This window comes from Gasterosteus aculeatus, chromosome 5 (assembly GCF_964276395.1).
Source record: "Gasterosteus aculeatus chromosome 5, fGasAcu3.hap1.1, whole genome shotgun sequence".
NCBI lineage: Eukaryota > Metazoa > Chordata > Actinopteri > Perciformes > Gasterosteidae > Gasterosteus > Gasterosteus aculeatus.
This window is the reverse complement of record NC_135692.1, coordinates 5,467,238-5,539,326: the sequence shown is the minus strand read 5'-3', so window position 1 is coordinate 5,539,326 and position 72,089 is coordinate 5,467,238. Positions and strand designations below refer to the sequence as shown.

The 72,089-nt window shown below is 43.1% G+C and overlaps 2 protein-coding genes and 1 long non-coding RNA gene across 4 annotated transcripts; 2 read left to right on the top strand and 1 right to left on the bottom strand.

The window, feature by feature from the left end:
* Positions 1-15,103: 15,103 nt before the first annotated feature.
* On the bottom strand, positions 15,104-69,442 carry rab26 (RAB26, member RAS oncogene family). 2 transcript variants are annotated; one of them, XM_040176429.2, is made up of 10 exons: positions 68,967-69,383; positions 67,454-67,564; positions 44,115-44,156; positions 42,561-42,627; positions 33,742-33,794; positions 33,209-33,349; positions 20,011-20,076; positions 19,191-19,247; positions 18,179-18,255; positions 15,104-16,687 (listed from the first exon to the last, which is right to left on the bottom strand). In XM_040176429.2, the coding sequence occupies exons 1-10, from the start codon at positions 69,141-69,143 to the stop codon at positions 16,585-16,587; spliced, it is 894 nt and encodes a 297-aa protein (XP_040032363.1). In that variant the 5' UTR covers positions 69,144-69,383; the 3' UTR covers positions 15,104-16,584. The 2 variants fall into 2 exon arrangements, with proteins under 2 accessions (XP_040032363.1, XP_040032365.1); XM_040176431.2 differs by lacking the exon at positions 33,209-33,349 and having other exon boundaries at positions 68,967-69,442.
* On the top strand, positions 23,332-28,513 carry LOC120819229 (uncharacterized). Its single transcript, XM_040176428.2, has 3 exons — positions 23,332-23,485; positions 24,097-25,123; positions 25,744-28,513. The coding sequence occupies exons 2-3, from the start codon at positions 24,139-24,141 to the stop codon at positions 25,800-25,802; spliced, it is 1,044 nt and encodes a 347-aa protein (XP_040032362.2). The 5' UTR covers positions 23,332-23,485; positions 24,097-24,138; the 3' UTR covers positions 25,803-28,513.
* LOC120819231 (uncharacterized) lies at positions 30,222-36,958 on the top strand. Its single transcript, XR_005712225.2, has 5 exons — positions 30,222-30,510; positions 32,823-32,964; positions 33,229-33,454; positions 34,419-34,500; positions 35,513-36,958. It is a non-coding gene; the product is annotated as an uncharacterized LOC120819231 (long non-coding RNA).
* Positions 69,443-72,089: the final 2,647 nt, after the last annotated feature.

The following is a 72,089-nucleotide window of genomic DNA, read 5'->3' as shown; positions in this document are numbered from 1 at the left end:
ACATTACTTAATATTCTCAGTGAGTTACAGTGTGCAGGGAAGAGACAAAGTGGTCAAACTAAATCAACAAGCCCACATTTAGTTTTCATTTTTAATGATGTCGCACCATGCTGCTTTTGACATACGCACATCGTTGCCATGGAAGCGGGGACAATGGCGACGACAGTGGAGCTTGGTTAGAAGTCATATTCTGTCAGAGACCGCAGAGAGTAATGAGCTTGTTGTTTGTTCAGAAGCTATTCTAACCAGTGATTGCGTGGCAGTGACAGAATTTCGTTTTTGAAATAAAAATACAAACTCAAGTGAGTTCCAATTTTGTCATCTCCTGACAGACAAACAAAGAAAAGGGAAAGTCATTTGGTGTGCAGAAGATTCAATATGCAGTGCAAAAGCCTTGATTAACATTATAATACAACTTTTTAACGTCACTTTTGATGGGCTTTTGGCTCTTACCAGACTTCAAGCATGAACTCACCTGGTATTATTGAAAAGCTTACATTTTTATCGGAGCAATCTTTACGGAAATTATTTTTCTTCTTAAATAATCTCCATAACGTTGACTTATCTTATCCTAGTTTTGTCTCATAACTTTTGTACTGTACTAACGCCAGTTACTTAACACATTTTAAGTATCTAGCATTTTAACTTATTTTAATTTATTTTGTAAACCTAAAAACATGGTTTATTTTGACAAGTTATGCCTGTAACAGGCGGCAATATGAAAGTTTGAGGTGTAGGGCCACAAAGTGTCAGTTTTCAAAGGTTGAGTGAGAATTTGTTGATCTGTGGATTTAATGTATTTTCATTTTAAACCAGCGTCTGTTAACAACGGTTTTAATGCTAAAAAATGAATAACAAAGCTATTTAATTTCATCAATTTCAGTCCCTTAAAAATATATACAATACTTTTTATACATACACAAAACATTTTACAGAGATTAATTTTTGTATTTACTTGTATTGCTTGGTGGTTTGAGGAAGATCACTTTGAAAAATGTAAATCCAGTCTTTTATCAGGAACAACATTCTTTTATATTCAAAAGAGAGCAGATGCAAGTGACAGCAGCCAGAAACAGATGGAGGGAAGCTTTCTTCTTCGAGTGTTCCGTACCCGATGATCCCTCGGATTGACCCTTTGCTGTGATGCAATGGCTGACTGCTGGAAACGCCAGAGGAAATATGAGCTGTATATTCAGCGGAGTGATGGATACATGCACCACTGCACCGCTGTGTTCTTGGTTAACAGGTTTACTGTGTTCTCACAGGGTAATCCCACTCTGACTTGGGTTACTATGGAACACTTTGACGTCCACCACTGTGTGTGAATGTGTGTGTGTGGGTTTACTACAAATTCATACAAACAGTTGTGTTAATCTCCAGTTTTGTTAATTCTCTAAAGACGTCCAAAAGAACACATTATGAGTATGTGCTTTTATCATAAGTACAGGGATATTTTGGGCAGATTTGTGAGCCCACGTCAAACTCATCAGTGCCTTCTTGAGACTCTGTACGCCGTGCTTTATCCTTTGTGAGATGCATGTAATGGTAAAATATGTTGTAACATTGTCTTGTGTCTCAAGTGTCTGTATTTGACCCTGAACAAAACTTTTAATTGGCAGCTGTGTCCTGAGAAGGGAGGGCGGTCAACTCGATCTCATAGATGCTCCATCAAAGGGAATTCTGTTCATGGCCTTGCTTCATATTTTATTTGGTATGAAAGTTTTCATATCCGTGTTTCTACTTTTTGTCTATTAATTATAATTTGCACCTGCCACTGAGGATGACCTTGTTGTGTAATCTTTTTCTCTTCTAAATAAATGTTTAGAAGAGAAATCTTTTTGACTTTAATTGATCAACGTGTTGCGATCCTTCTCATCAACCAAGTCGGAGGGATCGGAAATCCCGACACCTTCAATCGGTTGATGAGACATCGGTATCAATGCCTTTCGACAATTATACATCTGGCATGTTCAAAATTGAAACCGTCTTCCAGTTCAAACAGTTCTGTAATTTTTTACACAACTGCAATCTTAAAATTTGCCTCCTCCCTGTCATCTACCGTCCAAAAGCAGTGCACAAAGGGACACTTTCTGATCCAATTAGTCCACAAAGTCATGAGCAAAGTCCAGCCCCCCCACATTCCTCTAATGCAAGAGTGTCAAACATAGGGCCCGTGGGCCGGATTGGGCCTCTCATGGGAAACATTCTGAGGTTGGTACATACCAGCTGCCATTTTTTGATGACGGCGTTAGTCCAAGCAGCAGCGCTTGCTTGAAAATGGTGTTAGCTTGACCATCCGCCCTCACCACCCCCCGTCTGCCCGGCGATCGTCTATGATTGTTTTGGTCTGGTCCACTTGAGATCAAAGTGGGCAGAGTCATGAGCTTCAACCTTGCTGCTGATAAACTCACGTCTAAGTTGTTCTGAACCTCATTTGTAATAATGGACGTAGAACCTCAAATTGTATTTCACAATGTTACTTTTTTTTAGAATATGTGTAAAGGAGGGAGTTCACTTCAATGTGAAAACAACACAATTTGTTACATTACAGTACACAGGCAAACAGCAACGTGTGCATGTTTGGCACACACTCTGTGGTGATCCAAGAGAAGGGTAACGCGGGGTGAACATCAAGCTGTTGGAACATGAGCTCCAGCTGTTCTAGTCTGGAAGGCCCAGGTGAACTTAATCACGCTGACGACCCCCTGGCCGACTGTCCGAGACAGTGGGAGGGTCGTTACAACAGACGCACACATACATATACACACGGAAACATCCATCCATACAGACAAACACAGATAAATTAGAGAAAGAACGTTTATGCCCCCCAAAAAATTGTACATGTAGAATTTTTATTGAATTAACATTTTGTGAGAGGCCAAATCCTGAGGGACACACACACTCTCCATACTCAACCACCTGTTCACATTCTCATATGACAAATGAGTATTACTCATTACAAATGAGTACCTGCAAATGAATCCTGACTGGAGATTTAAAGAAGACAGCTCGCAAAGTGTCCTTACGAGACATCTGCAGCCATATCGTCTGTGGAGATTTGACGGGATTCACCGAGTAAAAGAGCAAAGCTACCGAGCTGTACGAGGGCACGTGGTTTCAACAATTTAACAGATTTCTTGTTTGTATGTTAGTCTACAGCTATGTGTGCAGCTAAAGTTCAGCTAAATGCTACATAGCAAACTGCTAAATCCTGACAATGCTAACGGGCAGATCTTAGGGATTACCTGGTGTTTAGTGGTTTAGCATGCTAACATTAGCACACAAAGTGCAGCTGAAGCAAAGGGGATTGTCGTCAGTCAGTTGGATTCATTTTATGTGGAGTACAAATGTTCGTATGAAATTTCAAGAGGGACGATCCATTTTTAGAAGCAAACAAAGGAAAATGAAAGTGTGTCGTAATAGTAATTTTTATAGTTTTGCACCAAAAGTTCCAAACATGTGTATACGTATAGTGCCCGAGCTTTCCTAACATTTGGGAGAATTCTGGGAATGCAAAAAAGGAACACTATTCTATCTGTTGGGGACCAGGGGCCTCATTTATAAACGTTGCGTACGCACAAAAGAAGGCATACGCCGCGTTCTCTTCGCAATAATTGGTATTTATAAAAAGCAAACTTGACGGAAAAATGCGCGGTCCTTCACGCAAGCCCGGACCCATGCGTACGCACAAAAACGGGTGAAATGAGAACCGTCGGCAAGAAACACGCAAACGTCTGAGAAAGTGTGTAAAACTAGATTGTTGTGTAAAAGAAATGCCAATACTTCCTCTCATAAATAACACGAACACCCGTTTGATTGACCTGCAGCGTAAAACAGACTGAATACAAATGAACACATTTTCAAAAAGAAAAGTGAAATATGTTCTGCAATAATATTGGTGTCACAAACAGACGTTCCCCGTCTCCGGAGTACTAAGGTCCGAAGCTCGGGATCTCAGTCACCCCTCTGTGGCACGTGACAATGGTTTGTGCCACTCAGGATCAGCCCACTGAGCGGGCACGGCCACTCCCACCAACACACCTGTGGCTCGTCTCTCATCAGGAGAGGTTGGGCATTTAAGCTGCCGAAGTCTCAGAAGCCGGTACGAAGTCTTGTGCATGTTGCCATCACATTCTGAGCGTTCTCTTGATATCCTGTTTCTGCCTACCTGTTATTGACCTCTCCTTTGTCCCAGACCTCGTTCACGCCTGCCTGACCCTCGACGGTACCTCTGCCTACCTCCGCGCTCCCGGCTTTCGACCCCTGCCTGTTCACCGGACCCTACCACGCCTGATCCTTGTCTGTACCCCGCTAATAAAACTGCGCTCTAGTTCACTCTGGTCTCTTGTGGTGCGTTACAATTGCCATGTTATGCAATTCATCCTCAAAACACAGCTGTTGCTTGTCAGATGCAATCAAATGGAATAAAATGCCATGATGCTATCACAATGTGTAATGACGCGAGATGGCTGATCTTGCGATGTATCAAATGGAAGGATTCGCGCTGTAGTGCAGCGCACCATCGGCCTGTTTAAGGGCAGATGGCGCTGCCTCGACTGCACTGGAGGGAGGTTATTGTCTACTCCTGAAAAGGTGTGCAAAATCGTGCTGGTATGCTACGTTATGTGGCCCAGCTTCCAAACGTGCCTCAACCCCCCCCTGACGCCGATGTTGGCCCAGACCCTGTCCCCGATCCCCAATCATTGCCGCCAGTCTCTCATCATATAGTGTCCATAAACCCTCCCCCTTCATCTCTGCACTTACAGAATGCGCTTCCCCTTTTTGGAATTACTGTGGAATGGCAAATTTAGTGCATTTCAATGTTCAGTTCAGTGCAAATCTTAGAGGCAAATGCAATGTTCACCTACACAGACTTACGATGACAGTAGAAATGTTGGGAAAGAGGAGGGTTTTTTTTTCCATCCACGCCCTGCACCCCCATCAACCCTTGTGAATCCACAAAACAAATGACTAAACACACTCCGAATGAATACTTATTGAAACAACAGAAGGATCGCTTTGAGCATTCACTCTATTCCCTTCCTCCTCCTCCTCTGCTTGTTGTCTCATCTTCTTCGTTGAATGTGGATGAACACAGTTGAGAGAATGCACATGGGCCATCCCCACTACTCTGCAGGAAACAACAAACCAGGCAGAGCCTGTGTGTGTAGTGTGTGTGTGTCACAGCGCAAGGTTCTCGGCACTGTTTGTTGACGTACTTTGGCCGCGTGGAAAGGAGCCTTATCTTATTGCTGGAAGCCCCACCTGCAAAAAACACAACAAACACATTGCTGTTGGCCCAATCAAACAGGAAAGATTAAAGAAGGGTTCATTTCCAGTATTGGTAATCAATCCATCTAAATGAGGTCATTAGGTCTTGTGCACAAATATTGGAACACGTTTCTTACATCACCAACATTACAGCGAACCAGAGGACTTATTATCCATAAAGTATCCTGATCAAATAGCAACTAATTTATTTTTATATTTGTTGAGGAACCTCTTTTGTCTCTTTGCTCTTTTCACTCTGCATTGACGGTCTGTTTGCTCCGTGAATGCAGTCCCCGTCCACAATCTATTCCAATCAGTCCCAGACGGATCCAATCATTTACAGACATATATGGTCCAATCCAGCCCAGCCTAATCCCTTCTACCTCTCTTTAGTCCTCCAATCCAGTGGTTCCAGAACTGGGACAGGGGGGGTCGCCTAACAGATTAAGTTTGGGAACCACTGCTCTAACCCAACCCAACTCAATTGGAGTCCATTAAAATGTACCAAATATCCAGTAACCAGTACCAGTCTGGTAAAGTCCAGCCAAATCACGTTCAGTTCATTCCAGTACAATTCAATCCGGTCCGATATACTCTGGTCCAATTTAGTATTTTTTAGTACAATTCATTAAAGTCTAATTGAACATTACGTCCTGTTCATACCGTCCATTTTGGTCCTTTCCAATCCATCCAATTTGGGTCAAGTCCTATAGCAGGCCACAGGGGCGTAGCCAGGACATTATTTCTGGGGGGGCCAGCTCTGGCAAGTCTTTTATTTGGAGTGGCACTTGATTGTCACTGGATTCCAATGGTTAGCTGCTAGTCTCCATTGAAGCACTGTCAGAATGCAGGCACGTTGGTTTGTGTCTTGCTTTTTTGTATTTACATTTGCCCAATGGTGGCCGTGGCCCCCCCTGGCCACCACGTGGCCACGCCCCTGGCAGGCCAATCCAGTCTATTCCAACCCATTTGAAAAAAGAGTCGAAAATCAGTCTGCTCCAATCCAATCTTTTACACCAGGGAATTGAATGAAACAGTCTATTTAGTAGTCCAAGCCAGTCTGTTTCATCCCAAACCAGTTCAGTCTATTCAAATGCAGTCTACTCCATCCATCCATTGTCAAACTGCTTATCCTGCACGCAGGGTCGCGGGGGGGCTGGAGACTATCCCAGCCAACTTTGGGCGATAGACAGGGTACATCCTGGACTGGTCGCTAGCCAATCGCAGGGCTACACAGAGACATACAACCATTCACACATCCACGGGCAATTTAGAGTCACCAATCAACCTGATCCCCACAGCATGTCTTTGGACTGTGGGAGGAAGCCGGAGAACCCGGAGAGAACCCACGCAGACACAGGGAGAACATGCAGACTCCACACAGAAAGGCCACTGGGCGGAGTCGAACCCAGGACCTTCTTGCTGTGAGGGGACAGTGCTAACCACCACGCCACCGTGCCGCCCAGTCTAGTCCTCTTCAGATCATTCTTCACTTATCCAATCAAATCGATTGCAGTTAAATCCAGAGTGATTCAATTAAATCCAGTCTAGTTTAATGCCTTGCAGTCCAATCGGATTCATAACGTGATGGGACAAGACCTACTTAGATTACAAACATGGTCAGTACAGCAAATGACACTGTTAAGACATTTAGAGTAACAGTCCAAAGTTTATTTCACCCTTTCACACGTTCTCATTCAATGGAATAGAAAAGGTAGTTCCTATACAGTGCCTTGCATAAGTATTCACCTCCTTGGACTTTTCTACATTTAGTCATGGTATAACCATAGATTCAAATATATATCGTTGGGATTTCCTGTAATGTACCAACACAAAATAATCCATCATCTCAGTCGTCGAAAAGATTTACAAATAAAGCAACCCAGTCTCACAGCAAAACGTGTAATAGCTACGTTGTGGAATGTGGTATTCTCACGCTTTTGGGGAGAAAGCATGACAATACAACGTTTTGTTTGCAACTAGGTCACGTGACTATCAACTTTCCCTCAGCTAAAAAAAGGAAAATGGCGGACTATTATCTGTGAAAAACACAATATTTTAAGAAAGCAACAGCATTTTCTATGCATTTCGATTTCTAGCAAGAAGTATGCTTTATATTTTCATAATATTCTATCAGAGAATGTAGAAGACCTTCCGTTTATTAGTTTCTAGTGACGTAGTTGCAAGGCAATGTAAATGAATGAGCCGAAATAAAACGTAGTATTGTCACGATTTTGGGGAGAAAGCGTGAGAATACCACGTTCCACAACGTAGCTATTACACGTTTTGCTTTGAGACTGGGTTGCCACCAATAAAAATCTGTTGAGTGCATATGTATGTGCCCATTACTGTAAAAGCCCCTAGAAATGATCTGGTGCAACCAATAGTCACATTTGAAAGTCCCCTAATTAGTAATCGGGCCCACTTGTGTGTGATTAATCTCACTATATATACATCTGTTCTGCGAAGTCCTCAGAGCTAAGTATGAATCTGGATTAGGTTATAAAAATTGCATGCTTTAAACATTTTCATAAGCATGATAAAATCCATCATCAAAAAACGGAAAGAACATGGCACGACCGCAAACCTACCAAGAGAAGGCCGTCCACCCAAACTCACAAGCTTGACAAGGAGAAAATCAATCAGAGAAGACACCAAGAGGCCCCTTGCCCTCTGGAGGGGCGCAGCAAACATTTGGAAGAAATTGCTCCGGTCAGATGAGATTGAACTTTTTGGCCTCAAGACAAAACGCTGTGTTGAGGAAAGCCAACACTGGCCATCACCCTGAGCACACCATCCCAACCGTGAAACATGGTGGTGGGGATGCGTCAGGGAAACTAGTCTGAATCGAGGGAAAGATGGATGGAGCCAAATACAGGACAATCCTTAAAGAAAATCTGACCAAAGACTTGAGACTGGGGCAGAGGTTCATCTTCCAGCAGGACAACATACAGCCATATAGAAAATAGAATGGTTTGTATCGAAGCATTTTAATGTTTTAGAATGGCGCAGTAAAAGCCCAGACCTCAAATCTATTCCAGAATCTATGGCAAGATATGAAAATGCTGTTCACAGTCTCCATCCAATCTGACTGAGCTTCATCTTTTTTTGTCAAGAAGAATGGACGAACATTTCTATAGATGGTCAAAGCTGGTGGAGACATACCTCAAAAGACTTTTATTAAGGCTTCTAAGTATTGACTCATGGGGGTGGATATTAATGCAGCCAACAGATTTGAACTTTTTTGTTCCCATCATTGTTTGTGTAACAACAAAAGTACTATGCATGTTGTGTTGATCAAATAGGGAAAAGGTCTATTTAAGCTTATTTGAATTCCAGTTTGTAACAGTACAAAATGGGAACCAATGTGGGTGAATATGGCACAGTATTTCTGGAATACACCGTGAAAATGTATCTGTAGTTCTCACAATTGAGCTCTATTCACTGCAGATGTCATCTGGTATATTTTGATATGACGGTAAATCACAGTTTAAAACATGATAGAGATATTAAGAACAACGAACCAAGGCTCTTGCTAGTTTAATCCTCAAGGGATGCGGTGCCTTTTGTCATTGTAACATCATACGGTGATCACGCAACCGGCTCCACAGTCTGTCATTGAACTCGGTTGTGACTCACAAGGAGACAGACAGACAGACACAGACAAGGACGGCACAAAAACCCACAAAAAGAACAGTATCACACATATATATAGGATAGATCACACGTTCATCCCAGTCTCATCCTACAAATAGGCTGGCTCTTTGTCTGGTGGTGTTACACGTAGTGTTGCTGCTCCAGGCTACTTCACACACAGTGAGCACGGCTCAGCCACAATAGCCCAGTCTGCTGCTAAGTGAGTGGACGCAGCAGGCGCTTACAGGAGCAGTATAAAAGATTCTGCGCATTAATAAAAAAGTAAAAAAACCTTTGTCAAGACATTAGGAACAATGCCCACCTGGGCAGAGGGTGGGTGTCCGTGTGTGCTTTTAGTGCACATGAGTGTGTGCCAGCGATGCACACGCTCACATGGCGATGCCGCCTTGACCGAGGGGTGTAAACACCGGTCAAATTAGTCTGCGCTGTTAGCGCCATTGACAACATTAACCGCGGCCCACCCCCGTCATGTTGGGAGGCGTTGAGAGGCAATCAAACGTCTCCCAATCTGGCAACTCTGAAAGATTTTCCAGGCGGCTGCAGAAAACAGCATTTCTACATGGACACGCACACACCTACACTCACACACCCACATGCACCACATGGCTTTGTTTGGGGTCCCTCGTCCCTTTAGTGCAGTAGAGTGGACTGCTTGGCAACTCCTGATGGATGCGACTCCAGGAGAACCATCAGGGTTATGCTGCCCTCAGGTAGGGTTAATGACACATGTAACAGATGGCCATCGCTAAGTCATACAAGGGCCTCTGTTAACAACTATGACCGGTCTATTGTTGACTTATTCACACCGTTGCACACGTTCACACATGTCCGGGCAGCAAGGTCACTCCTGGATTCACTCTGTATCTCCTGCTTGCCTCTTTATTTCTGTGGATGACAATAAAAAATGATGTTCTCACAATTAAGATCCATATACCAATAACTCATTGATTCAAATCAAGGTATTTATTGTCATGCAGTATACAAAGTTACTCTGTACAATGAAATTCTTATGCGCACACTAAAGAGACAAAAATATATACATATGCATTAGGCATTAGGCTAAAGTACACCTTGCGTTCTTGCAAATATTGCGAGTTGGTGACACAAAGTCACAGCAACAGTCAGTCAAAGTACAGTATGTGCATGTCTGTGTGCACATGTGTTATCAGCGGTTATTGTTCTGTCCGTGATAATGTTGTGGGCTCTCCTGGTGGAGTAAATGTGCTGTAGTGAGGGGAAGGCTGCTCCTGAGATGAACTGTGCCTTCCTGTCCCAGGCCAGTGTCCATACTACGTGGTCATTGATATAGTAAGGACACTCTCGACTAGTTGCTGAGTAGAAGTTGCTGAGAATTTTGGTTTCCTCAGCCTTCTTAGGAAGTACAGCCTCTGTCCTCTGTGAGGTCCTCGCTGGTGTGATTTACAGGTTTTCACCCATCCACCTCAGTGGAAGAGGTGTGTGCTGCACCGTCTTCATCCTCGGTCTTGTCTGTGTTCAGGGAGAGGTTATTATTTTGACACCAGGCCAAAAGTTCCTGCACCTCTCTTCTGGCACGTTAGCCTGAAAAGACCTGCTTTGAACCTTTGATCCATCTCCCCTGGTGATGTCCCCTCTGAAAATTGTGAATGTATACCGGACATGTTCCAAGTTTACAGAATGTACAGTGCACACAGAGGACTCCACATGGCAGCTTCATTGTTTGCCCTTAACTGAGAGACCAACCAATAGAACGGACCCTGCCAATAGCTGTATAATTTTATTAAATCTTTATTAAAATGCACCAATATGAACACAGGTAACAAAGCTCTCAAACTCTCAGCAGATGAGAGTGGGAGTGGACTCACCCACTCTCATCTGCTGCCTATGCACTTTTTCCCTCCTTTTCTGTTGTCTGTTGGCAACGCTGTTTAGCAGTCACGTTTTCACCTTATGAAAGTGAGCAGTTTAACATGACATGAGGATGTAAATTTGAACATGTTGTAGGGAGCATCAAATGTAGTTGATCTTGTAAAAGAGACAGTTGAATGTTGAAAGCAGCCCTTGTCCTTTTCAGGTGGTCTATTTTTCTCCTTATTTCTTACATGAGCAACAAGTGGTGCCTGTTGCTCAACAGCTGATCTGTGATACAAATGTGACCCCTCCTGAGCCTTCAAGGCATTGCAGCTTGACCCAGTTTGACTTCAGGGGGGGTCACTGTTCAAATTACTAATATCACACTGTATAACAATGGATGAAATACTAAGTGGAGATATTTAAACTATTTTATGTGAAAGGAATCAGTAAACACTAAACGTTCTGGCATTTGAGGGGCTGTAAAAGAGACATATAACCTTTATGCATGTGTATTGTTGAGTGGTTTATTTTCTAATAATACATTTTATTTGAGGAACTCTTTATATGTATTACGTGCAAAAATATTGAGATATTTATGATCATTAAAAAAGTCACTAAAATGAAAAGTAACTCATTAACTGCATCTGTCAGATTAATGCGGTGGAGAAGAACAATATTTGCTTCTGCAATGTAATATTATGTACCTTTTAATGTGTACTTCAACACAGTAGATGTATTTGGTTACCTACCACCACTGTCTGATCAACAAGCTGATCAATTCTGTTAATTGCGTGAGATTATGATTAATTTAGAAAACGCCGTTTTTGTTCAATGAGGAAAGTGCTTACCTCGGGATCACGCCTCCGTATACAAACGCGTGGGGTGTCTGTGATCTTTAAAACAGCTCGGGGAAATAAACGGGTCAACACTCGATTCGAGCTTTGTCGCCACAGAAAACCCGGCGAGCGTCCCTCCCTCTCTGATAGGAGCCATTGTTCCATGAAACAAAAACAGTGCTCCAGGTCAGGCCCACCTTCCAACGGGGGGGGGGGCTTGTGGGTGCTGGTCACTCTGTCCTGGACCGGGACATTTGGAATAACTATTAGTCAGAGCCTGTGTCACGGTGTTGATCACTCAGGCGATGAACTGCATCTTTCCACGAGCAGCCGGGGACGCACAATCAGAGAGGGAGATCAACACAAAGCAGACAGAACGTTGTGAGGACTCACGTCGAGAATCCAGACGTATCGCCGGCGTAGAAAAGGGACTCGCGAGAGTTGACAGGTGGAAGTTCTCGGGGCCACTTTTCCAAAATCAGAAACCAAATTGTTCGTGACAGGACATGCTGTGCATCATGCAACACGGGCGTACTGTGCAACAACACACAGAACACACAACCATGTTTACAAACTGCAAAGAGGACCACACTATCAAACAGGGACGGGAATATACGGGACGTCTTAAAGACACACAAAAGTACTTTTAATGAGTCATTCGTGTCTGATGTGGTTTATGCAAAGGAAAACGTTTCATTAACATTTCTTGGAATTACTTGTCATTTAAAAAACACAATCTATGCATCAGCACATATTCTTTACAGGACACAGGAGTCTGTTGTCAGTGTGTTTCCATGGTTTTGAAAAGATCAACACAAGCACAAACTGACATTTAAACACAGGGACATATGAAAACCGCCTATGGGCCAGGACTACAGGCGAGTTCATATATAAATATATATTTATACAGTATAAAAAAACACTTTCTGGGTGGAGAACAAACAATTATTCTGTCTTCAACAAAGCTGTGATGTGAATTACTTTCATTTAATGCAGTTAAGGTATGAAAGTGATGATTTCAATGATGAAGAAGAAGACCATCCTCACTTCCTGCAGCAGGTCATGGTGGTCTCTTGCTGACCTGTCTGCCGTGTTGACCTGTTGTTTTCACTGCTCTTTGTCTCCGACCCCCACACCCTTCACTTTCTTCTGCCCTTAAACGGAACATCATGGCGGATTAGTTCTTGACTGATAAAGAGAAGCTCTCAGGTTAAAATGTTCCTGCACCTGCAAATTGATAAAAACATATTTTTTTAGTTTCTTCCATCCCAATGTTCCACACCCACACGGTTACACATCATGCCCCGAGGTTAGTTCGACCTGGCCTCGCAGTCCCCACTGTCCCGCCCACCTCCTCCCACAACGGAGTTTCAGGTATCATAAACAGTTCAGCGAGAAGACATGATATTACTGAATGTTTCACAGGACAAAGTAACACTGAACACTTTATTAAATGGAACATTAAATGACACATTACTCCTCTGCAGCGGCATCTGAGATCTGTACTTGTTTTGTTTTAGGGGTGAAAACCATGAAATCAATGAAGAAGTTTACAATGGAGCTGCTACTTGAAGAACTGATAGTAGATTAAACGAGGTCTTCTGGAAGAAATGGAATATAACACACTGCTCAGATAAAAGGAACAAATCTTTATCAGGGTATGGCATGGTTCAATTGCACTTCTCTAATAATGATCTGATCAGGTAAGTAGCAGCTTCATTGGTGTTCCCAGCACAATCTCCAAAACATGGAGGAGATTCCAGGAGACAGGCTGTTACTCTACGAGAGCTGGACCGCAGAAGGCGAACAACCCATGGATGCACGTGAAAGGGTCTGGAGAAGCCAATGAGAACGCTATGCTGCCTGCAGCATGAGCGGTTAGGTGGTGGGTCAGTGATGGTCTGTATCCACTGAGGGACGCACAGACCTCACCAGGCTAGAGAACGACAGCCTGATGAAATCCTTGAACCCGTGGTCGGATCCTACGCTGGTGCAGTGGGTCCTGGGTTCTTCCTGATGCACGACAATGCCCGGCTCATGTGGTAAGAGGATGGGGGCATTACCTGGAGGATGAAGGAATTGATCCAATTGAATGTCCCTCACAATCACATGACCTAAACCCGATAGAACACCTCTGGGACCTTGTGTTTCGGTCCATCAGACACCGCCAGATTGCTCCTCAGACTTTACAGGAGCTCACTGTAAACAATTGTCTTGTGCTAAAAGCCAGGTCGCAGTGGTTGACCCCGAGATGGAGAGAGATAGAAAGATTTAGGGTTTGCAGTTGTGTTTGGGCAAGGGGGTCATCTTGCTCTCACAGACCTTCAGAGGAGCAATCAGAGGAGCATTGTGTGTTACCCTCAGCTTCACCTGAGTTCTTATCTCAACTTGATTTGTGGCTTCTCGTAACTGGCGCGAAGAACTGTCTTCAAGTGTATAAAAACTCAGCGTTTTTACTGCTCGGTGAAGCTGGTGTGTTGGACCTCTTGCAAGCAATAGTTATATCTGCGGAGAATTGTTCATGTAATCTTTTTCTCTTCTAAATAAATGTTAACTTTTTGACTTTTAATTGATCAACGTGTGGCGATCCTTCTCATCAACCAATGCGGGGGGATCGGAGATCCCGACAGAGCCCACGGCGACATTGTCAATCAAGCACGTGGGGGCCACACAAGATATTAACAGGGATTTTGAGTTGCAGAAATTGAATTTTGGCCAAATGACTATCCTGCTACATAATTTTCTCATTTGGATTTTCGGGGTGTCTATAGTTAAGCCCTCTGATGGCTGAAAGTTTAATTTCCATCAAAAGATGTGGCATCTTTTCGTTCCAAAGACATTAAACTGTCCATTTTAGTGTAGATATTCAACACAATTTCTTACACATTGAGATCCGATGTGTTTTCAAAGTGTTCCTTTTTTTTAGCAGTGTCCTGTATTCAGTGGTTTGCAATATGCAACCTGGCCACTAGATGTCACTAAATCTTACAAACTGTTTCTTTGAATACAATCTGGAGTGCACTTTGCATCCATTGCCATAATAAAAAGCAACAGAGCACTGGATCCAGGCACAAACGAAGTTACACATTGAATGATTAACAATGTGGAACTGTAAAAAAAGAACATTTAACTACTTCCTTTATCTTTAATACACTCACCTGTATTCAAGCCACAGGATTATTGTCCCAGTGCTGATGACAAGACTTGCTGACCAGCAGAAGCCACTCTTCAGGCTGATCCAGAGTCAGTGCAGTTGGTTTTCAGAGGGGACCTTCAGAGTTCCAGGTTTAGACAACTCCGGACCGGAGACTGTAAGGGGGAACCAGAACTTGGACCAAAAAGAAACGAAGGCATCATGTGGGTTTGCTGATATGTACATGAGGCCACATCAAATATCACTGCGTTGCACTGATGCAGCCAGCCACTGCCCATATTGTCATAACACTCTGCCACAGGGTGGCGGTGGAGATCCTCAGTGCTGCTCGTCCTCAGGCAAGAACAAGTCGTTCACGGTTAACTGATTCTTTATTTGGGAACACAGGAGATTGATACAAACCATTTCAGTGAAGATACAAGATACAGATAACAAGTTTACTCTAATCAATAACTACTGGTTGATAGTTGAAATCATCATTCAGTGTAACCCCTCCTTGAAAGCAAATTTGGTTGTATTTTGAATATTTCTTGATGCAATTTATATTATCAATGTAAGCATGGAATAAAACACGTCACACTAAAGAGGATGAAAAAGCCTGTAGAATGCCGTAAGACAGCAAAGAGCCGAGAAGGATCAGTGCATCTCTAAACAGGTAAGCTATCACATGTGCATTCAACCCTTCCTCTCGCTTTCAATGGCTCTAAACACTACTCACTTTTTGTCATTTTGTGATCTTGATTGAAATGGACAAGACTGGCACTTTGCATAGTCGCTGTTCTCGTTTGTTTTATCTTTATTTTGTCAGCATTCAAATGTGATGCAGAGCTACAAAAAAGATCATGCGGGAAGTGGCCTTTAAATATGGATTTGTTCCACCCAAGCTCTGTTTCCAAATTCATAAATGAACGATAAACAATGACTTTTTTGTCAAGCCCGGTTGGTTATAAAAGAAGATCCCAAAATAAATGATTTGTCTCCTGTACTTTTATCTCCCGTTTTCATGACGATGCTAGAAGTGATTTCTAGGAAACAAAAGAACCTGTTTTTATTTCTGGAAATGAAGCATGGATCCACTTTGAATATTATCAGCCCCTAAAGAAGCAGGAGGAGTAAGGGGTACTTTTCTCACGCGTGATACTTTAGTTGTCTCACCTTCTCATGGTTGACTCAAATCTAACAGCAGAAGTGAGTTTCTCATTGAGTCCGTCTGAAGCAGGACACTGTTGATGATGCTCAGCTGCTCGCGGTGATGTCATGGACTGATAACATTCAAAAAGGGTGAATCTGTACAACACGGTCCGTCTCTTTGCATTTTAATATTGTCTAAAATGACTGAAGGAGGATCTTAATGTCAAAATGTTTCACATGACAGTTCTAAATTTGATTGTAACAATCTGTGTATAAAAGGTGAAGAGCTCCAAATAAATTCCATTTGTGTATGACTTGTTCACAAGTATTAAAACCGCTTCCTGTACACAAACACTTGGTAGCTTACATTAGGTGCAATAGTTTATCTGTACAGATATGATCTATTCATTTCAGATTGATTTTATATTTAACATCTTTGTGTCATTCTTCAGGTTCCAACAAGACAGCCGTTTACAAACTACAAAGCTGCAGGGCACAAAATGAAAATCACATTTAAAATATGTACATCACACCCATGGAAACAAAGGAATTGAACGAGCTGTAACGTTGGCGTAAAACATAACCACGTGTGTGTACATGCATGTGTATGTGCAAGCAAGTGTCCAAGTTATATTACATTCACAGTTGCAGAGGACAGGTGGGTCAGGAGAGAGCATGGGGGTCTCTCCTTCTCTCTCTGTTCTACGAGCGACAGCAGCCAGCAGTCCTCATTTCTTTGTCGACGTACTGCTGCAGCTGAAACTTTGGCTCATCGGGCTCCTTCATGGTCCTGTGCTTCAGTTCTCTGAGGAAAAGAGAGTAAACAAGAGGCTGTGGACAAGAACGTCACTGCCTCCGCCATCACAAAATGTCATCAATAACCACTAATTGCACGCCTGTTGTTATTTTGCTTCACATTAATTCCACCATCTTCATTTTCAGGTTGGTGTTTTCTGACATGTGGTACTAGAATTACCTCAAAGCGGTTGCATGCCACCATCAATCGGACCAGAGGTCACAGCGACCTTTAACATCTAATGAGTTTACTCTCCAAATGGACGTTGTGCCAAAATGAAAGAAATTACCTCAAGCGGTTCCTGAGATATATCATCAACATACTTAAAGAAACGTACATCGAAATAAAAGTATATATAATACCCTCCCACAATTAGTTTGACATTTTAGTAAGATGAGAGGACTTGTATGACTCTCATCTCAGTAGATTAGATAAAAAGCAGCAGCTAGAAGTGTTCCTTTTAATCTCCTTAAGGGAAAACCCAATTTTGTGGTCTTAATGAGTTGATTGGAGCGAACAGAACAGTGACTGCAGTGCTTACATCACCTGGTCACTGACTGAATAGTGACAGCAGAGGATTGTTGTCATGTAATTATAGTAAATAATTAATTAGAACAGCTTCCAACTCATGTTGTACCCATACCCATACCCACTTGTAGAGGCTTCTAGTTGAAGCACTTTTTTGTTTCATGCAAATAAAGCACTTACAAAGTGAAACGGACTAAAAGCACGGCGGGACGTAAGAGTGACAGATGAGAAGGGGGGTTGTTAGAGAGAGCAGTGTGTGTGTGCCTGGCGTTGCGTGGTAGACCGTCACCATGCCAGCGTGTTGCCATAACGAGGCTATAAATGCACAGCTACTCCCACACAGACTGTCCGACACGGCGGATTTAAGTGAGACGGCGAGTTGGAATAGCATCCTCCTTATTAAGAAATATAAGACGAAAAAAAAAAAAGAGTGAAGTATTGGACGTCTCGCTGTCAATGTAAACTTTTGGTCAGGGAGGTAATCTCACTGGAACAGCTGGACTGGTTACTACATCATTTAAAATAAGGCGTTGTTGCCTTTCACACAGGACTCAATAGCTTCTCTATTCTTCTTCTGCTGGTACCATCTATGTTAAGCGAGCAACCGTGAGATAGTGGCACCAGGAGCAGCAAAGGCAGGAAGCAGAAATGTGGTGAGCAACGGGAGATAACGTTGTGTTTACCTTTTGTGATAAAAACCATTGCAATGTTTATCTGTGACGTGCTAAGAGTAGAAGTTTTACACACTGACGGCGGTATATCGACCTCTAAGTATTAGAGATATTAGCCAGGTATACTATCCGCCTCCACAAGCTGCGGGTCGGACTGGATCCCGTAAGGATAAAGTCCCCGAGTGTGTCCTTAACATTAGGTCGGGTCGTCATCTTTACTGTTAACTCCACACCAGAGCTACTGTACGACAGGGACGGGCCTCCTTCATGCTGTGGTGTGGTGTGTTTGTGTGTGACTCACTTGGCCACTGCAGTGAAGGCCAGATCCACATTCAGTCCAGACTTAGAACTCGTCTCCATGAAGGGCACTCCGAACTCCTGCACGGAGAATTCAATTCATTTTATTTTATATAGCCCCTAGATTGCAAATTAGAAATTTGCCTCAGAGGGCTTTACAGTCTGTACACATACAACATCCTCTGTCCCGAAACCCCCCATCGGCACAGGAAAAACTCCCCAAAAAATGAAAAAACCCTTCCAAGAGGGAAAAAGGGAAGAAACCTTAGGGAGAACGTCAGAGGAGGGATCCCACTCCCGGGATGGACAGACTACAATGGATGCCATGTGTACAGAATAAACAATGTATAATACATGCAATTCCTATGACAGAAATGATTCAAGTAATTGTGAGTAGTAAGCCAGAAGAAGCTTCTGTTATTAGGGATCTCTGGGAGTGTGTGTGTGTGTTCCATGATGGGGGCGTGGCACTTTTGTCTTTCTGATGCTAAAAGCATAATTAAGCTTGGGATTCATTTCGGTTTAAACTAACACAAGCAAGATGAGAGGGTTGCAGATCAATACTAATAAGAGGGCTGATATTTCTGGCTTTGAAAAACACATTTTGTTCCCGCTTTTGTAATTTATCAGTAAATGAACACAGTGCATACTCGGTGAAAGATGCTCTCAGGTAGAGCAATCTCATTTTGTCTGAGTGTGTGTGTGTGTGTGTGTACACAATATACCCAGTGTGTGCGTGCCCTTGACAGCTGCACAGCTTTTCCCACTTCTCCTCATATTTACTCTAACACGCCTCTCAGAGCATATCTCAGAGAAATGATGTAGAAAATTAAGTTAGCAAGCCCATGTCATTTGTTCCTACCAAAAACAACATTGTGTGCCTCCATGCATACGTAACTGCACACACTGATCAACACACAGCAGCTACATGGGGAGAATTTCAGAGTCCACTTGGCAGCATATTACAGTATGTCTGTTATCCTTGTGTGACGGTGTGTGTGTAACAGGAAGCTTACCTTGGCCAGTTTCTCTCCCTCCTCTCGCTTCACCATCCTGTCATGTGTGGAGTCAACCTGGAAAACATTGTTAGAAACAAGTTAGAAACAATCATTTGTTTGTTATGTGTTGTCCATGTTTGACTTTCAGGTGTTGTAAATCTCAACCATTTGGAGATGAAGACGTTGACTACATCAATCACTTATTTTGGTTTACTTTGGATCTCTAACAAGCCATAACGTACTACATGATATTTCAGCCACTGACAAACCGGTTATCACGAGCGTGGAAACAGTTGATTTATTTACAATTGTAACAGATACAGAGTAACATCAGCGCTCACTTTAAACTGTGCTCTTGGCTACCTTAAAATGTAGGTTGCTTTACTTGTTTTTTGGTTCCGTTTTGGTCTCCAAGGAGAAATGCCCAACTCGTTAGCTTTAGCTAGCTTTTTAGCTAAGCACTCCACGGTGTGGAGTCAAACAGCGCGGTGGGGGAAAGCTACGCGATGCGATGCTCCAGGAACCTGAGGGGAACTAAAGAGCTGGGGGATACGTCCCTTTGCTTGGGCTCTGTTTACATTCCACACAGCCATCTGATGTATTGTTAGCTTAACTCGTCAATGTACAAGGTTTTATGCAAAGACCCTTTCGATTTTACGGTCACTTCTCACAGCCCGGCCTTTCTGTCCCAATGACCGGCAACAGCTTCGGAGTCGTTTTGTGCGAAATACATCTCTTTCCCTCCTTCCAGAGACATCCATGAACCCCCTCCTGCCCCTCCTCTAATAAGCCAATCTGTCCAATCCATATAGTACCAGTGTTGGCCACGAGGTCTCACCTTGTTGCCCAGCAGCATGACGACCACGTCCTGCTGGGCGTACTCGTGGATCTCTGTCAGCCAGGCCTGGAGACGGAAAGAAGGCAGAGTGGTGAAAAGAGTGGGTTGATACAAGGGAGGGATGGGAGATGGATTCAGGTGAGGGATGAGAGGGAGACAGATAAAAGATACATTGATTGATCATTTTGTCCACCACTCCTCCCTCAGGGTCTCGTCTTCATTGTCCTCCCGCATCCCCACCCATCCGTCGTCTCATCACGGCCCAGTAGCGTCTCGGCTCTCTCCCTGGCTCGGATAAAAAGCTCTTTATGTCTCCGTGGGCCTGTGATGCTCAGAGTACGCAGTAGTGGAGTCACTACTGCGCACTCGCATGAATACAAAAGTTGAGACTGAGAGCTTTTCCATTCCACTTTGACACAACGGTTTTGTATGCTTTGGAAGCAAGAGCGGCTAAGAAACAGACGACTTGTACAAGATAATGGATGAGTAGCTAAAAAAGAAGAGTGAAGAATGGTTGCAGACCTTCCGGATCTGATTAGTATCGGACAGGTCAGTCTTAACTGTCAGCTTACGTTTCATCTGATTTTATCAAATACTCCAGTACACTGATTAAAGTCTATACAGCCGTGAGGAGCTCTGTGTGTATCAGCAGAAGTAGATGTGACATTTCTTGGAGGCCGTGACAGACGTGCCTTATACATCATTTTGATTTTAAAAAGAAAAAGGTATTTACTACTGACCGTGTCCTTTCTCCAACATTTCGAAGCACAAATCACTTCTAAAATTGATTCAGTGAGGTAATTGAAGTACATTTCCTCTGCACAGTATTTTATAGTTATTTTGACTTTAATATCTGCTACCAAATACTTAAATTACAAATGTATTCTAGTAATATATCCTGTTCCCTCCAAATAATACATCTCCTCACAGAAGAAAGATATGTGGGACATAATATGACGAACATGAGCAGAAACAATCTCGCAGAAGCACATTTGAGCTTTTAAGGTCCAACGGTTCACAAATCAATCAACGTATCATTTAGTTTAATAAGGTGCCCTGTGAATATAATAGAAGAAATATAAGAAGAGTAAATCATGTCCCGTGTGATGAGAAATAAAATGAAAATGACAACTTAAACGAGAACACATATTTCAATACAATAAAGAAAACAGAGTTACTGCATTACATTTGTATAACAAGTAAAGAGATGAACAAAAGCAATTCCATCATACGTTGATGCAGAAAGATTCAGCAGGATACCGAAGGTTAAGTGTTTCGCACTTCAAAAGGTCCTGAGGTCAAACCCGCTTCATATCGTGCACGCGTACGGACGTAGATCACGATGACTCAACATGTTTTTTTGTGTGTGTTTTATTGCCATCGGGGACCTCTTTGTGCTTCTATATTATAATTAAAAGTGGAATTGTGATCTCAAACACAACTGTAACCTGCCTGAAAATATTTTTCTCCCAAATTGCATTGACGAAAAATGTTTTTCGTTGGAAAGAATTTTATAGACCATGAAAAGCAGATAAAACAACCTTCTGCCACTGTGCAACATCAAAGTAAAACTTTTAAAAGCCTCCGACTCTCGCCAGCAATCCCGACTCATTCAATCCATTCATATTAACAGAAACAGCGTTTATTCTATAAGTAGTTATTTTGCGCCACTCCACCACAGAATACAGAACATGCAGTTTGTCATTGTGCTTGTTGGGATAACCATGAGGATTGTTAACGCAGGCTGCAATAATTTGCATTGAGGCAGAGAAGCTTTCATACATTCAGGTCTTTAATAAACCCAGTTAATTATGGAAATCAATTCAGTTATATAATGTTCTCTGAGAAAGATACTGTATTGTGTGAGTGTGCTTTTGTGTGTGATTAAATTCAAGTTCAATCACACTTTCAAAAGTTTTCTTTTGGGGCAACAAAATGAATTTCATTTTCAGACAACGAAGATACTAAATAATGAGCCACAGTGGATCACAGGATTTGTATTAACTTTCCAGTCTGCCTGATATTTTTGGTTTGAGGGATGTTTCAAGCACTCCAGGGTTTGAGTGTGCTTCTAAGCCTGCTAAGAGGGGGAAGAAGATGGAGAGCTTATGCAACAGAGCACCTCTAATTTTGGAGGGAGGAGAACAGGAAGGTTAATGCAGATGACAGAGGGACATTTCACCAGTACTACAACTATATAGAGGTAGCCAGAAAAAAAGATCAATACAAATGTCATTCCGGTTCAAATGTAAAAAAACGTCACTTTTTGTGGTAAGGAAGTAAATCTTTGACAGCCGTGTGAGTGATGTGAACTTAGAGATCTCAGCGTGGGTTACAACTATGATGTCATCTACAGAAGAAATGAAACCCCAAACTGGCAACAGGCACCATGAGCACATATTGATCACCTCTTACCTGTGGAGGGGGGGCGGGGGGGGGGCGTAAAGGAAAATATACTTTACTGCTGTTGGGTGAAAGAGCAAGAGAAAGGTCCCACTCACACACGATCAGTTCACACATGCCTCCTTCCATCTCACTGACAGTGTACCATCGGGGCAAATAGCACTCGGATCAGCTGTAATCCCTCCTCTCTCGTCTGCAGGTTTACACCACTTCATTACACATGGATTAACGTACTGGAGCTCGCACCTAGAAGCCCGACTTTCAACACGCGCGCCTGCAAATTACTCACACAGGCCTTCAAAGACTCTCGAGGGGGGATTAAAGGTAAGAGGGGGAAAGCGGGAAATCAAATATCCAAGGGCTCCGCAGAGCATTAGAAGTCACACGGCAATGAAAATAACAGAGGCGCTGTCTGTGTTAGTTTCAATGGCGTGGGATGGTTGACATGTGACGGACGTTCATAATGTCACATCCTGATTTGCTCAATTGAAACAGCTCTCTGGAATTTTATGGATTCCTCTGATAAAGTTTCAATATGATGTATCCATCAGCAAATTACCACTTTGTTACTGTGGTTTCATATAAATGGACCATCATACATCACAATCAACAATGCACTCAGCCTGAAGAGTCACAATGCATTTTCCAGGGCCAGCCTGCTAGCTTATGCTAATTAGCACAAACCCAAATATACAGCAGAGGCTCATGGGACTAGAGTTAGTTGCACGAATATGGATCTAATAGTGCACACGCCTGCACCACAATTCACTCATAACCATTCTAGTGAACACTGTGTTCCTCATGAACCAGTATCTACTTTCCCATGCTGCTCTCACTTCCTGCAGTTGTGAAAACAGCTGTTAATCAATCAACTTTGACGAGCGTGTGAGTGTGTGTGTGTGTGTGTGTGCACACGTTGACTTTCTTCTGGGTGTTGGTTTGAGGAAGCTGTGGTCAGATGCGGTTTGGTCGCTGGGTGGGGAAATGCAGCGAGAGAGTCATATTAAGAAAGAGATGCGAGAGAAATATTAGTGCCAATTGGATGAGCAGAACGGTCCCCAGCGCTCTACAGGTAAAGCAGGTTTTTTATCACTTCTTGAACACCAAGCTTTTCACATTGTGACCATGTCCGTCGGTGTGTGGATAGAACAAACGTGAACAATGTGAAGGTTTAAAAGCTCTACGTTTAAAGTTAACAATGCTCAGGTGTTTGGTTAGTTGTTTTTTTGCGTACAGCCGCAGTTTCGCCACACCAACGTCATTTGTAGTTTTAAGCAAGAAACCGCTGAATTTATAATCCACATTAAAATTGAATAACAAAACAACACTGCTCAAGCTTGACTTGAGCAGTGTTGTTGTCTTGCCCTCATCTTTTCTGTTGTTAAAGTTATCAAACTATTATGTGACTGTAAAAGGAACTGTTAAAATAGCATAGCATTCGAGCTAAACGCTTTACAATAGTGGAATAGGTGTACAGATCTCCTAAATCTATATTCAAATTCATAGTGTTTTTTTTTTTTTCAACAACAACTCCCTGTTAGAAACCCTCCCAGAGGCTACTACCTCTGTGTGGTGAAACTTCATTTGAGATTTCGAGATGGGCGTTTCCTGTTCCTCTTTTCACAGTTGAAACATCCCGACCCTCCCTCTGTCCTCTCATGCTCGGCATGTTTCTCTCCACAGGGTGATTAATGCCTGCCTGACCCGACGGTACTTTTACAGAAGATGAACAAACGTTCCGTTGCCATTAACGGCCCAGCTGATTGTCTTGTGAGCCTCAGAGCGCAGCCGGGAGACCGCGAGACCAGACGAGGGCCGGCTCATGTGGCAGCACGCGGCCAGGAGGCCAGAGAGAAGTCCTCAGCAGTCCCCGCCTCTAGCGCGCCGCCATGTTCTCCTCAGCGCCGGTGGTCGGCCGACTTCTGCAGGTGTGGCGCCTCGGCCATCATTACCGTGAAGAAGGATAAGAAGGAACCGCAGCCTCCTCACCGCGGCGTGTCCCTCCTCCGACCCCGCGCCGCGTCCCATCATGCGTCCAAACGCTACTCCTGCCCCCCCATCGGGGTGTTCGGATCACCTTCCTCCTCCTCCTCCTCCTCCTCTACCACTTCTTCGTGCTCCTCTCCTCCTCCCGTCCAGACATCCGTCATCACGGGCAGCGACCCTCTCGGTTGGAAGCTGCGTCCCAAGTCAGGCTCCACGCCCCTCAGGTCTCGCACCAACCGGCTGTCTCTGCAGATTCCCCTCCCAGTCGCCGTCCCTGCGATAAGCTGTAGGGCCGTGGACGCTGGTCACCCAGACCCCTCTGGTGAAAACAAACCCCCTCTCAGACCCAAACCACCACGCCGCCGCCACTCCGACTCCTCGGCCTTCCTCGGGTCCCTGGAGGGCCCTCTTCCCCTGGTGACCCTTGAGGAGCTCCGCGACGTCCGCCTCCGCCAGCTCGCCCTACTGGACGAGTCTGACGACGTCTTCGGCAGGGAGACTGAAGGGGCGGCGGGGCCGACCGCTCGGCCACGCAGCGTCCCACCGCCGGTTCCGAAGAAGACGGCCATGGCGCGGCAAATAGCACAACTGATGAGTCATTCACACCGACGCCGTGGACCTCTCCTGGCTAAAGAGGAAGACATTTACAGCAGCGTTGTGAAGCCAAAAGGTCAACATTCACACCAGACTGAGGACCACAGCGGCGTGAACGCCAAAATCACTGGTAAGCACCGGAGTCTTTAAAGAACTAACTCAGAGGAGAGATTATATAGCAGTGCAGAGGACGCTTAACTTGTTAGACACAAACACAGGGTCATGATGGTCAGATTTTGCTGTTGAATCACTCTTCTCGACATGGCCCTTCAGTGGCGACCAAAGTACGACTGCAGCGGAGGGAGCATGTGGCTTTGTTTTTTCAGAAGGCCGTCTTTCTAGCGTGGCCACCCTGAATGCTTTTAATTTGAAATCCAAGAACTTTTTTAGAAAGATGCCAGTGTTGTTGTTTTTTGTGCTCCCTATCGCTTTCGTTTCAGCACATGAAGGCAGAGCGGCGCCTGCAGACTGTCCAGGGGTGAATTCTAAAGTAAAACAGCTTTGAATAAGGCCACGGATCATGTTACAGTATACGGCTATAGCTGTAATGAGTACTACTCCTCGTGTTGGTGCGGGTACACATATTGTACTGCATTCAAGGGGTGACACACAACTTTTTCAAAGTTGGCAGATGCCCGACTGGCTTTGGCCCTGATTTACTTTTGATTGATTCCCTTGTATCGTGTGCTGAGAGCAGAGAGGTCGTTCCAGTGCCAGTCGATGGTAACTCCGTCCTCTGTGTCCCTGCAGGCCTCCGCGTGGATGCTAGCGGCGACAGGGAGAGGTCAACGCCACGCTTCCCCGGCTGAGGACACCTCCTCCACCAGGAGCAGTCGTATGCATTACAGCCTGTGTTCTGGCACAGTGAGATGGCAGCGGTTAAAGCGTCAGCCCTCAGAGAAAAAAGGACTGTTGTGATGTGCATGAGCCTTAAGTATCTGCCGTAATATCGGTCTGTTGTGGTAATGCTGAGTTTGTTGATTGCTTTAGTCCACCTTGTCTCCTAAGGTGACGTTTGCTTCCCATACAACTCAACTGCCTTCTCAATTAAATATTTCCTTAAACTCAAAAAGACAAAAAAAATAACGTTATCTTTGCGATAAAAGAATGTTTAGGTTAGGTAACAAGTTATGTGACGAACGTAAAACCTATAAAATAACATGTCGATGACTTTTGTTTTCACAGTTTCATTATTGTGGGCTAAAAACAGTTATCAATCAGTTTTTAACCAAACAATTTGAATCCATTACTCTGGTCTCTGATCGAGTAGGAATGCTACGTGGTGTTATTTGTGATATCATACAGATGATTTAACATGTGAGAAGATCCCTGACCTGAAATGATTGGAGCCATGTGAGTGTAGAAATTGGCTTACTGCTGCTCATAAAGCTTCTTTTGCTTGCTTTAATCAACCTTCCCCACGTCCGATGCCTCCGACAGTCGGCCTGAGTCCGACTAAAGCTCGGCAGACCTTTACCAACAGACCAATTTGACCCGACGGACAAACACACAAGTCCAGCCTGCGTGTGGCTGCCATGTGACTGGAATAGTGTGCGAAGTACACTCGGGTGCAAAGTGCTCAGAGTCTTGCTGCTTATCTGCACAGTCGCATAAACAGAGAAATGGGCTCACGACAAGTTTACACAGACCTGTATAATCACAAAGGAACAGCTGCTCCCCTATGGAAATCGCTGGGATAATTGCAACAACAAAATAACACAACGTGTTATCAATGTGAAAATACTAGTCACACTCGTAAACAATAACAGCCTTACAGATGGCAAGTGAGGCCCTTCAGTGTTTTTACAGCAACACCAGGGGCGCATTTGCACTTAAAACCATTGAAAGGATCCCAAAGACAACGTGAACGGGGAAACCTTGGGCCTGAACTAAGGAGGTAGCAGCTCAACGACACTTCCCCCTCGCTTCCTCTTCCCAGGTTCGAAGAGCATGCATTTGCCTTACAGACTCCTTGCATGTACCAATACTTTCAAACTAACTAAATGTTGCAAATAACTCTCCCGTCGCCGTTGTTACAGAAGCACCCACTCAAGCCCCGTTAGCTTTGAGCAGTGGCAAGGCCACGGAAATGTTCCCAATCCTGTTTTGACTTTGTACACATGCAAATAATAAAATCTGACTTTTTGTGGTAAAGCAAAAATTAAGGGAAACACTTTCCATTAAATAGTATATTTCAAGTTTAAAAGACAGGATTTTACTTCATATTCTCAATTCTCAAGCATTAAATTAATATTACGTCATGGTACTTTTTTAAGTTATTCTCTTTTTAGGCTAATAATTAACTCAAAGTCCATTTACTATTTCCTTTCACAGCTTCCTGAATCAAAACAAGACTTGATGTGACATAATTAGCCCTTGCATTCTATCTATATGAACCTAGTGTAAATATCATCTTCTATAGTGTCATAAGTAGTCATATTCAGTAGGATATGGTACAAAGTAGAAGAAGCCTCTAGAAGAATCTAGAAGTGTTCTAAATGGTAAAAAAGAAGTTTGGATGCAGTCAGCAGTGTGAATGTGGGTTCGGTCCGCTGAGATCATCCTCGCTGTGGGCTGGAAGCAGCGCCGCAGGCAGGTGAGCGGTGGGACTACGGCACAGATCGTCATCCACACATGCAGAGACCCCACACATACACACACAAATACACACTCTTTAGCACACACTGCACAAGCAAATCTGAAGCTTCTGCGTCTCAAAGGGGATCACTCCTCTAAATATCGACTGCTTCCAGTCCAAACTAGCTGGTTGTGTAACTGCAGTCTGAACAGCCGTGCTGAGAGCTCTTTGAGTCGAGACGGGACGACGGCTCTAAACTCATCGTTTTAAGACAAACACCATGAGGAGGAGTCGGGTGACAGGAGAGCCCTCACACGGTCACACACAATCCAGCCTTCACTTTGTTGCCTCTTCTCAAACACAGGACGTTGCTTTTCCTTTGCATCCGACCATCAACCCTTTTCATTTCTCCTTATGTGGTGACTGCTAGCACGAGCTAACCTGACCCGCCACATGGTGCATTACAAAGAACCAGTTTGGAAAAGGCAAAGTCTAACTAAAATCTTTGGTTGCCTAAATTCCAGAAAAGCTCCATTCCGCTTACCATCCAAACATTCCCTGGCTTAGTGCCAGCTGACCCAGAGGGTTCATTCAATTGATTTGGACTTTAGTTGTTGTGGGAATCTTTTGAACAAAAAAGCCTCCCTGGTGTGAGAAGGTCTCCAGTAATTAAATAATTTAAGCATTTTGCTCCGTAGCTTCTGCTCTCTTTGTGCCAGTCGATAACATGAACAACCTCATCTGTGTGTGTGTGTGTGTGTGTGTGTGTGGCGCCGCGTATATGCATGTCTGTGCTTGTCACGTAAGCGAGAGTTGTCGAAGGTCAACATATGAGGTTCTTATGTGTACAAGGGGTTAAGGGCTTCGAGCTCTTGACAAATTACGGTTAATTCATGTTTTTTACGTGCAAAAATAAATACAGGAGGAAGGATACATGGAAAACTATTTTGGCACCTTTTTTATCTTTCCCTGCTACAGGTTGGCCTTATGCGTAAGCTCATCAGTACTGCACAGCTATGACAGCTACGGTTGGCTCATTTCTTCTCCATATTTTGCAGCTCTTAGAAGCCTTTAATCACATTATGTCATTTCAAAGAACAATAACTCTCATAGAATTGAAGCAGTATAGCTTCTGCATCTGGGTCACAACCACTGTCGGGACAAAGTTTTAAATGAATACTTGCAGTAGTACTGTGCAGGTTACTGTATGATGCACATGATGGGTGCATGCCCATGCTCATCACGTGGTGGAGAAGCTGCTGGATGAGAGCTGTTTATACGGGGCGTTTAACTTTAAACTGTCCACCCTGGCACACCACTTGAATTACAATATGCTTAAGCTTATTATGACATTTTTGCCCAATGAAAATGGTCTCCTCAAGCCTCAATTGTAACCCGACCAAAACGGTCGTCATAATTTGGAAATCAGTGTAATCACAAATGTTGGAAGTGATAGTCGTGGCGTAGGTAAAAACTCAAAGAATAAGGACATTTGCAATTATTAACAAGTGGTCGTTACAACAAACAAAGTTTTGATCAGCAGGTCCGGGGGTTGTCATGCAGAGTTTTATGTTTTACTACAGTAATCATAGAGGTTAATGCGCTTTGTGTGTGGGATGACGACGTCCCCTTATGGCCTCTGTTCCTTGTATTGAGCACACCGAACTTATTTTACTCTCAGCAATGTCGCAAATGCATCTCAACGCAATTGGAGCACAAAGAGAATAGATTTTCAGGCAGAACGAGACGTGTATCCAATCTCCCTCTGTAGTGAAGCAGCCGTTATTCTCCCGGGATTCTCTTCCAACATAATGAAATTGTCTTAGGGACTCGAGGCGCATCCACACAGAGCACCTGCATGTTAAACTAGCAGCACTTGTTTGTAACAAGATACATGCCTGAACGAAGATTGATTGTTTCTGTTGCCTCCATACTTTTACAACAACGGTCTGCATCTATGAGAATCAGTACAAATCAATCAATCAAAAAAGAAATCTAATGTGAAGCGAAGAAAAAGACTGGACTCAGTGAAAGTAACATGGAGGATCAAAAATCAGCTGTGGTCATGGTCACAGATAGTATGGGCAGGGAACAGGAAGGAAGGACGAGTCCATCTCTTTATTATCCAGATGCTCTCCGACCCCCTCCTCCCCCCACGCTAATGGATTTACACTGCAGAAGACGTCCCAGTGAGCAGATGGCCTTGAACACCCATATGTGAAGTGAGAGCTTCTACACCCAACTGGGTTGAAGCTCAAATAGGTCACGTGGAACGCTTTTCATTTCATTACACTAGATGAATAATTCTGCCGTTTTGGTAGCTTTCACGTTTGTTTTCTGCAGAATTAAATGTGACGGTTGGTGGGAGAATTCATGAAAGTCAAAGTATTTGGATTTTTTACTTAGTAAACAATAATAGTGTTTAGTAAGCCGTGGAGGACATGATGAATACGACATATAACAAAGATAGATGATCAAAGGGACTTGGGGGGGAAATAATGTGTTGGATAAAGGAAGATTTATTAGCCAAGCCCAATTCTGATATTTAACACGTCAAGTAATACACAGGCAGTACAGAGAGTACAGCGAATGCTATTGCTTCATAATTTCAAATCAAGCAACAGAATAAAAAAATGAAAAAAAACAATAAGCGGACCTTGTGCAATACATCACCTCATTTAGTTCCATCCTCTGTTCCTGTTTGAACCCATTATTGGATTTGAAACTAAACACCTGTTCCTCCTGGGTTCCCTGATTGCTCAAACCTCGCAGTGCGATCAGAGATGCTCCTTTCAGGAATACGAACAAGCCGAGACGAGCTGATTGTGTTCTCTGTGACTTCTTTTACACTCATTCCATAGAGAAGCAGTCAGCTCAGAACACTGGAAAACCATCCAGCTCAGTGGATCCAGGACAAGGAGCCATTTAGGTCACAAAAGGTAGGAAACATGGCACTAACTGGATTCTGGCCGTATAATACAACATAAGAAAAGATAAGCTAGCTTGTGTGTAATCAACCGGTCAGTCTCGCTCCTTTCCAGGCAAACATTAAGTCAGCTTCACCAAAAAGAGGCCCCGATTGCGTGTCAGTTATAGTGTAACCTTGTTAGCTCCCTAAACGGACGGGATTCAGGTGAAGAAATGCAGCAACACTCAAGGTCAAAAAGCTGGCTCTATTAATTTCACCAAACTAAACCAGACTGGCACATTTATAGACTAAATCCAAGAGGTCTGGTGGTGAAGAAATGTAGGATTTTAGTTAAAGATTCACAGATCTTTCCAAATTTGCGCCGCGTTTTCAGCATAAATATGCAGCGTTTTAACACTCACCTACTACGTTCTTGGGTGGGAGGCAAAACAATTGTATTGATCCATTAATGGGACCAGATGGAAAGGAAAACATGAAAATATGAGTTCTGAAAGATTTGGTCTAAAAAAATCCAGACTTTGCTGCTTTGTATTGCTGAAATGTTTTCCTTTGAGGTTTGAAGATGAAAGACACGGTAGAGAATATCTTCAAAGATTGATGGGAACTTAATACATTTTGAATTGATGGTCATTTCTTCCCCACTTTTGCACGGGCTCGATTATGAAAGTTATTCCGAAAACAACTTGATGAGGGTAAAAGAGCTTAAAATGTTTGGTGTAACGGGGAAGACAGACTGCTATGGAGCTATTCCTCTCCTTTATGCCTGCGACACACACTCCTGTAATGGCCATATTGTGCCTTTGACCTCACTCTGGAGTTGATCAAAGGAGAGTAATGCACCGACAAGGGACGAGGGGAAAGGCACCAAATGGGGCAGGAGACGGCCGGGAAAATCACATGGGAGCAGAGACAGGCAGCGACTACAAAGGGACGGCTCCATTTGGGGGGGAAGTGAGCTCTAATGTTTGATCATTAGCTGCCACTGTGGCCATCGTTCATCATCCGAACGCTGTTGTGAGTGCAAAGCAGTGGTGTTTCCACATCGCTTGCAGTGGAAGAAAGACTTTCAGTGAGCCCCATCCAAACTAATTTATGTTTCCACATCAGGGGATATCATTCAACATTATACAGCGTGGGATCCTAGAATTATATTAAACAACAATTTGTAACTGTTGGAGCTCTCAAACAGGAAGCATCTGTCACCGACATTCAGTTTGCCAGAATCCTCAGTCCAGGCAACCGGACACCGTATTGCTGGTATAAGGAGTTAAAATATGGTGCTATCCAACTCTGAACATGGTTAATACACCAAATAACCACAACATTAAATTTCCCCTCTTATCTGATAGAGATGCACCGATACTGACCAAAATAGCTGGATCAGGTGTCAGTGACAAAGGCCAATCCGGATAGCCAAAGAATGATCAAGGTACAGCTTATTAATAAACACTGGTATCAGAGAGGCAGTCTGACCGACACCCAGGGCTGTAGTGGAGGGTAAACGCACGTAAACGCCGTTTACGCACCTCTGGAATTTTGGAAATAGCGTTTACGCACCTATAAGTGGCGTTTACGCACCTCAAAGTTCCCTGCGCCTTGTATTCTTCCGTTGGAATAATCCGAAATAAACTTGGTGTAATTTTAAAACAGCTAAGACTACGTTTCCTATTGTTGAACATATAAATGCCGTAGTCTGAATCATTTTCATCTGCGCTGTATTACGGTCTGTGAGCATCCAATCAGTGCCTTGCGGCTGCAGCAGCGACACCAATCAGGATCCAAGAGGTGTGTAAACACATACACGCTGTGGATCAGCCCAGTGGTCCCCAACCTTTCTTACCTCACGGACCGGTTTCATGTCAGACAATATTTCGCGGACAGAGAAGGTCCGTCGGGGGGGGGGTTGTAGTAGTCGTTGCGGGCGGAACGACCGACGGGGGGGGGGTAGTAGTCGCGCGCTCTGTGTTCGCTGGTCGTGCACGGTAAAAGGACAAGAAAAACGCCTGGTGACGCGCGCACATAATTAGGAGAAAATCTAGTCAATGTTCAAAGGCTCTGCCTCCCCTGTCATCATGAGCGGGGAGCAAAGCTGTTGCTTCACTGAATAGGCCTATATGCTTAATCAATTATTTGAAGTCATGAAAGGTGTAGAGTAGCCTGTAAGCGTTAGAAAACAAGTCAGTTCTCAATGTGAAAACAAGACATGCTGTAGGCTATTTATGATGACATAGGTAGTACATGAGTGTTCCTTTAACTTATGTTGTCAGTGTAATTGACAGGCTGCTTAACTGGTTAACTCTTAAATTCAACATATTTTTTCAGGCAGTGAGAGGACAGGCAAGGATGCAGAGAGCACAGGGAGAGGAGAAACACCAGGTCGAATAGAGAGAGAAGCACAGGCAAGGCAGGACCTGACGTGGAGGACAAGGAGGCCCTCTGGGCACTACTGTAAAAAGGAGACTCCGTATGTACATAGTTCTTAATCTGCAATTGTCTTGTTGTGTTGTGTTGACAAACTTTTCTTTACTGTTTTCTTCAATTTAATAAACTACTAACACATGTATTCATTGTCATTGATTGTATATGACTTTTACTGATAACATAATGCAATATAGCCAGGACAGCCTTACAGAGTTGCGACGCTTTGTGTTGCGTTGCTTCGCATCGCGTCGAGGTCTGTATGATCACAAAATTCAGAGTTTACCCACCTCTAATTTTACCACTACAGCACTGCCGACACCCAAAGCTGCCAAGACATCCCTCTCCCCACCAACGCCTTCCAGCTCCTCCCAAGGCTTCGCCAAACCAGACGTACCTGCATCCCACACACGGACCACCTCAGCACGTTCCTTTTGACACAAAGCAGAAGCTGTTCCCATCGCTCAGCGCAGCAAAACACTAGGGAGGAAGATCACGTTGGCAGCTCGGCCTCTACACAAAGCTCATGACCATTGGTGAGGTTTCGCACTAATGCAACGGTTTTCTTCCTAAGCGCAAGTTACTGCTAAAGCACACACCCATCTGCCGACCTCATTCTTCATTCCAGCCTCATACGGGGAAATGACAACAACACTTTAACTCCTTGAATAGGAGCAGAAACTCACTCCCAAACCTGGAGGTGTGGAATAAATTAATCACCATTGAATAAAGAACACCTTTCACAGAAACTACTTTTTGGGAACAAACTAAATAATGCGGTGGTAAAAAAGAAGGGTGGGTGGTGGAGTGTGCTGGTTCTTACCCGGATGTTGTCGAAGGACGCTTTGTTGGTGACGTCATAGAGAAGGAGGAGAGCTGAGGAGGCAAAGAGTGGGAAAAGAGTAAGGACATGAGAGCAAAAAGGAAACAATCTGCATCACAAAGTGAGCATGGCTAAAGGCTGCATGACACAACAAAACGAGTGGAGCCGAGTCACAGTCCAGGAGCCCCAATGCCTGATTGGTCAGACTGCCTCCATGTAGTTTTATAAAACGCATTTGATCCATTAAGAGTTTTCTATTCGTAATGATGAAAACAAACTGTGCTAATGTTGTTTCACACCTACAGCCTCAGTGTCGCCTCTTCAGTGTTCTACAACAGCAGATTTGGCTTAGTAACGTTAGTTGCTCACGGTAAACACTGCAGTACTGGGAGTGTCAGGCCCTTTCCCATATTCCAGTACTTCCATAAATACAAAAGAAATGTGATTACAATAATCACAAATCAAAATATAGGTAAGTTAGACAAGTTAGGCTAAAGCAACTCCTCACCAGAAACACAACATTTCAACCATTTGTTTATAGACATGTTGTGTTATCAAATAACTTTTTTAAAGAAATCTGATCAAAATGGATTTAACTGAAGTAAAAACATTATATTTTTTATTCTGTGGATTCTGCTTGCTGTCAAACTCTGCTGACTACCCACAATGCAACTCAGGTGTCTTTCAGATTCTGGTGTGCTACGCTAACAGAAGCAAATGTAGCCTGATTAGGCAGAGATGAAGAGCTTCCAAGGTCTGGTAAGGCATCTAAAATGCATTCTGTCAGCATCTTTGACCCACTCCCATCACCTCCCCTACCTGCTGTAGCTAAAGACAACCAATAATCATGGGTTGGAGATTGTTTTGTCAATTGTTGTTTCAAAAAGGTAAAGAATGCACTTTCCATTTTAGTTAAGTCCAAGTTCAAGACGTGCTCAGACAACCGAAATGAGAGCTACAACAAATCCATGACAAGATGACAAATGCATTGGATACAATAGAAAGCTGCAGAAAAACTACTGTTGAGGTAGTTGTTTAAACATGACCAAGGCAGTAACCGCTGAGGTGGATCAGAATATTTGCCGTAATGCTTATGAAGGATTAGGAAGGTTTGGTAATTTAGATGTGGACTTGTCTTTTGGATCAGTTTATGATGCTGCTGCAGCTCCGATATATATTAACATGATGAGAAACCTTTTTCAAGCACTGTGGGTATTTTGATGCAAATTTAGAGCTTGCTGAGTGTTTCTCAAATGAGTAAGTGTGCCCAAACTTTCACTAGTACTTTATGTTCTTTTTATAATCATAAATGTTTGTTTGCTCAGAAATGGGTTACTCCTTAGTGGTACATTCCCAATAAACGTCATCAATGAGTTAAAGCAACAGAAAGAACGGCCTGTCCTGTTGTCGAAAAACACTTCCACTGCTAGCTGAGCAAAGTGCAGAGCACTCCAATTGAAACCAGCGTTAGTATCACACATTAACCAGATGTGTGAGTTCTAATTACCTCCGAGTGCACCATGCTGCCGTGCAAAATAACCTCAGGAGGGGCTGTTTTAGCACAAGATGGAAGACGTGCATTGTGAAGCTCCATCAGACAAAAAAGCTCATTACACCTACGAGGGCAATTGTAACCCATTTTCTCAGCTGTATCAACGTTCACCTGGGATGATCAGTCCATACTTATTACATCCGCGGCACAATCTTCTCCATCTCCATCATTCCAACACAGTTTTCTAACCCCTACGTACACCTCTTTTTCCCTCTCCAGCCCTCAACCACGGCTGCAGTTTCACCAATCTATTTTGGATTTAGCCGGACGAGTCTGTGAAGGGTGTTTAATGAGTGGTTATCACCCGTGTGCATTGCCCAGCGGTGTCGAGCTGAAAAACAACACATGGAGTGGGGCGACAAGAGGGAGGTGTAAAGAAAAATCCAGAGGGAGAGAGAGCGATGACCTGCCCCGTGAGTTCACTTCCTCCCGCGTGGCTCTTGTGTTTATCCGCCGCCAGAAAATCAGAGTGAACCACGAGGAGATGCTCTCTTTCACCCTCCACTAATCCAATTACATGGCAGAGGACAGACAAAGCTGGAGAGCCATCTCAGAGCAGCAGAGGCGCAGGGTGTTGACATTGCAGGCAGTTGTGTTGCGGTTGAAGCATAATGTACCAGACGGACAGAAAGTGCTTTGTGTAGTAGGAAGTAGGAAAGCTCAAGGGCAGACGAAGAGACCGAACAAATCTAGAAGACTGTGATGCTGAGAGAAGTACTGTAGGAGGTGCACACAGGGTGAGACAGAAAGGTGAGGAAGATTAACTGGGCCAAAGGCAGGGGGACATGTTGATGGATTGACCTTTAACCACACAAGAAACAGAGAAACGAGCACATCCTGGCAGGAGCCATATGCTGATGAACGAGGCCAAAGGACAATATGAAGTGCACCTACCAGCCACAGCTCCCTGGACTATCAAAGCACCCGCATGGAGGGGTTTGATGGAGTGAGGAGATCCATAAAGTGCGCTGCTATCAATCATCTCTCAAATGATAATCTGAGTAAATAATCACGGTCTTATTGTGGCTGCTCTGCTTTGAGTTTATAGAAGACATATCATGGTAAGCACGCATACACATATAAATGATGGAGAGAATGGAAAAACAGAGAGAGAGGGAAAGGTTGGCAGGTGGTTATGTGAGGGTGAACAGGATGAGAGGATTGATAATGCGGTCATGTCTGTCCACTACACGTGAAGCTAAAGCAAAGTGATGGTTAGCTTAGTTTAATAGCATAAATACGAGAGCAGCAGCTAAGGATCAATAATAAATGTTTGTTTAAAAATAAACAAAAAACGTGGTGTAAAAAGCACATGTTCAGAGTTTGGAGGCTTATGTGGGAAACCATTGCTTTGAACAGTTTTATAAACTGAGCTTATAAGCAGCTGACAATAAATTAACTTTTTTACAATCAAAGCAAATATTTGAAAATAAATACAAGAATTAATTTTGAATGAACTGTATTTTCATTAGAAAATCAAAGTAAAAGGATATCATTTAGAATTGTTGTGCTACTCTATGCTAACCACTTGCTTCATGTAGCTTCACATTTAGCGTTCATTACATTTAGTATACAATTTCCCTTACTATTCCTAATTCATTCTTCATGAAATAACGTTGACAATACTCACATTGTACTTTCACTTCAATAAAACATTATTTGCAATACTTGTACTTGTATGTCTTAATGCAGGGGTGTCAAACTCAAATACACAGTGGGCCAAAATTTAAAATTAAACAAAACCAACGTTTAACAAACAATTAAGCCTTTTAACATGAACCCAAACAAGTTTTGCTTTAACATTGAATATGGAACAAGCAACGCTTCTATAACTTAATAGTGCAGACATGCAAAATCGATTTCAAATTAAAAAAAAAAATCATATCAATGGCATATTAAATAAAATTTAATTAAAAATTGTATGCCTCTTTGCTATTTGCAGCCTTCTGAGGTAAATATCAAAATAAACTTTTTCCTTCCCTGTGGTTGTGCCATGCATGGATTTAAATCCCAAAAGATCCTCTGTAACACACGGATTTGAGTCCACTCTGCGGATGAACACTGACAGCTGCGCAGTGTCAGACGCGTCGGTGCTCTCGTCCACAGCAAAGGGAGAAAGAAACTAAATCTTTTCCCTTTTCCATCAGCTGGTCATACAGATTGGTGGCAAGATCACAGGTGCGCTCAGCTACTGTGTTCCTGCTCTGGTTCACATTTGAAAAGGCTTTTTCTCTGGGCACACCTGGTCAAACTTTCATAATGCACTTTTTTTTTTTACAAACTCTCCCTCATTAAAGGGCCCGGCTGATTTTGCGATTTCTTCTGCCACAATATAACGAGCCTTTACAGTAGCCTTTTGGCTTTTTTGACCATATTCTGTTGTGAAACCAAACTTCTTTTCATCTCCTCTACTTTCGGTAACTCCTTAGTTACAGACAAGACAGACAGTCTTTTAAACAGATATTATGCCTCCCACTTGTCCAGAAAAGTTCTGTTTTCTGCCTTTCTTTTCGCCATTTTTGGGAAGGGGTAACACGGTGACAGTTGTAGTATGAGGTTGGGGCGTGGTCTGGGAGGCGGGGTGAGCGTGTCTGGGTCCTGTCCTGATTGACGCGCCAAAACAACAGCAGAGCATTATGGGATTTAGCGGTGAAGGCACCGCCGCTGTATAATACCGGCGGGCCAGCTCTAATAGTAATTGGATATTGCCTCGCGGGCCAAATATAATTACAGTTTGACACCCATGTCCTAATGGTATCGCCACTGTAAGTTCCAGTTTTCTACAGTAACTTTAGGTAAAGCTTCTGCAGTTTGAGAAGCTAAAGTCGTGGTTCAGAGGTGACGTTTGCCAGATTATTTCCATCAACAACAGTTAAGTACCAAATGTCGCCCCGCCCACTCCATTATTGCCTCGATAATTGAAAACACACCTTGCTCCAAAGTACATTGGCTAAAGAAAAGCTAGTGTCTATGAGTGAGATATCTGACTGTTGAGTTCAAATGTATTCCTTCTGCGTCCCCTCCTCCAATCGCCTCCATCACTCCTGCTACAGCAGCGCTCGTTGCTTCTACCTGTTCTTCAAGCTGAGCACGGTCCATCTTCGAAAAGGCCGAATCAATCACGGCGACGAGCAATTACTAAATTGACGCGACGTACTGACAGCTGAATCCATGAATGTTTGAAGCCATTCTTTTGGGAAAAACGTTAAAGAGAAATGACCAGGCGAAGCGTGTGGAATAGGATAGCTGGGTCAATATTTGAAGGCCACTCATTGAGGCGGATATTATACTGTATGAACAATTAGCTCAATGGGGAGTTTAAGCGTGTGGACACACACACACACGCACACACACACACACACACACACAAAAAATGCCCTTGACTTTGTCCTTGCACGTCTGCTTTTTAATATGCAGGAAGCCGGATAAGTGTGTGTGTGTGTGTGTGTGTGTGTGTGTGTGTGTGTGTGTGTGTGTGTGTGTGTCAATGAACACCAAGGTAATCGCTTAATCTGTATTTAGAATAAAGACAGAAAAACCCAAGGAATACGGCTCATTATTTTAGAAAGAGGATAAAATAAGCCCTCTGCGGGGGTCAGGGGGGAACTGAAGCTAATCAGAAGACAAAACCCGCTATGAAGGAATCGAAGCAGACGAAGCGCTTCATACCAAGCGACCCGTTAATTCATTTCACCACCATTTGAAGTATTCTCGCGTTCGGCAGCCTTTACTCGCGCCGTGAAATGTATCATTTCTGTCATGCTGTTTCCTACCACTCATCATGTGGTTTTCTTTCCCTGCGATAAGGTGATGGTAAAAGGCCGCTGGAAGAGATTTGTTTTGAGCTGAAAGGTCCATCATCTCATATCTATGTCCGAAAGTGAATGATATCACAGAAGGAATGCAGGTGACATGCTCTGCATTGGGTGATTCCTTAAGGAAAACAGTGTTTCAAGGAACCCATCAGTCACATATTATCTGTCACGGGGGATAAGTGCATGAAGGGGGCAGGTTTAAAGCTGCTCCCTCGCGTATTTTACCTGATAACACAACCTTGAATTAAATTATTCTTTAACTGCTCTGCACTCTTTACAGGGTGCCGCCGTCTATTGAGGCTGAATGCCACTTACTTACTGTACGAGCTCTTCAATGATCTCTGTCTATCCTCATTCATGCTGCCCTCTGTCCTTACTTCGATAGATTCATATATTTGGGGTTTTCCATCCTGGAGAGCTAAAGACAGGTCCGTTGCACGTTTTTCCTTTCTTGATTTGATGAATCAAATTCATCTTACCAAATATTTCCTTCACCTATTACCTTGTTGCACTTGAACTCAGAATATCCTCGCTATTAAATAATCAATATCCTTTTATGAATATTGTTAAAGGCTGCAATGTTCTTTAATTCAAAATAACACGTGTGAAGTGGCAATATCACAAACATGAACTGTAAGAAAGTATATTTTAAGAGTCTGAAATTGTCAAGAAACTTGGGCAAGCAGGCTTTCAGCACTGCAGTGTTTTTTTCATACTTGCTCACTGCGTCAGATGATTCACACCCAATATGAATTACCAAACACAGAGTGACGCCGGATATGCATCCGCCTCCAACAGAGAGAAACAGGCCGCCAAGCACACATGTGTTCTCAAGGAACGAGTTATGACTCATTTGCTGTAGAATATGCTATTTTAGCATCAGCAGTGACATCACTGGCAGGCTAGAGATGCTCCTGTTGCTGGCAGCCTGCGACCACGACACTTTCACTGGGACTTGTGGACATTTTTCGGCTCAGCACCTTATGTGCTCAAATCTTTTTCTCAACTAATAGCAGATGGCGGGGGAGCTGTTTGCTGGATGAGGACTTGGGTTGCAGAGAGGTGGGGGCAACCTAGATCTGATGTCGCAGCAAAGCAGTTGTTTTATCCTTTTTGGACGGTGGAGTCCTCTCATTGCCGGATCTTTACATTTCAAAGTGGGAAACAGACGGGCCAATCAGAAAAGCTGGTTCGGTGCTCCCTGGTGACTTGTTAAAAGATCTGTGAGGGTAAACTGTTACGTTGGCGGAACGGAATGACACCGGGCAGCTGGCCTGCTCCGCACGCACACACAGCAGTTACCGATCAAACACAACTCCATACAAGGGCCTAACTATTAGAACACAAACATGCAGACACAAGGCGATGCATAGCGATAAGACCGTCGAGGTGCTGGTTTGTATGCAGCCGAATGAGTTTCAGATAAAAGGTGAACAGCGGAGTTTGTGTGTGTGTGTGTGTTCCACAACACCTGCTCGTTGAGGCCGCCCCCGAGGCACACCGCTATCTGCGCGCAGTGGGGTTGCTTTTTGATATTACTGGCACACACACATAAAGAAAAAAACTCGGCAAAGACACACGGGAATAGCTCACAGCTGTACCAACCCCCCCATGTGTGAGAGACAGGCTCATCTCAAACCCAGCGGTTAGTCTTTCTCTCTTAAGGCAACCTGCACAGAGTATGGCGGCAAATCACTGTCAAAATTCAAGAGCGCAAAACAGGTTGATGCGCGCGCGTAAATCAAACATCCGCGAGCAAATCTCCGTCTCGCGCGAGTGATTTTTGCTCGCTCGCGAAACGTGAACTTCCTCGCTCGCGAGGTTAGTCTCTGCTCGCGCTCGAAGGGGTTTTCTACGCGCTCGCTGTTTTTCTTTTTGACAGTAAGGGGGCGGAGCCAGTCACAATGGTATCTACATCTGATTGGTTACAAACCCCGTCTTTGGATTGGCTGGAGTGATGCATTCACACAACTATAGAAGCTCATTTCCGCACTAAAGAAAGGGGATGGAAAGTCGAAATTATGAGATAAAATATTGTCAGAAAACAAACGTCCCCCTTCGGTAATCGTAGTGGACCGTAGATGACAACCAGCTACAACCATCATTTACCATCATTACCGGCACATTAAGAGCAATGCGTCCAGCTCGCAGACCGGTCTGTCAGTCTGAATCTGAATATCTTGCCAACTTTACCAAACTATGCAGGAGCCTGCGCATATCTTGTATATCATATATCACATTCACTAGAACCTCATTCGATCCTCAAGTCGATCCGTTGGAAAGTTGGCAAGATATTCAGATTCAGACTTTTTTTTCCCGGTATTTTACAAATACGGACCGGTCTGCGAGCTGGACGCATTGCTCTTAATGTGCCAGTAATGATGGTAAATGATGGTAAATGATGGTTGTAGCTGGTTGTCATCTACGCTCCACTACGATTACCGAAGGGGGGCGTTTGTTTTTTTTATCTCATAATTTCGACTTTCCATCCCGTTTCTTTAGTGAGAGATGAACTTTTGCTCGCGGATGTTTGATTTACGCGCGCGCATCAACCTGTTTTGCGCTCTCGAATTTTGACAGTGATTTGCCGCCATAACAGAGCCTCTGGCGGATGCCTGCACATGCAGACAGGCACACGCTCATTCCACCAAATTAGCAACTTGAGTGTTTGTTTTGCTATCCCAACGGGGAAGAGGCAGCAACAGGGAGACGGTCGATGTCAATCACACGCTCGACGAGGGATGTGAGACAGCTCGGCTGGCTCAGGGGTAAACGGCAGGTAGAGGGAAGGATGTCAGTCATAATAATAGGCTCACAGTACTAGGGCTGGGTACCGAAAAACTGTGCCATATTGGTTCCTTTACGACCGGTACCAACCAGACCGGAACGCAACACGGATTTCGGTGCTTCCTTTCGGTGCCTGAGATGATTGAAATACTTACACTACTCTGATGGCTACGTCCTGGCAGCAAGCAACTTTTTTACAGCTACAGTAGCCAGCCAGCCATCTACCTTCTATTTATATTAATTCATCATTATTGAATTGATTGAATTATTAAATTCATTTTTTTTAGTAAAGTTTTAAGTAAACAAGTAATCAATTCTGTCACGCAATAGAAAAACTAAATGCTGCTTAATGCAGCTCTTCTGTGTTGCACCTGCTGCAATCGTGACGTCAATAAGTCGAGACAAACAAGGAGCGTCAATCGCACATAAATGCTTTGGAATATAGTTCCTGCACAAATTTGCATACTGAATGCATACTTTAATCAGTTCATATACTCTTTCCTTGTAATTAAAAAGCCTTTTGATGTCAATTATCATTTTGTGCTTTTTTTGGTTCAGGCAGAGTTTAGGCCCATAGTATTGTTTCAAAGTATTGTTTTAGCACTGTTATTGGAAAAAAAACTCAAACAACACCCTACAGAGTACCCAACACGGAGAGTTCCTACCGTTGGCATCGCGGTAGTAAGCATGTGTGACGCTGCGGAAACGCTCCTGTCCAGCGGTGTCCCAGATCTAAAAAATAAACAACAAAAGCACATCTTAGTTATAGGAATCACTATCAGAGTATGGAGCACGTCTCTGGGAAGCAGCTGCTACTTCCTTTGTTACAATGATTAAGTAACTACAAGTCATTTCTAGAGGTGCTGAAAACATACGCTCTCACTTCCGACTCATCAAATACAGCAGCTTTCAGTCAGCGGCCTTGGGCTTCAAACGATTAGCTTTTTTGTTCTTATATATTGTTGTTTAGTTAACACTCCACATGCACATAAACTTGCACTTTCACGTACACTCACAATATAGTTCAGTACGGTTATTGGTTTGCCTGTGCACTATTTTTTTTAATTTTATATTCCTCTAGCATTTATACTTTCATCTGCAGCCACCATTATATTCCTTTATTTGTTTTTTTCGGATTGATTATTTCTTTGTCGCTTTTTAAATTTAAGTCCAGGTCCTTTGTTCTAATTGGAAAAAACGTTTAATATACAGAAATCCAGTTAATTTACAGGTAATGAACTCATCCGAAGAGGATGCTTCTTAAAGCAAAGTCAAAAACAAAAAAGAATGGCCAGCAAACTGTAAAGAGGAAATTCTATTGCGATTATTAAAACTCATTTAAACAAGTGTAGACGTAGTGCTGATGCTTATACAGGTCCCCGTAGCTCTTTGGACATTCAAAGTATCTTTCTGCTCATTGTTTTGGTTTCACAGCCGTCAAATTTAATATTTAGACTCCTGAACACCCTCATTGGTTTCCAAAGAAAGATCCACTGTGTGCTACCTGCCCTGTTAGTGGTTATCTGGGGGACATAGTGGAGCATTTAGCTATTAAAGAAACAATGAGGGATTTGAATGAGGGATAACGTTTATGTATTTATGGCGAATGTGTCACGGTGCAGCTGTTAATAAGGTGTTGTTTTTATAGCTTATTGTGCTGCCCCCAAGTGGCCCACAACATCTGCTGGTTTAAAAATTGGACTTGTGCCGGACTCAGAGATGTCTGAATTTATTATCAGTTTAACAAGTTCTAAGAAGTTAAAATGTGTGAATATGCCTACCACTTGCATTAAACCCATTCCTGTGAAATCATTTTACAGATATGAACACACATCCATTAAAGATGAGAAAGACTGAGGCAGCGAGAGTGTGAGTATTGTGCAAATGATGTGAAGAACTCATCAGACAGTATCGGAGCTGTTTTTCCACAACGAGGATTCCCTCTCTGTTTATCGCTGATAACTTCCTGGCCTGATAAGCCGATGGAAAGTCTGTTATTGCCTCTAGTGTCTTCAGTCAGGCAGGGCCACAAGCTAATTGACTGATGGAGATTAGCTCAGGCCTCATTAAGTCGGCGTTTGGGCGTCTTCGCCCTCCCACAGCAGACCGGGAAGCTGCATAGAATGTATGTGGCTAAAAAGAACGCACACATATCTTTGACTCCAGGAAAGCAGACTCTTAAGCCTTCAAATAAAGACAACGAGATGTATTGCTCTTACCTGGAGTTTGACCTTCACCGCATCAATGCTCATTACTTTGTTCTGAAAGATAAAATAAAACATAATGTCATACAGTAGGAAGCAAGGGAACAGGAACACAAAAAACAACAGAACTTCATACAAATACTTACGCTTTCAATACAGGTGTATTATGGTTTGCCTTATGAAACAACAGCTGGTTTTTAAGGGCTTGGCCTCTACTCCGGCGCTCTCTTCTATCACTGTGATATTAAACTGTGCTATGTAGGGTTCTATGAACACACACACACACACACACACACACACACACACACACACACACACACACACACATCTTATTTTGATCAAGACCTTTGTTTCATGGAATTTCATCATTTACCAAAACTGTAGCTGCCAAGTAGTTAAACATAGCACACACACACACAAGCTGTCCAATACCTCAGCGATATCTTTTCATGGGGAAAGTAATTGGCTGTACGGATCGTTTCACATGACACCAATGCATTACTTCTAATCTCTTTGACTACACAGAGAGCGGATCTAACTTTGCCATCTATCACAACGCGGGATATGATACACTTGGCAAACGTGATTGATGAGCAAAAGGCCTCGGTCAGGACCCGGTGGGAATATGAATAGCCACGTGTTTCATACGGAGACAGGTTGAACCGCTGCAGGCGTCAAACACGTTTCACGTCTCTGCATGTTCATTTTATCTTGTTATCCGCCGCACATCCTTGATGAGGATGATGATCCCTTGACACAGTACACATATGCGCACTTCTGATTGTCATCCCTTATCTGCCAAGCAGGATGCCAGAATTTCTGCATGCAGATTAAGGCTGCATTTGCTCTGGTCTCCCTTGGAGGATTAGACCAGAGATTTGCAATCCAGTCACATGCTCACAGGTCTTGGTTGGGCCAACGATGAGGATCTTAAGGAGGTTAAACTGCAGAATCAGGATCTAGTTAAAAGGATAGCTGCCACCAGATTGGAGGGTGCGTTTCTTTCTAGGCATATCAAATTAGGATCAGAAGAGAACAGGTGGAAGTCATTTATTTTAACAAAGTGGGTATCTGTTGAAACTAGGGGTGTAACGATTCATCCACTGAATCGATTAATATTCCTGCGATCCAACTGAATCGATCTGTGCTCCGCAAAATCGGCATTCCGGACGACATATATGGATTACAAATTGATTGAAATGGTACATAATCGATTGTATCGATACTTGGAACTGCACATTGGATTAAACTACAAAAACTGTATGGATGTGTGTTTGTTTGTTTGTTTTTTAGCACTTTAGACACGTTAAACGTTACTGGATTCAGTCTGCCTGTCTGTGACGTCATCAGTACGCAGCGGCAGCCGCGCGAACAACAACAAAACACAGCGTGGAGGAGACGACTGCGAGCAAGACATTTACAAACCAACTTATCAATCCAGCGTGTGGAAACATTTTGGCTTTTGCAAACACGGAGGTGTTCTAAATAAGTCGGTTGCTGTTTGTAGAATATGTAGAAGACAAATAAAAAACCACGGAAACTGTGGGATTAAACAACGCCGACAGTCAGGCACCGCTGCAGCAGCAGCAGCAGGTAACTCCAGCTCTGCAGACACCTCAGGCCTCGCCAGCACGAAACTCTGCATCACAGTAACAATTGCCAAGTTTATCTGTAAAGACATGCGACCCTACAATGTGGTTGAAAATCCGGGGTTCTGTGAATTGATCCAAACATTGTGTAATTATTGTGTAATATTTACATTGAAAATGGCACTTGATTCAAATAAAAGGTTAATACATTTGCTATTAATTGTTGTTTGCTTGTTTATGATATCCATAATTAATTTAAACCTGATTTCCTTACAAGAAACAACAGGGATCTCAGAAACTTTGCCTGCACTGTCCAGTAAAGTTACTGAATCGATTTCGAATCGAAGTCACTGAATGGAATCGTTCTAAATTAACCCAGATCGTCGATTAATCGAATCGGCAACCATGAATCGCGATTCGAATCGAAGTTAAAATGAATCGTTACACCCCTAGTTGAAACGTATAAATCTATTATAGGAACGGCCACTTCTTCCTCATCTCAGGAGTGTCTAGTTAGACTTACGAGCAATTTGACATGGCAGTAGGTGCATAACATCAGACAGTAAGACAATGGACCACAAGACAGATAAATTGTAAATTGAACATGTTATCTTAACTCTGTGGAATAAAATATAAAGCTATATAATATATGTATTGTAGCTTTTACATTTACAACTATAAAGACACATTTCAAAAGTCTATGGTACATCCCACAGACTGGATAGAAGAGGTGGATGTAGTAAAAGTGACGTCAGGTATTGAAGCGCTGTTTTGAGGCCTCTAGTTTGCCAATCGCCTATCGAGATGTACAGACACCGCCCGTGAAAGAGGATCATTTGATCATATCAAACAGTCATAGCAGCAGCAGTGGGAATATAGCAGTCTGCATTCGGCCGCATCACAGCACAAGTACTTCACGTTTTGCTATGGTGGGCAGAGAAGGGCGGCGATTACCTGATGGGCTGCAGGTTTCGTAAATACGTTTCACAGCGAGCGCTATCTGAACGTTTGCCGTGGCACTGACAACGCTACGTTTGCAGGTGTACGTACATGAGGCCCTGACACTATTAACCATGTTTAATGAGCAAAAAAAAATAATCACGTGAGAAGTAGAGCAATTAGTTTATTAGTAAGTTCAATACTATTAGAGTCGGCGCCCCTGATGGCCTTTCAGGTCATTTCCACCTCAACGTGCCCACTGTAATATGCACACTCATATGCTATTGTCCGTTGGGATCGGCTTAAGCCCCCCCTGCGACCCTGACTATGTTAAGCGGTTACCACTTATGGATGGATGGATTCCCCCCCCTCTAAGTGAAGAAACCAGTCACAGCAAGCCACATGAATATGACAGGATCAATAGTTTATAGATCACCATCGCCAAATGTGAAGGTTGGTCAAACTACTGCATCACAATCCAAGAGGAAAAACCTTTTGGGCTCTGGAGAGAAAGGGGAAAGCAGTTGGTGCCAAAGGCCTGATCTGTTGGTCAGTAGAGAAGGTATGATTGCCTTTAACATGCAGTTCAAAAAGATTTTTTTATTTGTATTGAGATCCCGACTGAGAAGAGATGCTGCTTCAATACTAACACAACTAACCAAAGGTCGGCAGGTCGGACTCATGAAAGACAGCGGCTAAATATAGTAGTAGGGCTCGTTGATTGATGTGACTATACGTCAATATACACGCAAAGTTGCATTCCATCAAACTGAATTGCCGGCTAGGTCGATGTGGACTGCATCAAAGCTGAGGAACAAATCACAGACTGGCGAGACCCAGCAGGCAAGTGGCTCAGCAAGGAGTTCAGGAGAAAATAAGGTAATCACAGAAGCAAATAAAGCCTTATTTATTTGGTCACTGGGCTCAATGATTCATCACCTGCACCAACATCTACTCTTGGTTTATATCCAGTTCTTATATCTGCCTCACGGTGAGGCCGTGGATCCAGAGGTGGTGTTGGTCGGTTTGCAGCCTTGCGCAATCAACCCAATTGCCGACAACGTACTTCATTCAGAATGCATTTCATCCATATTACATGGGGTATTGTGAGTTATAGTTTACGTTTACAAATGGAAAACACTTAACTTGGGTGAAGCATTTGCTGCATGTTTACTGCAGTATAGGCATGGAGAGAGTAACTGCTTCTGGAAACAAAACAATTAGGTTTTGCAGCACAGAAAAGGTTGATGCCTTTCGAAGTCTTTTATGATGGCTGTTGAGATATATATATATATATATATATATATATATATATATATATATATATATATATATATATATATACGCACAACAATTATGGTAAACTCACTGGAAGGCTCCATCAAGGCCTCTTGAGGGCTTTTGTACCCTCATCCAGCATCTAAACTGAGAAATTACAATACACAACTTATGCTCAATGTCTTTATAAGCCTGCGGTTGTTTAAGACGGCTGAAGCAGCGTTGAGTGGCATAAAAGGCTCCTCTGACAGAAATATGGACTTTTGCTAAAACAGGTCACTGTCTTGACCAAAGAGAAGATCAATCCAGCAAGTGCCCCAAAATTACTTGTTTTTAAAAAAAGGACAAAGGAAACACAACTGGACGTTGTGTCGGGAGATTTGCAGGTGCAGCCATTCTGAATCCATTTGCCGTCGAGCTGTTAGGAGCTTATCCTTTATAAGCATTATAAGTAACCACAAATGGTTATTGTGAGTCACTGGAGGTTTGCTACAATATGCGGGGGGGGGGGTTATGTAACAGTCACAACTGATATGTCTGTGTTAATGTCTGATGGAAGCGCGTGTCGATGATAGAGTGCTACAGCGGCACTAAAGTGTTACGAGTGTTGTACTTTACACCGCCGTAAAGATGTTAGCGGCACTGTGTGTAGGCTGAGTGTTTATATAACCGAGTCCACAGCTTCCATGCGGCAGAATGTTTCAGCTTTGATGGGAAATCTGTCAGCCCTCTGTGATGAGCAGACGTAGATATGAGAAGACAGGTTTTGTGTCAAAATTGAAGACCTACAGGAAATGGTTGGTCCCTGTGTTGCATATTTCTCAGACAGACCCGAGGTATCGAGAGCGCTGTCACATGATTTGTGTTGCCTCCCTCTTAAATCCTGTTCATTATAGGCAGGCTGTAAGTGCTCACAGCTACTGTGTTGCTGACCTTCTGTTTTACATAGAAGGACGCACATGTGAACCAACAGACCTGTATGTAGAGATACGCACAAAACAACAATGTGGGTGTAGATTGTTTTAGTGTCTCAACGCAGGAATCCAGTCCTAAATAGCTCTAAATCTCAAGAGATATTACCTTTGTCAGCAGTGTCAGTGCTTCTCCAGGGTTTACAACCCAGGTGCCACCATCTCCGCTCCGTGCCTCTGAAGATGGCAGATTTTCATCTTTGCATACACAAAGTACTCACACTAGAAACTAAAATTCACACTTGAAAAATCATCCTTATTACAAAAACTTGTACCTCTAGCTGGATTTAGCACACAGACATTCTCGCCCTCTTTCTTTAGCCCACTCAGATCACGAAGAATCTGCATTGCTGCTTGAATCATTTTACAACAACCCGAGGCTCCAACTCATTTTCTTTTCCTCATCGTACCGTAGACTCTTCACTTACTCCGTCTGCTTACGCTCTGCCCTTACATTAATGCTGAGGTCTGCCTGAGCTGCTCAATAACCAAAGCAATAAAAGTGCGGACCACTGGGGAGAAGGAAGACGGAGAAAGAGCGAAAGGAGATCAAATCAAGAGTTGTGGGATTATGATAACTTGTCTTTCTTTTTCTCCCCTTCTACAACATCAACATCCATCTGTTAGCCACCAAAACATAGCCTCATAGTGTCAATTCTGGAGGAACATCCACATAATTAACTTCTGATTATAGGCTGACGAAAACAGACTAAAGTGGGAGCTCAAGGATGACTGCAGTCCAGCCTACACACCTTGAACCACATCCAAATGAGATCACTCTGATGTGGGTCAAAGCAAGACTGCGTTAAAAAGATTATTCATTGAGGATTGTAGCTCATGGAGGCACCCACCTGCCTCAGAAACCATAAATGAAGCAGACAATTGAACTTGGATACATGTCAGGATACATTTCCAGGTGCTTGTGTAATACTTAATAAGTCCAATAATCATGCCGATTTAAAGTCCTAATTTACTACATTTCAGAGGCAGTGATTCAATTCTTTACTCCGCTAGATTCATTTAAAAGCTACATAGCAACTTGATAATTTACAGTATGTACAGAATATATGATAAACTTGAAATAAAATGCGCAGCTCCAGATGTTCTCCCTGTGCCCCAGTTAAACTACAGCTTATCCTTGGTACACATTGAATGGACTGAGATATGATGTGCTGATTAGAGAGCTTCAGAGCTGCTGGTGTGAGGTTGTCCTGTACCAAAAAGGTACAGGATGCAGTTTCCACTCTGCAGGCCTCCTGACCCTGATGGTTACTTTTTAAGCTCTATTGCTACATTGCGAGATCTCAAAATAATCATTGCACTGTTATGAGCGCAGGAAGAGGGTTACAACTGGAACATTGAGCAGTCAAATAAAGATTTACCACGGAAATTCATCCGGGTGCCTCAGTGGCATCTGACTAACTAACTAAAACTGTCAACGTTTGGCTTCCACTCGCCCTTCGTCTTCTCCCATCAAAAAGCATTTACCACAACAAAACACCTACATACTAACCATGCATGTCTCAACACTACACAGTCTAATTAATGCAGATTTAATGAGAGTTCATTATTCCAGTATGCTGGCTCTTCAAGTTTTTGGGGAAGGAAATGATGGCTCAGGCAAAGACAAATGAAGAGCAAACCCTGAGGGGTTCAACGGGAGCCGAATACAGAAACCACTACAGGAACCTTTGTGACATTGATGGGTGGGCTCTATATGCGATACTGAAATCTAAAGTTCAGAAACGTATTTCCCCTCGCTGGCCTTGGGTTTAAATAAAGCACTGCAGAATGAACACACACTTTTCCCCTTTGTCTAAGAAACTGGTCTGAAGGATCTATTTAACTGTCCAGGGAGAAAAGTGAAATCAATAAATCCCTGGTTTCCCACGCAGTGTATTACACATAATATGCCCTGCTAATTTTTGATTAGGATCTGTATTTTTTAACTACCCAATTACCATAACAAAGATCGTACAAAATTGTTATATCATCTTATCATTGCGTGCAGTCAGTTCTTTAGCGATTAAAACACAATTTGTCAAATCTTTCATCAGAAGTAAAAACCGCAAAATTAGGTGTGAGACAGAGGTACAACTTAGAAAGCAGCATAGTATCCCCATCATTTAACAGGATTCATTTACTTTGTTAAACATGTTGTGTTCGGTTAGATTTAGTTGTGGTTTGTAGGTGCCACACTTTTTCTTAACTTGTTTACTGCTCCTCATTCAATTTAACTCAGACTGAAAAAGCTCAAAAGAATATTGAATAGACTTGAGCATTTAGCTCATACAGTGCATCCGGAAAGTATTCACAGCGCTTCACTTTTCATTCATTCTATCACAGTTGACAGTGCATATCAGAGCATAAACCAAGCCACGAAGTCCAAGGAATTATCTGTAGACCTCTGAGACAGAATTGTATCGAGGCACAGATCTGGGGAAGGGTACAGAAAGATTTCTACAGCATTGAAAGTCCCAATGAGCACAGTGGCCTCATCCCGAAACGGAAGAAGTTTGGAACCAGCAGGACTCTTCCTAGAGTTGGCCGCCCAGCCAGACTGAGCGATCGGGGGAAAAGGGCCTTAGTCAGGGAGGTGACCAGGAACCCGATGGTCACTCTGACAGAGCTCCAGCGTTGTTCTATGAAGAGAGGAGAACCTTCCAGAAGGACAACCATCTCTGCAGCACTCCACAAGTCAGGCCTGTTTGGTAGAGTGGCCAGACGGAAGCCACTCCTCAGTAAAAAGCACATGACAGCCCGCCTGAAGGACTCTCAGACCATGAGAAACTAAATTCTCTGGTCTGATGAAACAAAGATTGAACTCTTTGGCCTGAATGCCAAGCGTCATGTCTGGAGGACACCAGGCACTGCTCATCACCTGGCCAATACCATCCCTACAGTGAAGCATGATGGTGGCAGCATCATGCTGTGTGGATGTTTTTCAGCGGGAGGAACTGGGAGACTAATCAGGATTGAGGGAAAGATGAATGCAGCAATGTGAGACTTCCTCGATGAAAACATGCTCCAAAGCGCTCTGGACCTCAGACTGGGGCGACGGTTCATCTTCCAACAGGACAACGACCCGAAGCACACAGCCAAGATAACAAAGGAGTGGCTTCGGGACTCTGTCAATGTCCTTGAGTGGCCCAGCCAGAGCGCTGACTTGAACCAGATTGAACATCTCTGGAGAGATCTGAAAATGGCTGTGCACCAACGCTCCCCATCCAACCTGATGGAACTTGAGAGGTTCGGCAAAGATGAATGGGAGAAACTGCCCAGAAATAGGTGTGCCACGCTTGTGGAATCATACCCAAGAAGACTTGAGGCTGTAATTGTTGCCAAAGGTGCTTCAACAAAGTATTGAGCAAAGGCTGTGAATACTTATGTACATGTTATGTTTTCGTTCTTTATTTTGCAAAAATTTGCAAAAATTGTTTTCTCTTTGTCATTATGGGTTGTTGTGTGTAGAATGTTGAGGAAAATAATGAATTTAATCCAGTTTGCAATAAGGCTGTAACATAACAAAATGTGGAAAAAGTGAAGCGCTGTGAATACTTTCCGGATGCACTGTAAATAGCATTGTTCCCTTGCACTTTGTGATGATATCCAGTTCTTGTTGGGGAGGCCTTAAACTCTGAGGACAACTCCAAATGAAACCTTCTGTGGATCAAAATGACGATATAAGATGAAATGGCCGGTTCCGATAGCATCGCTTGATTTGTAGCCTAACACAATAGAAAGCACTGACCTAACCCATGTACACAAACGGTGAGCCTTCCCAGACCAGGCCCCCGTCTGCTCCGCCCCTCCTCCTCTCATGTTGCAGAATGTTTGCACCCGGCATCTGGAAATAAAACCAGCTAATCCTGGATTTGTCACACTCTGCGGCTCAGTTTCTCCCCAACATGTTCTTTTTTTCCATCCGCTTCTTCTGTTTTTGTCTCATGTTCCATCAGCTTCTTCTGTTTTTGTCTCATCCCCTCCGGCTTCCCTTTAAAAAAACTTTTAAAGTTTCCCTCCTCAGCCCTCTTTTCTTCCTCCTCAGGTCCTGTATGCGGTGCTTTTGCCTCTGTGATGTTTTGAGACATCGCTAACATTTTCCAAGTGGAAATCACTGCATGCTTCAGGTGAAATTCTCAAAACATTTTACTTGTAAAGAGTAATCGTTGCATTTCTATTGTGGTCATGTTTCTGACTAGCTGGCACATTTTTTTTAATTGCTTAAGCACAATTTTGAAAACAGGGCTCAAGTTGTCAAAACACAACACACAATTCACACAACTAGACACACAAGTGGCAGAAGACCTTAAATCTTTTGCAAAATGAAACACATTCACGTTCAAAATTATACAATCATGTATAAAAACCCATTTCCGTCACCGTATGCCACACACGTGGTTCATAAAATTGGACTCAGTTTGAACCAGTTACAAACTGCTGTGCAAAATTTAAAACACTTTTACACTATTCTTTTCTAATGATATAACCTGCTTGATTTTGTCAGAGATATTGTTACAGTAGAGTACATAAAAGTACATGAATGTGTTGACCAAACACAACACCAGTACTGCACACTAATGAAAATATATATTTGTATTTCTCCACATTGTATGCATGTCTACGTATACGACGTAAAGGTTGCATTTTGTACAGAAAATAAGAATAGATTTGATTTGATAGATTGAATACTGTAAACACAGCAAACCTTCCATTTTTGATGAGGACAAGTACACTGATCTGTTGCCTTTTTATAGTGCTTACACCTGATTGGTATGTTTACAATTAACCACCTAAGTGCTTGCACACCTGACGCCCGTGTTGGATCAAGGTGTTCACATGTGTGGCATTTTTTTCAAGGCAGTGCCTAAAAAAGGAAATTAAGTGACATAATCTAAAATGTCTGTCTAATGTAGAAAAGTGTGTTTAGTGATTTGCAAAACACTGTATGTAGTATTTTGCAAATAGTGTCAGGCTGAGAATGTGCTTATAGTTGTGCAGGTCTGGGCTTCTGTTTTGCTCCTTGAGTGTCAGGTTTCACTAACTTATTTGACATTTTTGTGTCTTAGCAATCGAAAAAAACTGTATTATAAAATATTTAACCTAATTTATTTTATCTGCGGGAGAAGCAGGTGGGCTACTCTCTAACTTCTCCAGGCTTGGAGATAATAGCAACCGGTCTGCTAGCAACCTGGCAGAAGTAGAAAATATATTTCTAAGTTTGTGATAGAGCTTGGGACCGAGCAAGGGTTTGTGTATTTTTTTACGTGACTTGAATTTCATGAAATGAAGGAGCATGAAAACATAAGAGCTGCCTCTGCCTCGGAGCCATCCTGTGTAGAGCACCTCCACAGCCCCTTGCCAAACAAGCGCTCCCTGAAAGTCACGCTTTTATCACCTACTTTTAATTCTTGCCAATCTGCAGTTGGAGATTAGTTAGTTTATCAGAGCTGGGAAGCAGTAAAGCTGCAGACTGTAAAACTCAAACAATGGCTGAATGGCACTTAAACGCTCCATGAGCTGAAGGCAACTACAGTCAGGGCACAATTATCTGGGGGTTCATTGCCACGGAAAATACCTTTTTCCCATAACTCTTTTTTAACATTAACATTTGGGCTTTTTGAAAAGTCACAATGTATACTTGAACCGTAGTCAGGGATGTTTCTTTCTCTAAAAAGGTACTGTGAGGTGCTCTCAATCAGAGCGGCCATTAGAATACACTAACTAGAACCTGTTATTTTAGTTTATGGCATGTGATGCCCATTCAATCCTTGCTGGGTTATGATAGTAACATCCAAGCAATAGGCAGGGAATTCTATTAGGACATGTCACACTCTGCCAATGAGCCTTTCTGGGTTTTAAAGCCCAGTGTTATCTCTCCGCACTTAAAGGACACAGTGTGAAAGCTCTTTCAGAATTCCAAAAGCACTGCGTGGAATTACATCGAGGCTTTGGAATTGTAGCAGCAGTATGTAGCAGCTTGATGGACAGCCATTGTGCGTGTCTGTGTTTTAACAAAGATGAGGGTTGTTGGGAGCTGCATATGCAGTTCTGCTTTCTGGTACGTGTAGGAGGGAAAGTGTTTACAGCGCCATATAATCAAAAAACAGAGCAAATTAGATTGCCAACTAGTACACTTGGGAGTTGTAGTTCATCTCTTTTCATTGCCTTTTGGAGTTTGATTATTCAGAGAGACAGCGAGGTTGTGAAGAAAGTGGGCTGAAGGACGTGAAAAGGACATGTGAAAGGACAGCGGATGGCGTCATGGTATCTTTACTCTGTGCGGACATTTAGTTCATTGCTTTGTCATTGTGCTTGTCCCTCACTCTAGAGAAGTTCCCCATGCTCTCGTGTAATTTCAGTCTGTTCATTTCAGTACTTAATAACTAATCAAGGATGACCTTACTCTGTGAGTGTATACTAATGCAGTTTTCATTTTGTGTTGATACAGTTCCAGTCAATGGTTTGGACACATTCATTAAATTCAACGAAAAAGTGTGTCAACTTTTGAATGGTACTGTATAGAAAGGAGGGATAGATACTTCAAGACTTTTTTTAAGTGAAAGAAGTCAAATGGCTATTTACTGGGAGGTTCTGGTTCAGACAGTTTTTGTTGACTGCCAATTAGCCAAAAATCCAGGGAGTAACTGGACTAGAACATCCATCCATCCATCCATCCATCCATTGTCAAACCGCTTATCCTGCACACAGGGTCGCGGGGGGGCTGGAGTCCATCCCAGCCAACTTCGGGCGATAGACAGGGTACACCCTGGATTGGTCGCCAGCCAATCGCAGGGCGGACTAGAACATGGTGAAGCATATTCTACAGGTCAGTAGACAGTGAACATTAACACTAAAAAGCACAAAAAAAAACTAGATCTTTTAATACTAAAATTGTTATAAACGGAGTAGCTCAAAATAGGAATGAAATTAACTCCTTTACATTGTTTCAATTGTAAATAAAGTTAAATGACAAATTATTACAGTGGAAAACATACCTTTGTACTACTACGACCAATTAAGTATTTTCCTATTCATAATTTCAGAATGTTAGTTAAATCATTTCTTTAATGGCATCAAATAGCCAAGGGGGGGGTGGGGAGGGGGGGGGTACTGAATCACTCTAACCAAACAGCAGTTCGGACAATTGGGCCTGTTTGGAGACCCTGAATGGTCCTGCTTGGGGCACCAGTAGTGGACTAAATAGTCCTACTGTGAGACTTCAATGCACACATGGCCGTCGGTGGACATAATTGGAGAGGCGTGATTGGGAGGAACGACCTCCCTGATCTGAACCCTATTGACTTATGTGCCAGTCACGGATTGCCCATAACAAATGCCATGTTCGAACACATGGATGTTCATCAAGCGTATGTGGTACCAGAGCAGCTTAGGCCGAAGATCGATTTTCTAAGTCGTATCGTCTAAACTGAGGCTGCATGTTTTGGACACTTGGGTAAAGAGAGGGGCAGAGCTGTCAACTGATCATCATCTGGTGGTGAGTTGGGTCAGAGGATGGGAGAAGACTCGGGATAGACCAGGTAAACCCAAGCATATAGTGCAGGTGAACTGGAAACGTCTAGAAGAGGCCCCGGTCCAAAATATTTTTAACTCGCACCTTCGGTGGAGCTTCTCTCGCATTCCTATGGAGGTAGGGGGCATTGAACCAGAGTGGTTCATGTTCGAAACTTCCATTGCTGAAGCGGGGAGTTGTGGCCTCAAGGTTTTAGGTGCATCAAGGGGCGGTAACCCTCAAACCCTGTGGTGGACACCGGTTGCCAGGGAAGCCGTCCGACTGAAGGAGACCTCCGGGGTTATGATATCTGGTGAGACTCCAGAGGCAATTGCAGTGTACTGCCGTCAAGGAGTCAAAGCTGCGAGTGAGAAAGGACTTCGGTTAGCTATGGAGAAGGACTAGGTGGAGAGATTACATCTCCACACTAGGAACGCCTTGCGATCCCAGGCAGAGCTGGTAGATGTGGCCCAGGGAAGGGAAGTTTGGGGTCCCCAGCTGGAAGCGTTCCAGTCTCCCACGACCCGATCCCAGATAAGCGGTTAAAGATATGAGATGATGAGAAGTTGGCAAGAATCAAATGTGTATATTTGGACAGTACTCTTTTCTCTGCTGAGGTAAAGTGCTTCTTCCACTCGATTGTAAACTGAAATATTTTCCACACGTGCAGAGTAACTATGACGTTGTTGTCATCAAAGCAGAGATTTGCAGAGCACTCGCAGAGTTCTGCGTTGGATTACCCTTGAAATAGCACAGAGGAACTATTTTTGTCTTCATGTTGATGTGCTTGTCAAAGGTTTGAGAGTCCTCAATGTTGTGTCAAAAATACCTTTTCCACTTTCTCCTGAGCCTTTTAGTTTTACTCATCCACAGATGATAATTTGTATAACAAGATGTTATACAAAAAAATGTCATTCGAAGCCCTAAGCCAGCCACTAGCAGCGCACAACAACAATAAACACAAAAGGAATAAAAACGTTACAAAAAAATGTAGATAAAAAGTGTGCGTTTGTTTGATGCAAGTTTGAGTGTCAAGTGTCTATGTATGGAAATTTGATCGTATTGTAACGCGGGGAAGAAGATGGTGTTACATAATACCAAATCCTAAACCACACACATAGAACGGCTTGTGACGTAAGAGGCAATACAGTTCTTTTAGTCAATGTCAACTACTCTTCAAATATTCTGTGAGAGGCTATTTTCTGTTTGTGAAGCTATAATTTTAGGATCATAACCATAGAGAACATCATGTCCTGACATGGACCTCCTGGTGTTAAGAAATTAATAAGCTGAAAAACAGCTTAATATTCTATTAATAGGTTAACTGTAATAAAGCTGTAAATTAAGAGAATGCTATGACACTAATTCAAAATTCTGTTAACTTAGTCCATGGAAACTGAGACATAAGCTGTGCCAAACATTTAAGCCCAGTTTATGCTTCTGCGTTTTCAGAGCGAGGCAGGCGCAAGACCCCCTTGCTTGTCCCTTGCGTACCTTTTCACACCTCGAAAGCGACGGAAGCCTCCCGCAGCGCACAAGGCTGCGATTGGTCTGTGTGGTGGCGGGCGTGGTTTGGCTCGGCTGCAGGGGGGGCGGAGAAGGGAGTGGTTCAGGGACCGGTGCCGGGGGAGGCATAATCAGCCTCAGATGGGACAAATCAACCTCTGTGCTCTACCTTTAAGTAGGAGAAATCCGGCAACAGCGGCAGCGCGGAGCGAGGCGAGGATGCTAGAGCCGGTCGTGTGCTGCTGTTGATCATAAAGACTGTATAAATGGAAAAGACTGCATCGTCGTCATTCCGAGACACCCCCATTAGGTCGAACCTGTCACAGTCTGCTAACTACATCCTTTACGGAGTCTCACATTTCCATTATTGCAACGACGCAGAAGCCAGCCGCCAGCCTTTAGTGTGTGTGTGTGTGCGTGCGTGCGTTTGTTAGACCTTAACTATTAGTATATATCTATACAACCAATTCTTTGTGAGTAAATTGTTTATTATTTAGATCTTTTGAAGTGAAACTAATACAAAGGCCGAAAAGTACTAAAGTACTAAAATAGTAAAAGAACTCATCTGACACAAATTTCAAAGGCTATAATATATGAGCTTTGATACATTTTTGTTCCTATAATAAGAGGGTAGGAGGAACTAACTTTAAAGTAAAGTAAACTTTACACTACATCATATTTTAATATCAGACTTAAATATGCAAATGCAAATGTATGCAAATGCTAAATTAATTCCTTAAAAATGCCAAAAAGTGAAAATGGATTAATGCACACAAATAAATAAGCACTCATCACAAACTGTTAACTAAACATCAATAGTTTGTTTCCCTTACAAACTTGTGTGCGTGTGTTTCAGAAGGTACACAATATGCTTTCCTATTGTGGAGAGTAAAATGAAATCAAAACCAGCTTCAGAATCACCGTCACATTAAAAACAGAACTTCTGTCGTCATTTGTGAATGTGACTGTAGTGGGATGAGATTGTTAAATATATTATTTCCACAAGAGACACATTGCAGGAGCATGAATTGATCACCTCCGTCCTACGAACACTTTAAATTAAAAGGATTGAAAAGTATGGCATGAAAAGCGTGGGAGTGACAGAAACACAATCGCTTCCCCTCGCTCTTCATGTAAATAAGGGAGGTATAGAAATAATACATATCGGTTGTACTTTGTCTACTCCCTCCCCCCTTTCTCAGCATAAGCACTTAATGGCAGTGACTTTCAATCCGAGGACACTCTACTTTGTGTCCAATGAATCAGTGGATACCCTTAAGCTTTGCAAGCACAAGTTTGCTGATTGATCAATCCACATACCTGCTTGTCTTTATTTTAATGCCTGAGACATCTGTTTCTGCAAGGCCATGAATATGCATAATTGTGATGTACTTACTGCGGGGGCCTCATGAGCAGTAAAATTGTCTGGTGGTTATTCTGAACTCCGGATCAGTGTAGAGCTGTTAATCATCCCCTCGATGTTCGATTATTTGTAAGAGAAGCGTAACTGTAAAAAACATGCTGACATTTATAGCTGGAGGAAATGCTACGGTCACTTTTACTCAACTATTTTATATGTCGTAGATCTTTCAATGGAATGATGTAGGCTGCATTTCTCCTCTTAAATCCTCCATAAAAGGAATAATATCTCAGATTATAGCTGCTCTTCTCAAGCTAAACCTGACAATTAGATAACTCAATATGGCGATATTTATTCTTTCGATGGAATGGTCTCATCAGGGGGACAAAGACATTTTGATGTACAGCCACATCTTCTAAATTGATAACAACATTCTCAGAGAATGTGATATCATTTGGAGGGAATTTTCATTGAAGGTCACATTATCACCCAAACCGATCAACCAACCTACCAGTTGCCAGCTTTTACCCAGAATGCAATAGCGCTACTACCTCAGGACAGGGTGCTTTTCCATCACAATCATAGAAAAAAAGGTTTGAACCCAGTAGTGTTTCCCCCACCAATCGCGCCCCCCCCCCCAAGAAAGTCTCCACTGGTCTGACGCGCACGCACGCACGCCTTTATTAGTTAAAATGGGCTGTATTCTTTTCATTGTGACTCTGGTTTCAAATTGGTGTAGTTCTTTCTGCCGTCTTAACTGGTTTTGAAACAAAGCATAAAATACACTTTATATTGCTTTTTACTTCAAGGTTATATCGCCCTACTTTCAACCTTAAAGTAACATTTTCTGTCCAAAATGTATAATTCTTGTTTATAACGTTATGGGAGCCTTCTTCAGTGGGGCTGATTGACAGACTGATGTTTGCATATAAAATGAGACCAGATTATTTTTTTGATAAAAAGGAGATGTTATACAATTTGCCTACATCATGTCTCTGGAAGCGTTGACGTCCCAGATATTCCGGGCCACCTCAAAATCATTGGTTGAAACCATGAAAACCATTGTAGTGTGAAGCTGTGCACTAGCGTTTCAGAACGGCAAATCCGTACGAGATCGACCATGATTGAGCGACCAGGAGGGAACACTGTGTTCAGATTCTTCAGTACGGCAAGAAATTACAGGCTGAGACTTATTCTTTCCACAGTTTTGAATCGCGAGTTTGTTAACAACCATCTCCATCGATCCATCTTTTGCAAATTCACCCACACACACGAAAGGAAACGCGCACACACACGCACACACACACACAACGTCATCCGTCATCTCCGAGCAGAGCAGGTTCCACATGACTGCCGTCGTTAAAATAAATCAAAAGAATTGCTTTCCAATGTATCACTGTCTCCTTTCTTTCAACTTCAACTCTAATTATAAAATGTCATCTTCACCGACAACAACGGTAACCCGGAGGGCAAGTCGAATTCAGATGTATTTATAAAAAACATTAGAGCAACTTTATCAGAGACTGTATCAAGGGAAACAAATATAAACCCACATGGGCGAAAATGTAGCAAAGGAGCAGTGTGGTACTCTGCTTTAACTATTCACATGTTGTGCGCTTTAACCAGGCATGAATGTGTGTAATTAAATTGGGAAGCTACTAGATGTGCTTTTTGTTCTAACAGTGTGAGGAAGAGGGATGATTCAAATCTTCTGAGCGGCCGTTTCAGTGCCGATGGCACTGATGTTCCATGAGAGGAGAAACAAGAAAAGCCTGAAGGTTTGAGCAGCGTACAATCATTTCACGCCATACTAGCGACCTTTGATGACCTCGCAGGATCCCAGCTGCTCAGCACATATGAAAGGAACAGCTAGTCGGAGAACATTTAGCAGCCTAACAAACAGAAATCTCCTTTAGGCGGATGCTCCAAATAAATGCTAACCTTGTTTTATGTTAAAATCTGTAGCAATGGACGGATTCAGATCCCCACACCCTCCCCAGAAGTCACGGATCGACACTTTAACCCGGCCTTGCTCCAGTGGAGCCGTGCTGTGGCCTTCAGCGGAGAGCTGTGATTGAACTGGAATGCTTCCAATCCTGAGCGCACTGAGCTGAGTGTGTGAAGCGAAGCGATGCCGAGCCCAAAAACCTGCCCTGAACAAACACCGGCTAAAAACCCATCGGTAGATTCATCACCCAAATTCAGATTTCCGTCGTGGCGCGCTCTGCTTCTCTGAGGCGTTGAGGACGTCAGTCAACCCCGAAGCTCCAAAAAGCCGAAAAGCCATCTGCCGGCCAACGATCGGAATCTGGTGGAGTCGTTTCCATGCATTCATTACTTTGCATCGTTGTCATGGCTACTGCTCTATAACAACCGTTTCCTGGGAACCCAACAAGGACTTGAAGTTGTGAGACGTAAAAAAAAATTTTTTTTTAAAAGCGGCGGACGAACCAACACGTCTGCCTTAGTGTGTGTCCACTCCACCGCATAGTATTACATAACAAAAATATTTCAACAAGCAACATAGATTAAACCCTGCAGCAAAGCGCATCGGGAATGAAGGGAAAGGGGAGAGGAATGATCGGTTTTGCAAGAGCAGAGAACGCTTTCCTTGGACTTTCAACTGTTCTTGGTGTTGTTTGTCCTGTGGCAACTTATTAGCACGAGTGCATCTGCATATGGCTCGTTTTCAGCCGACACCGCAAGACAGGCAGGAGGCTTTTTGACATCTATGATGCTGATGATCCATTCTGTAAGTTTATTGTTTTGCTGTTTGTTTGGGGGGTTTTAAGTGGTCTCCCTTTTAAATAAGAGCAGTTGATGTTTTCTATTCATTTTGGTCAAGTTCAATTGAAAGAAAATGATGGATAAAAAAAATACAAAAACTTGCACTAAAACTGAAAAGTACTGAAATCTTTTATTGCCACTTTTGGATATAATGATTACTGAGTAAGACTGAACGGGCTCAGGTTACTATTGAAATGGGAACTGAACGTATCCGCGAGCACAGATACCTTTCAGGACAACGAGACTTTAAGCAAAACGAACTTGCTGCTGTGTGAGTGGGTCCAGCTAAAATGTGTGGATGTGTGTGATTGTGTGAAGTAGAGATTGGAGCTGCATCCGTTGGAGTGTGATCGTCACACTTCTGATGGGATTGTTAGTGCATGCACGATGTGGACAAACTTCAAATTGCCTTTGGGGATTACCTCTTCATTGTGACTATGGCAACCAATGTTGTCCGGTGACGTCAGCCAGCGGTAGAGGAAGAAGCGGACAGAGGTTTTCAAGGAAATTATCAGATTTGCCAGCAATCTGAGGATTGCTACAGTCATTAGAGTGACAATTGAGTATCACAAGCACTAAAAAAAAAAAAAGGCATTCCAGGATCGATGGACGACATGTGGGAGCCTGAAGGGCCACCGAGGGACTGCAATCATCATCATCATCATCATCATCAGTCCTCTGACTAATGGGCATCTGCCCTGTTCACTCACACACACACGTACGTTGTGTGGGCAAATAAATGATCAAAGCGCGTAGTAAAGATACTTCCCATGAACACACTTTTTACCACTATGAATGCACTGGATGCAAAATGCTGTTGCTGCAAAAGGGATTTCTACGGTTACGGTTTGATTCTTCCATCATCTTTCACAAACATAAAATCCAAACCCTGAACAACAATGACTTCTTTCCCTTTTGTGCCAAACAGCTATTCATCAATGTCTCCCCTTTCCCAATGCTGTAACCCCTGACAGAATAGGTTTCACGTTGTGTCAAACACAACAAGCCACATACCAATTAGCTTTAAAGGGCGGTGAATGTGGTCAATATGATCCTCCTGTCATGCTCTGACAGGCCACACACACACACACACACACACACACACACACACACACACACACACACACACACACACACACACACACACACACACACACACACACACACACACACACACACACACACACACACACACACACACACACAACCATCTGCGTCATTGCAAGCTGTTGTTTAATGATCAAGCGGCCCGGTGGCGTGCTGCATCATCGCAAGCAGACTGTAAAGGGAGAAAGGCTCCGCTATGGAGATGAGACGCAGCACACATAATTAGATGAACACGCACACGTCATGAACAGTGGGGACGAGAAGCAGAAATACACCAGGCTATTCTAATATGTGGAGAAATCTGACCAGCCATTCCAACTCCAAGCTTTCTCCCAAAGACGGCCGGAGAAGAGTTTCAAGCTTCTCTCGTTTGATCTCGGACTCATTTCTTTCTGTCAGCAGAAAGAGAAATTCAACCAAAGCAAGCTGAACAAGCGAAGGTGACTCCTGTTCCTTGCTATCGGGTGTAGCAGGTCGCACTACTGCGCATTGCAAACTCAAATGAGGTTCTTAATGCCGTACCAGTCGCAGATACAATAACTTATAGCAAAGGAGCAGCATATCTCTGCAGATATTTTTCAGCATTTCTGCATCAGTACATCTGCTGCTAAGAAAAATTGAACAACACCCCTCTATGGACACAAAAGCTCTGGCAATTTAGTTTGACCTCATATCCCCTGTGTGAGAGATCAGAGGGAGATTGCATTCGTTTCCTACGAAGCTGAACAGTTGGGTGATTTCGTCGATGTGTGAACGGATAACAAGCTCGTTTTGTTCCCCTTCTGAAGGGAGCTTATATCCTCAGAACACTAGCTTCTCAGTCACAAAAGGGCATAAAAACTACAATAGTTAAAAGTATTTTAACACCACACAGAACACTGGAACTAAAAAGTTATAAATATACCCAGATAAGACACCGTTCTGTACAACTCGGCCAAAAAACAGCTTTAAGCAACAAATGAGTCTTTTCTTGACGCCGGCCTATCACATTATCTATATGAACATTGCAATTCAAATATGTCAGGGGTTTTATTCCACCAGCTTAACTATAATTAAGCACAAAGATGACCTCTGCTAAACTGTGTGGGCTGCACGCTGCAAACTCACTGCCAACAATGAATTACATCTCTTCAAGTATCGCTGCACAGAATGAATAAACAATGTACTTTGCCCTCTGGAGAAGTACCCATGAGGTTTGCTGCAGCATGTCACATTGCAATCACATGGCAAGAAAAATATATCTACATGCAACACTGGTGACAGCAAGTGATTTAACCAGACATGTTGACTTCCACAGACTTTACTCTTGAAAGAGACATGCAGTAAAAATAGAGTAAAAAAAAGCCTCACATTGTAACATCCAACGTCTGCAAAATCATTAGAACAAACAAGTGTTGACCATGCTCATTATTTTCATGTCCAAGCACATGATTGTATATTAAGTGAGGTGGCGAAGCATCGCGATTTCCAAAGACTCCAAGAGTGTTCTGCAGTCTCAACAACCCAAGAGTTTCTAAAAATAGAGCTCTTTCAACCAAAGGATCTGTTGCAAAGTGCTCTAGATATTTAAAAAATCACGTGTGTATATATAATCAAGTGTGTGTGTATATATATTTATATATATATAATAAATAAAAACACACACACAGAAAGCAGGAGACTAAAGAGAAGCTAGAAAGAGGGAAGTCTGTGATTATCATTTACACATCTTTCTAAAAAAAACAGTCAGCTTAGCTTTGTAAAAAGGATGGATAAGGCCCTATTTAAACGAGGGCAGAGGAAAAGTGCATTCAGGTTGTGTCAAACTTCCCTTTGTGCTTGTGGTGTGTAATCTGCACTAAGTGAGGCTGTTAACAAATCATAGGTGTGTTTTTGGCATAACGCGAATCAAGCCATGTTCAAAGTTATATCAAAATCGAGATTCCATTCCACATTGAATTGTCACGTGCAGACTCTATTTAACTGAGGTCCCCTGTGTGTGTGTGTGTGTGTGTGTGTGTGTGTGTGTGTGTGTGTGTGTGTGTGTGTGTGTGTGTGTCATACAGGGACGACCTGTGATGTGAACTTGCCTATGGAAGTGCATCCTGCAGCCTGAATAAAATAACACCAACAAAAAACACTGCACTACCTGCTGCCATGAGAGAGACCACGCCTCGTTTTACCATCGAAACCTGCCGGGCCCGAATGAAAAACATGTTTTCTTTAAAACAATCTCAAAAACTGAATGGGTCAAGCAGTCATTGACATTTTCTCATCTTTACAAAAGATGATGTCTATACACCTCCATCAGAAAAAAGTAACCAGGACAAAGGTTAAAATGTGATACAGCAATGAAATCATTTTACTCCATTGTTATCCAATTCCTGTCAACTTGTTATGATCCATGGCATGATAATTGTGTTTCACCGAGTTCTCTCTATCTAGCAACGATGGATTTGCTTCCTCGTCAGTGCAGGACTTTTATATCGCTGTGAAATTCAAGGCCAAGAGAGTCAAATGGGAGAGGAGCGAAAAACTGCCCAAAATGCTTTAGGCTCAGAGGGATTAGACAAATCGGTAACAACTCCAATTTGCTGCTGACACAATGTAAGCGAAGGGAGTGAAAACAACGGCGTCGGTCAGCACAGCAACAGAACATTATTTTAATAATAATAATATTTTTTTTTAAAAACACCATTATTGTCACCTTCTGGAGAGGCATTTGCCAAATATGTCCTTAGTACACGACACAGGTATTGTGAGGATTAAATAGACTGTCGCTGTACTGGTGTGCAGATTGGGTGCAGCACTGGTTAGTTTATTTTATGGTAAGTCCAACAGTTTCATATTCATCATACATACATGAAACAAGAATGAATTGTCTCCTATTACTTAATAAGTACAACTTTCATATAAGGGTCATCATAAAAGATAGAGAAAATGCCAAAGAAAGCTTGTGATTACAGTTTTGTATGATGTGGCTGGGAAATGACCAAATAAATTATTCATCGGAAAAATCTGCTGATACGGTCACCTTTCAGTATGGTACCAGGGAAATGTACTGGAGGAGTGGTAATGAGGAAAGAAACAAGACAAGGCAGCCCCACATCATACTTTTTACAGACTTCCACTGAGCTCGAAGTATTTTGGTCCCGATGCTGACAAATATATACATTTTATAATATCTCATATATATATATATATAAATAAATATGACAAAGCTCCCTTGCTTCGTACATCTTGCTTCTTGTACTTGTACCTTGACCATTTGCTGCTTATGGGACTGGCTTCCCGGTTGAGGAATCTGGTTGACTGACAAGCAAACCACCGGACCTGGGATCCTGTTGCGGTAACAACGCTGCGGAACTTCCTATTTTTTCTACGGATGTCAGTTAACACACACGCATCAACGGCGCGTTTTCAGAGTTGACATCCTGGAGTTGAAGCTCTTTTTACTCGTCACTCGTTCAGCAGGAAGTGTTGTGGATGGAGAGACAGGGTCTCCTACGGGAAAAAGGGGTTTCCCAAACAGCTTTGGAGCAACCACAGAGGAAAAGACTTGGATCGCTGCCTCTGGTCCACGGCTGTGACATTAAAAGTGAAGATGTTGTCTTTTTAACCGCCACTGTAAACCCTGGCTTGAATTTGCCCACAGGGCACAATAAGCAGAGAGTGGGAAAGCCATTGGCAGGAAGAAAGGGTTTTGCAGCGTACAGACTTTGAAAGCTTAGCTGTGGCATGACACGTCTTTGAAAGCTTAGCTTTCAAAGACGTGTCATGGTGGTCACGATCAATCTTAAAACTCAAAATAGTGCAAAAAAAGGAAGCTTTTGATCTCAAACTGCAGCGATTTAACACTATTGAGACTGATCTAGACTCCAAGTTTGAATTTAGGCTACCATCTTTCTTCAGCCTGCTTCTGATAGGAATTATCAGACTGGTACGACCATGTTAAAAATATGGGTGTGCTGTGTAAATGCCCCATGTCTGATCATAGCCAACAGTTACCAGGACTATCTGGGAGCGCACTAATGCCCCCTGATACAGGTAAATATGATGATGAGGAAACACTGCTCATATGGAGACATTTTGGAGGGCTGTTATTTTGAATGTCCTGATATTGTTTGAATAACACTACAGGGAAGCCTGCTACCATTTTAAAGTGAAAATGTTGACTGTAAATCTAATCTTTGATCATTGTATGTACATTTTATTGATTTATTGTTGATAAACTGATCACAAACAATGGCGACTGGAGCAGTGAGGATGAGAACATCCCACCGAGTTACAGCTTGGTTTTGTACTCTGGGCTTGCGTGTGCTTACCCTGAAGTCGATGCCCACAGTGGAGATGAAGCTGCCGGCTAGAAAGGCTCCATCTTTGAAGCGAACCAGCAGGCAGGTCTTCCCAACACCAGAATCCCCCACCAGCATCACCTGAGGGGGACACAGACGGACGAGACATAGTCAGATGTTGAAGTCAAATGTGTGTGTGCCTGCGTGTGTGTGCGTTTGCTTCCCTTTCCCTTCCATCTGACGACAGAAAACTCTCTTTTGTGCCTCTTGATGCGTACAGCATCATCCGATATACGCTCTGATATGGAACTTCAAAAGCGTTGGACTCTCTGGAACACATGACACTGAACTGTGGTGTGTGTGTGTGTGTTACAAAAGCCATAGAGGGGCAAAGAGCAGTGGCGTAGACAGGCCCGAAGAGCAGGAGCTGTTGTTAATCAGGGCGCAGAATGAAAGCTTCCATCCGCAGGATGATAATTTGCATATGCTCAACGCATTAGCATCAGAGTCGCACGGACACTTTTTTTATTTCTTTGTGTCGCTGCTCCAAATAATGATTAATTATCAGCTCATTAGTTCGGTTTCAATCATGTCTGGACATAAACAATAAAAAGAGAAAATGTAAGAGTAAATATTTCCCAGTTTTTTGAAAATCAAAAAGATCTTTTTTAATGGCAGCAAAAATATGATTTTATAAAAACATTAAAAAAAAAAGGTGGGTATTTTTCTTTAGCATTCTACCAAATAAAAGATGGCTATTTAAAGTCCTGAAAATGTGGAGTGTGGAGAACAAGCCAGTTGTTTTGTCATTATGTCCAATGCTACAAAACACAAAACGCCCACTTATCTCATAAATAACAGACCATCTCATTTTGTTATTCTGCTGGATTGTAGTTGTGGTGCACGTAATGCTGCACTTGTTTCAAGCTGTTACCAAACCTTTGCATTTGCAGGCACCTAATATTATATAATACAGTTTTGTGATTGAACAAAACAATCTGCACCAGCATTCATTTTGGGACAATGCAATCAGTGCAAAATAATGGTGAAATTGTACACATGCAAAAGGCACATTTATGGAAGAAAATCTCCACCAAGAACCGCAGAGATTAAAATATATGCATAAGAGAGAGAAAACATGCATGCCACATTATAAACATTTCAAAGTCAAAATATAAGACAAATTTGAACGTAAGAGCGTTCGTTTGGTGAGTAAAAAATGTAAAATGCCCACCATGTTAATTAAGCGCAACAAAACAATATTAGCAGAAACTTTCAGTCACTTATTGTCATTACTTTTTTTTTTTACATCAAACTTTGGCATTATCTTTACTTGATCGCAAACGTCCACCAACTGTTCACAAAACTAACGCCCCTTGCTTGAATCATCTTCATTTTCAATGTGCTTAATTCACGGAGACGACTCTGCGAAACGTTTCAACCCTTAAAAAGCGCGAACTGTACGGAGCAGATGTCCTCGCACTAATTGAACGCACGCGCGTGGAACCGCTCACTCAATTAAGCACGCGCTGCCCGCGCTCACCTTGAAGGCGATGTCGTAGAACTCCCCGCTGTTGCTGATGGACGGTCTGCTGGGATAAACCAGTCCGGAAGACGGAGCGGCGGCGGCGGCCAGACCTTTGGCCGTCCTCCCGCCGCCCGGCGACGCCTTGGGGCTCCTGGAGCTCCCTTTGCCTTTCGCCGCCTTCTTCCTGGACATGGCTGCGACGACCCGTTCGGCTGCGAGCGGTTCAGAGGAGGACAGTTTTGAAACGCACGAAAGGGCTCCTTTTCCTCGCGGAGTTGTGGTCGAGGCGAAATAAGTTCACCTGTGCGTCAAAATCATGGCTGTGCGTAAAGCGGAGACGGGCAGATACTGGCTCGAGCGCGAAACAGCTGTTGTCCCGGTGGTGCGGCTGGATGACAACGTAAACAGCCCTCGCTCCTCCCTCCCTCGTGCTGTGATGTTGGGAGCGCGTGGAGGCTTGATGGTTTCAGTGGGTTTCTATGGGGAAAGTCCACCCTAAACCGGAAATGATGTACTTTTCTAACAATGTTGACTCCCAAAAATAATTGCTGTCCCTTCTAAGCTTGGAACGACAGACGGATGAGGGAACATTTCTGATGCCACAGTTGTGATCATGATGATCAACGATTCGTAGACACTGTTTTAATTACTCTTGTTCCAAATAGTTATTAGCTGAATCACCATAATGGTTTTATAATGACATGTCTGCCATCTGGTATTTACATCTCCATCACTGCTCAATCCTTTAAGTAAAAACTCAGTTATACAGTGTAATATGAATCAAATGTAAATTGTTATTTTAGGGTGGATTTTTCTTTTAAAAGCTCAGGCTTGTGCGCCCGCTTGTATTGGGAAACTGACATTTTGAAATTAAATTATCCATTACTCTGGTCCCCAAATTTTCAGACTGCCCCCTCGGGCCGTTTGGGTAACGCTGGACAAGTACACCAGCCGTTCAGTAGACGTACTGTAAAATTAGGACCTTTTTAGAGCAGTCCGGAGTGTGTCTGGACAGGTCAGCCTCCGGGTTTCTGTTTTACACCGTAAATGGACTACTTGTAGCGCTGATCTAGTCTGCAACGTGATTTTAACACTCAATGCCATTTACGCATTCATACGCTGCTTGCCTGGCCCCTCTTGCAATTCGGGGTCAGGTGTCTTACCCCGACACATCGGGATGGACTAGATCTGACCGCTATTGTTCTGATTGAGGGATGACCCACTCTACGTTGTGAGCCACAGTTGTCATTGAAGAATGTGGAATTCAAAGTTGCTCTCAAAACTAATCATATCCTCAATCAAATTAACCCAGAAAAAAAAGTCAGTTGTGAAGGTACATGTATTAAGTTAGACATGGCCACAGGCCAAGTACTGCTACCATGGGAGTCAAAGTATAAGAAAGCCTGATGACACATTTGTGCTGATGAAAAACAGGAAAAAATTATGACGCAGGCAAACTTCCCTTTTTTTACATCTTGTCAGGCCAAATTTGCACCTTTTTTTTCCGAGAGAGAGAAAACAAGTCTATTTTACTCATTTTTACAAGACAAGTGTAAAATGCATTAAATTGTCTTAAACAAAACATCAAGAATAGAGCCAAAAAATGACATTGATCAAAAGGCACACTTCTATTTCATTCTGCAGGTATTTGCAGGATACGAGGCTGGAGTACCCAGAGAAAACACACGCATCTGTTGCATATTAACATCTCTCATGGCAAATTCCAGGCTTCACATCAATAGGTAACATCTGTTACTTCTTCTTCTACTACTTCTGTCATGACATGGAACGTTTTTTGGAAGTATTTTTTTTTTCACCATTATTGGGTGACTCAACCTTCACCTCACTGTGGTACAAGGGTGAAGACTAGGTGGCCAGAAACAGAAACATGACCGCGTGAACTGTAGGGAGAAGATGTCCTCGCGTAGATGTTTACTGGCTATCAGTAGCTAGTAAACAAGGGGAAGGCTGAGCAGGAAGTTACGCATTTCGTGCAAAAAATGGCAACAGTGCCCTCAGACGTAACGGTGTAACAGAAGGTAGGACGCTGTCTGTCTGGACGGCGTTATCAGCGGTGACCCCCGTCTGCGGTGCAGAACGGTGGCTGTGAGCAGGCCGGAGGGGCGGGTTTACTCACACTGAAAAAGAAAAAGGCTCTGCATGCTGACTATGTAAACGAAACCCAGAGCAGCTTCGATTACAACACATACAGAGGGCGTGTGCTCTAATAACCCACATTGTTCCTCTGGACAGAGAGAGACCGCCAATGCCATCTAATGGAGCTGGTATCTAGTGGCCATTAGAGGATCTGCACTCCACTGTGCAACCATTGAGGAGCAGCTTGGAGAGTGAAAACACGCTCCTAATCTTTCAGCTCGCAGACAGTCCTTGTTCTGCATCAACTGTGACGATGCGCACACTACGCGGCGCTTTATGTAACCGTGAACAGAGGGATGGCCTGCTGACTCACTGGAGCGTCTTCTTCTCCTGCAACATCCCTCTTTTAGTTCGAAGCCTCCACACCTGAAAGCTGCCCAACTGGAAGGCTTCTGATGTGATTCATTTACTCACAGGGAGGGAATCAAACCGACAACCCATACCGTTTTTTGGTCTTAACCTGTCTTTGAGCACTGCTGCCGCCCACAATTTTCCAGGTTATATCACAGGACCCCGGGGAATGAAGAGCGAGGCAAACTGGAGCTGTAGTCATGAGACAGGCGCCTGTCCCTGCTGACACAACAGGAGCGCAACCGACGGCCGCGCGATCCGTAAGTCAACCGTCAAAGTCGCACGAGACATCAAGAAAAGCTGAAGAAAAAAGGGGGCTTCTGGAAGGTGGTCCGCGGTCCGAAGGTGGGGAGCACAGGATGCTGGAGCTGTGATGAGGAGACTTAAAAACCTCCATGCTGTGCGAGTCCCACCGAGGACCACTGACCAAACGCTGATGATGACGAACGTACCTCGCCACATCTAATTACTCTTTTAACCATTTTTCACAGTACATGTCTGGACAGAAACAATCGTAGAGCCGTTTAGTACTGAATAAATTAACACGTTATTAAGAAGTGATCCCGTATGGAGGATCTAATGACATCTAGTGGTGAGTTCACTTATTGCAACCAACTGAAGCTTCTCCCG

What these genes read in the sequence shown, in the direction of transcription:
- rab26 (XM_040176429.2), bottom strand. Translation starts at nt 69,143, where the DNA reads ATGTCCAGGAAGAAGGCGGCGAAAGGCAAAGGGAGCTCCAGGAGCCCC. An exon ending in TTACTACCGCGATGCCAACG is followed by an intron (nt 33,795 to 42,560) that starts GTAGGAACTCTC and finishes TTGCCTCCTCAG; the next exon opens with CTCTCCTCCTTCTCTATGAC. An exon ending in TCATGCTGCTGGGCAACAAG is followed by an intron (nt 19,248 to 20,010) that starts GTGAGACCTCGT and finishes AATGTTTTCCAG; the next exon opens with GTTGACTCCACACATGACAG.
- LOC120819229 (XM_040176428.2), top strand. Translation starts at nt 24,139, where the DNA reads ATGAACAAACGTTCCGTTGCCATTAACGGCCCAGCTGATTGTCTTGTG. An exon ending in CGTGAACGCCAAAATCACTG is followed by an intron (nt 25,124 to 25,743) that starts GTAAGCACCGGA and finishes GTGTCCCTGCAG; the next exon opens with GCCTCCGCGTGGATGCTAGC.